This window comes from Bufo bufo, chromosome 3 (assembly GCF_905171765.1).
Source record: "Bufo bufo chromosome 3, aBufBuf1.1, whole genome shotgun sequence".
NCBI classification, from domain to species: domain Eukaryota; kingdom Metazoa; phylum Chordata; class Amphibia; order Anura; family Bufonidae; genus Bufo; species Bufo bufo.
The window spans coordinates 3,711,923-3,772,870 of NC_053391.1; the positions used below are offsets into that span (position 1 = coordinate 3,711,923).

Here is a 60,948-nt window from a genome sequence, read left to right on the forward strand (position 1 = left end):
CAATCGCGGACAAGAATAGGACATGTTCTATTTTTTTCTATATGAGGGGCCCGGGCATTGGGGGGGGGGGGGCATGTTTTACACTTTGGATAACCCCTTTAACCCAACGGAGATACTGAGACATGACCTGAAGAGTCTTCACCTTTATCCAATGGAGATACTGAGATACGACCTGAAGAGTCCTCACCTTAACCCAACGGAGATACTGAGATACGACCTAAAGAGTCCTGTTGTGGAAATTTTATTATATGGAATTATGCGGACATTTTATACTAGGATGTGTGTGTGTTTTATAGATTGTCATCTGTCTCCCTGTGTCGGATTTAGTCGAGGAACGCTCTAGCAGAGGTTAGTTGGGTTGAATCGGGACCAGCGGTAAAACCGTCAGTATGAAAACCTTCTCATGGGCTTCGAGACGTGTTCTCAGTGTGTAGGGGGGGCGTTTGCCTGTTTGTGAGCACTAAGTGCAATGCACTGGGCTTCTTCCCTTCAAATGTCTATACACAGAAGTGAAGTCTGCATAACGAGAGATACATATATTATACCTCTGCTGCGGCTTCGCTATCCCTTTGTGGATGCATATCTGCTTTTAAGACATGCATATCTGCCTTGTCGGTATACTCGTACCGTATACTGACAATAGCCGTAGCAATGTTCGGCTGATAGTCCCAAATCTATAAGAACCAGTAGAATGATCTTCATTGGATACTGGTCACTTTGAACAGTATTGAATAGGATCCATGCTGACAGTGATGGGGGATGGGCGGCCCCCTGGCTGGTCAGACAATGGACATGACTCATCCTTCCTTATACAGGGATGGGGTGTGTGCATTGCACTGTTCGGCCAGGTTGGCGCCCTCCCCTGTCCTTTGATATGTACCTGTACTTTCTGGGCTGACTGGCTGAAATTGTAAAGCTGTCTCCTACTGGGTGTCGTTCTATTGCCTTAATAAAGAAGGAGTCTGGAGCCAATTGGGGAGCTTTTTACATGGACTCCAGCTTGAACCAGCATTGTGTCTGACTCTTCCTGGGCTAAAGAAGTACTTCATCCCTTATACAGAAAGAACTGAATAATAGCTACGGAATTGTTTGTGCTGGGCGCACTTTAATACTGAAGTGCACCTTTTAGTGCATCAGAGATTTGTGCGCAAAGTTCAACCAAATTATCCATATCAGTCCTCACCTTAACCCAACGGAGATACTGAGACACAGCCTCAAGAGTCCTCACCCTAACTCAACGGAGATACTAAGATACGACCTGAAGAGTCCTCACCTTAACCCAGCGGAGATACTGAGATACGACCTGAAGAGTCCTCACCTTAACCCAGCGGAGATACTGAGATACGACCTGAAGAGTCCTCACCTTAATCCAATGGAGATACTGAGACATGACCTGAAGAGTCCTCACTTTAACCCAACAGAGATACTGAGACACAGCCTCAAGAGTCCTCACCCTAACTCAACGGAGATACTAAGATACGACCTGAAGAGTCCTCACCTTAACCCAGCGGAGATACTGAGATACGACCTGAAGAGTCCTCACCTTAACCCAGCGGAGATACTGAGATACGACCTGAAGAGTCCTCACCTTAATCCAATGGAGATACTGAGACATGACCTGAAGAGTCCTCATCTTAACCCAACGGAGATACTGAGACGTGACCTGAAGAGTCCTCACCTTAACCCAACGGAGATACCGAGACATGACTTGAAGAGTCCTCATCTTAACCCAACGGAACTACTGAAACATGACCTAAAGAGTCCTCACCTTTATCCAATGGAAATACTGAGACGCGACCTGAAGAGTCCTTATTTTAACCCAACGGAGATACTGAGATATGATCTGAAGAGTCCTCACCTTAACCCAATGGAAATACTGAGACACGAGCTGAAGAGTCCTCACCATAACCCAATGGAGATACTGAGACATGACCTGAAGAGTCCTCACCTTTATCCAATGGAGATACTGAGACATGACATGAAGAGTTCTAACTTTAACCCAACGGAGATACTGAGACATGACCTGAAGAGTCCTCACTTTAAGGGGTTATTGAAGACTAAATCAGACCTCCAGATGTAGCTGACCAGTTACTCACTTGGTCCACACCCCTGGATTCAGTCTTTGTGGATCCTGGACTGGCCCTTCTACGCCGATATTAACATCTGTTGATGGGGGACATGTGACCGCTGCAGCCAATCACAGGTTACAATGGTGACCTCCTCCCCATGCATCACATGTGATGGCCAGCAACGGGGACCAGGTAAGCATCATCGCCATCTTGGATCGGCCAGTCTGGAGGTCTGATTTAGTCTCAGATAACCCCTGCGACCTGATAAGTCCTGACCCTAACCCTATGGAGATGCTGCAATCTGAAGAGTCCTGATGCTAACCCTATAGAGATGCTGCTACCTGAAGAGTCTGACCCAAACTTATGGAGATGCTGCAATCTGGAGTCCTGACCCTAACCCTATGGAGATACTGTGACCTGAAGAGTCCTGATGCTAACCCTATGGAGATGCTGTGACCTGAAGAGTCCTGACTCTAACCCTATGGAGATTCTGTGACCTGAAGAGTCCTGATGCTAACCCTATGGAGATGCTGTGATCTGAAGAGTCCTGACCCTAACCATATGTGCATTACCTAAGAGGGCACAAGGCATCCAAGTAATAGTGATGAACTGAGACACATCTTCAGAGAGGAAAAATTCGTACCTGGGATTTTACTAGCCTTGAGTCCGGAGGCAGCACAGCATGGGTTAATAGGTTGTCATCTTCTCTCTAGGACCGCCCACCTAGCCAAAAACAAGTAAATCAATTAATTAATTAATTAGTCTAATAGCTTGCCCTATAAGGGTCACCTCCCACAATGCACAGGCGTGTTTAAAGAAATAGACTCAGACAAAATATATGCAAAATAAGTGGTTTATTAGGGAGGGTATACTTGTGCTGCCTCCGGACTCAAGGAAAGTAAAATCCCAGGTACGAATTTTTCCTTTCCCCTTTCGTCCTCCGGCAGCACATCATGGGATTTTTATAGATCTCATAGGGAGGGAATTTCATCCAAAGCTGCTGACAAAACCCCAGTACCAAAAGCTGAGCTCCTAGCATTGATGTCCAGACGATAGTGTTTCGCAAACGTCAGAGACGAGGACCATGATGCGGCACTGCAAATATCTTCAATAGGGACTTGCGCCATTTCTGCCCAGGAGGTTGCTGCAGCTCTGGTGGAATAGGCCTTGACTGGAAAGGGTGGAGGCACGGCTTCAAGAGAATAGGCTTCCATAATCGTAGATTTTATCCACCTTGCAAGAGAGTCCCTGGTAGGCAGATGTCCCTTTCTTGGACCAGCAAAGAGAACAAAAAGATTTTCGGCTTTTCTAAAATATTTAGTTCTTTGGAGGGAGTTCTGTAATGTTCTTTTAACATCTAAAGTATTCAGAAGGTTCTGTTGCTCATTAACTAGATCAGGAAAAAATACCGGAAGAAACGATTCTCTGTTTTTATTAGCTGAAGAAGGAACTTTAGGCAGAAAATCTGGAACTGTACGCAATAATACTCCATCCGGCAGAAAGCGTACGTAGGGAAACCTGGATGACAAGGCTTGCAGTTCTCCCAGTCTTTTTGCGGACATAATAGCCGTGAGAAATAAGGCCTTAAAAGAGAGCCACTTGAGGTCTACATCCTGTAAGTGCTCGAAAGGTGCTGATATAAGTCTCTTTAAAACTATGGAAAGGTCCCAAAACTATGAAAAGGTCCCAAATAGGTGTAGGATCCCTATGCAATGGCTGTTATCTTCTAACTGCCTTGAAGAACCTGAAGATCAGCGGGTGATGAAGGAATCTATTTTCCGTCATGGAGTTAATGGCAGTCATATGAGCTCTCAAAGTATTGGGCTTGAGCCCTTTCTAAAAACCATCTTGAAGAAATTGCAGAATTGAAGAGACATCAAGATCATCATGCCCAGACTCGGACATCCAGGAAACAAATTTTCTCCATATCTTAGCATATTTCTTGTTAGTCTAGTCTTTGCGAGAAGTAAGTAGGGTATTAATAACAGATTGTGAGAAACCTTTTCCCTCTAATTTAGATCTTTCAGCCTCCAGGCCGTAAGATGTAGACGGTCTATACTCTGGTGACATAGGACGTTCTGAAGAAGAAGATCTGGACGTAGAGGAAGTTTCCAGAATTCTCCTCTGGATAGATGGAGAAGGAGAGGGAACCATGACCTCCTTGGCCAAAAGGGGGTTGTTATTATTATTATTACTAAAGGCTTCTCTTCTATTATCTTCCGTAACGTTTTCGGAATGAGAGGCACTGGGGGAAAAATGTAGGCAGACAGGTTCTTCCAACTCATCGAGAAGGCATCTACCACTGCGGGATTGTCAGAGATCTTTAGAGAACAGAACTTGTTCAACTTTTTGTTCCTCGCAGACGCCATCAGCTCCCAGGACGGACATCCCCATTTGGCTACAATGCTTTGGAAGACAATAGGATTTAGTTCCCACTCTGCTTGATTGACTATCTTCCTGCTCAGAAGATCCGCTTGAGTATTGGAGAAACCTCTGATATGCAAAGCTCTTAACTCCAAAAGTAATTCTGCCCATCTGAAAATCTTCTTGCATAATTGTAGCAGACGGCTGCTCCTCGTCCCCCCTTGTTTGTTCAAATAAAATACCGTAACTAGATTGTCCGATCGGATCAGTACTGATTTTCCTGATACATCGGTTTTGAATTGGTAAAGTGCTAACAGCACAGCTTTCAGTTCCTTGTAATTTGTAGACTGCGTCTTTTCTCTGGGGGACCAGAGGCCTTGTACCCATTTGTTCTGGAGGTGCGCTCCCCATCCTTGACCGGACGCATCTGTCGTGATGATTACTGGGGAGAGAAACTGGAAATTCTTCCCTTTGATCAGATTGTTGGTGTGAAGCCACCACTTGAGGCTCTGTATTGTGGAGGAACTCAACTTCACCTTTGACCCCAACTGGTAACCGCTGCGACGACAGGCATGGAGCAAATTCTGCTGAAGATCTCTGGTGTGGATACTCGTCCAGGGCACCGCATCCGCGACAGCTGTCAGATGTCCCAGTGTTTTCATAACTCTGTGAACGGAAGGCGAATGCAGAGATATTAGTGTCTTTACTTCCTTCATTAATGCTTTCATCTTTGGTAGAGGAAGGTTTAACTTCGCGGAAACTGTGTCTATCAGGAGACTGAGAAAGATCTTGGAAGTGGAAGGAATCAGATCCGACTTTCCCCAGTTTAACAGGAAACCTACAGAGTGGAGAAGTTTTATGGTTTCTTCTACATGATGCTGAAGTAGACTTTCTGACTCTGCAACGACAAGCCAGTCGTCCAAATAGGAGAAGATTTGAATCCCTTGAAGTCGAAGTTTCACTACAACAATGACAGCAATCTTTGTGAAAATCCTGGGGGCAGAACACAAGCCGAACGGGAGGGCTTTGAATTGGAAATGCAATGTCTTCTTTCCCATCCTGATGGCGACTCTTAAGTATCTTCTTGATTGCGACTGAATCGGAATGTGGAGGTATGCGTCTTTTAAATCCAGAGACGTCATAAACGGATTCCTTCTGAGAACCGCAGTAATGGCCCTTATTGTTTCCATCTTGAAATGGATCTTTTCCATGCAGCGGTTCACATAGTGAAGATCAATAATTAAACGTCTTTTTCCATCAGGTTTGGGAACACGAAAAACTCTGGAGTAGACGCCTGAATACTTCTGATGATCCGGAACTGGTTCTAGAGCTCCTTTTTCCAAAAACTCTTTTAAAAGCTGGAAGATCTTTAGGTCTTTTCCATCGTTGAGAAGAAACCTGTCTTTTGGGAGATGGTTGAATTCTAGTGCATAGCCTTCGCGAACAACATTCAGTGCCCAGCAATCCGAAGTAATCTGCCCCCAACTGGGGTAGAAGAGTGCCAGGCGTCCCCCCACTTCCTGACTTCTGGCGTCAGAATTCAGGCTTGGTAGGCCTGTTATCCTCTGTCTTTTTTCTAGATTTTTCTGCAGGTATCCAAGTCCTACGGTCAGACCTTCCCCGACTGGGACGACCTCTAAAGGTAGATCTCCTGGAATCTTGCCCTCTGTAGGGACGAAAAAAATCTAGATTTATCTCTGCGTTTAGGCTGTGGAAAATGTAACGCCTTATCTTCCATATTGGCTTCAAGGAGTTTGTCACGATGAGAGCCGAATAATTTCCCCGGCTCAAAGGGAAGGGAATACAGGTTACTTTTTGATGAGGGGTCCCCAGACCAGAGTTTCAGCCATATGGCTCTTCTAACGGAATTAGCGAGTGCCATGTTCTTAGCAATAAGCCTTAAGGAATCCACCGGGAAATCGCAAAGAAATTCTGCCGCCAGCTTCAAAGTCGGTAGCTGCCGAAGTAGATCCTCCCTGGAAACGCCATCTTCAATATCTCTGCCTAATTGGCCAAGCCAAACCCTCAGAGCACGGGCTACAGGTACCGTGGCCATAGCTGCTTTGTTCATAGATGCGAGGTAAGTATGCAGCCTCTTGAGGAGACCATCCGCCTTCTTCTCCATTGGGTCTTTTAATAACGCTGAATCATCAGCAGGGAAGAAAGATCTTTTAGCTAATCTAGTTACTGCCGAATCAACTCTGGCCGGAGACTCCCAACTTGTGGATTCAGCAGGATCCGTCTTATAGATATTCTTGAATCTGGATCCTAAATTAATTCTTCCCACCGGCTGTTCCCATTCCTTGAGCATTATTGCGTCTAGGACCGGGTGGCTGGGAAACACAGGAGCCTTCTTTTTAGGAAAGTAAGAAAGATCTTCTTCCTCACGAGTACCAGATTTCTCTTTACTGGCCTCCATAATATTTTTTACTTATTTTATTAAACGATTTGCATCTTTTTTATTAAATAAGAAATTATCTTCTATGAAGGGCGAATCCGAATCAGAAGAAATCTCGCCTTCTGAACGAAGAGACTCCTCAGAGGATGATGGGGATAAACACGGCTTTTTTGACCCCTTCGTTTTAGACTGCTTGAGGAACGATTTTGAATAGAGACATAAGTTTATTTGTCTCAACATCTGGCGGATTATCAGGATGAGTACAATCCTCACAAATATTGGGATGGCGCTGGAGCGGACGGGAGTGGAGCCAGGGCACACACATGGCTATTCCCACTCCTTGCCGAGGTATGAGCGGCCGCAGGGTAGTCTTCTTAGGCGGGCTCATCCTTAGGAAGAGGACAATAAAAAAAACACGTCTGTCCATTGTGGGAGGTGACCCTTATAGGGCAAGCTATTAGACTAATTAATTAATTAATTGATTTACTTGTTTTTGGCTAGGTGGGCGGTCCTAGAGAGAAGATGACAACCTATTAACCCATGCTGTGCTGCCGGAGGACGAAAGGGGAAAAGAATGGTCCAAAATCCCTTCCCCGATGTTGTGTGAATCTTACCTGCAGCTACAGGGAGCATTTGGCGGAGGTGACTGCCACTAAGTGGGACCGAAAGGTTATTAAATGCACGGGTTCACATACTTTTTCTCCCTGCAGCGTGGATGTTGAGATGAGCGGTGCACTTGTGTCAGTCATCAGTGCAGGAATCACGGGGGTTCACTTACTTTCTCCAGCCATTGTATGTCCAGCTGGAGTTAGATATGCCCCATGTGGCGTCAGTGTGCGGCTCAGGTGTCGGATGAGCACCAGCTGTAACTTTGTATCATTTGTGAAGTTCTTTGGGACCTTGTATCCTTAGATCAGTAACATGTGACGTTGTTTCTCTGCCCTGATTGGCTTATTCCTATAGGATTGTGCACAAATGAGACCCCTGTGGAAGGGGGGGAAGAGTGGGGACCCCCTGATCCAGAACAAGCCTAGAACATATGACAGGGCAGGTTTTTTCCCTGCAGTGGAGGTGGCTCATGTGACAGCGAAGCCCCTGACCACAAAGACCCCCCCCCCCCCCAGATGAGCAGACCTCAGGGGGTGGTGGACGGGTGAGACTGAGCTCATCGCCCCGGGTCGTCTTGTAGAACGCGATCGTTATAAATAGATAATGATCACACAGCGAGATCTGCAGAATACTAAATATCTCCACAACTTTCTAACCTTCAAGTAGGGAAAAGCAAGCAATTAGATGTGGATCCGGGGCCCCAGGGGCCCCCAGCCGCTCCCTGCTCATGAAATATTAAACTGCATAAACAAAGAGGTGGATGATGAAGCTCCCTCATCAGCAGCTATGGGGAGACGTGTGTCATACATGTTACATAGGGGGGCGGCAGTGTGTATAGGAGGGGCGCCTCCATCCTTATCATGTCATCTCCTAATGGGGGGCCGACAGTGAACCACGAGTGGTCGGATCTCACAGCTTCTCTACTGGTAATCACTGGGAGGATTTCCTCAGGCCTCGTGCACACAGCAGTGTTCTGTGTCTCGTGCACACAATGTCTCGTGCCCACAGCAGTGTCCCGTGTCTCATACCCACAGCAGTGTCCCGTGTCTCATACCCAAAGCAGTGTCCCGTGTCTCGTGCACACATTGTCTCATGCACACAGCAGTGTCCCGTGTCTCATACCCACAGCAGTGTCCCGTGTCTCATACCCACAGCAGTGTCCCGTGTCTCGTGCACACAGCAGTGTCCCGTGTCTCATACCCACAGCAGTGTCCCGTGTCTCATACCCACAGCAGTGTCCCGTGTCTCGTGCACACAGCAGTGTCCAGTGTCTCGTGCACACAGCAGTGTCCCGTGTCTCATACCCACAGCAGTGTCCCGTGTCTCGCGCCCACAGCAGTGTCCCGTGTCTCGTGCACACAGCAGTGTCCAGTGTCTCGTGCACACAGCAGTGTCCCGTGTCTCATACCCACAGCAGTGTCCCGTGTCTCGTGCACACAGCAGTGTCCCGTGTCTCGCGCCCACAGCAGTGTCCCGTGTCTCGTGCACACATTGTCTCATGCACACAGCAGTGTCCAGTGTCTCGCGCCCACAGCAGTGTCCCGTGTCTCGTGCACACATTGTCTCACGCACACAGCAGTGTCCAGTGTCTCGCGCCCACAGCAGTGTCCCGTGTCTCGTGCACACATTGTCTCATGCACACAGCAGTGTCCAGTGTCTCGCGCCCACAGCAGTGTCCCGTGTCTCGTGCACACATTGTCTCACGCACACAGCAGTGTCCAGTGTCTCGCGCCCACAGCAGTGTCCCGTGTCTCGTGCACACAGCAGTGTCCCGTGTCTCGTGCACACAGCAGTGTCCCGTGTCTCATACCCACAGCAGTGTCCCGTGTCTCGTGCACACAGCAGTGTCCCGTGTCTCGTGCACACAGCAGTGTCCAGTGTCTCGCGCCCACAGCAGTGTCCAGTGTCTCGTGCACACAGCAGTGTCCCGTGTCTCGCGCCCACAGCAGTGTCCCGTGTCTCATACCCACAGCAGTGTCCAGTGTCTCGTGCACACAGCAGTGTCCCGTGTCTCGTGCACACAGCAGTGTCCCGTGCACACAGCAGTGTCCCGTGTCTCGCGCCCACAGCAGTGTCCAGTGTCTCGTGCACACAGCAGTGTCCCGTGTCTCATGCACACAGCAGTGTCCAGTGTCTCGCGCCCACAGCAGTGTCCCGTGTCTCGTGCACACAGCAGTGTCCCGTGTCTCGTGCACACAGCAGTGTCCCGTGTCTCGCGCCCACAGCAGTGTCCAGTGTCTCGCGCCCACAGCAGTGTCCCGTGTCTCGTGCACACATTGTCTCATGCACACAGCAGTGTCCAGTGTCTCGCGCACACAGCAGTGTCCAGTGTCTCGCGCCCACAGCAGTGTCCAGTGTCTCGCGCCCACAGCAGTGTCCTGTGTCTCGTGCACACATTGTCTCATGCACACAGCAGTGTCCAGTGTCTCGCGCCCACAGCAGTGTCCAGTGTCTCGCGCCCACAGCAGTGTCTCGCGCACACAGCAGTGTCCCGTGTCTCGTGCACACAGCAGTGTCCAGTGTCTCATACCCACAGCAGTGTCCCGTGTCTCATACCCACAGCAGTGTCCCGTGTCTCGCGCCCACAGCAGTGTCCAGTGTCTCGCGCCCACAGCAGTGTCCCGTGTCTCGCGCACACAGCAGTGTCCAGTGTCTCATACCCACAGCAGTGTCCCGTGTCTCATACCCACAGCAGTGTCCAGTGTCTCGTGCACACAGCAGTGTCCCGTGTCTCGTGCACACATTGTCTCATGCACACAGCAGTGTCCAGTGTCTCGCGCACACAGCAGTGTCCAGTGTCTCGTGCACACAGCAGTGTCCCGTGTCTCGTGCACACATTGTCTCGCGCCCACAGCAGTGTCCAGTGTCTCGCGCACACAGCAGTGTCCAGTGTCTCGCGCACACAGCAGTGTCCAGTGTCTCGTGCACACAGCAGTGTCCCGTGTCTCATACCCACAGCAGTGTCCCGTGTCTCGTGCACACAGCAGTGTCCCGTGTCTCGTGCACACAGCAGTGTCCCGTGTTTCATACCCACAGCAGTGTCCCGTGTCTCGTGCACACAGCAGTGTCCAGTGTCTCGTGCACACAGCAGTGTCCCGTGTCTCGCGCCCACAGCAGTGTCCCGTGTCTCGTGCACACAGCAGTGTCCCGTGTCTCGTGCACACAGCAGTGTCCCGTGTCTCGCGCCCACAGCAGTGTCCAGTGTCTCGTGCACACAGCAGTGTCCAGTGTCTCGTGCACACAGCAGTGTCCCGTGTCTCGTGCACACATTGTCTCATGCACACAGCAGTGTCCAGTGTCTCGCGCCCACAGCAGTGTCCCGTGTCTCGTGCACACAGCAGTGTCCAGTGTCTCGTGCACACAGCAGTGTCCCGTGTCTCGTGCACACATTGTCTCATGCACACAGCAGTGTCCAGTGTCTCGCGCCCACAGCAGTGTCCAGTGTCTCGCGCCCACAGCAGTGTCTCGCGCACACAGCAGTGTCCCGTGTCTCGTGCACACAGCAGTGTCCAGTGTCTCATACCCACAGCAGTGTCCCGTGTCTCATACCCACAGCAGTGTCCCGTGTCTCGTGCACACAGCAGTGTCCCGTGTCTCGTGCACACATTGTCTCATGCACACAGCAGTGTCCAGTGTCTCGTGCACACATTGTCTCACGCACACAGCAGTGTCCAGTGTCTCGCGCCCACAGCAGTGTCCAGTGTCTCGCGCCCACAGCAGTGTCCCGTGCACACATTGTCTCATGCACACAGCAGTGTCCAGTGTCTCGCGCCCACAGCAGTGTCCAGTGTCTCGCGCACACAGCAGTGTCCCGTGCACACAGCAGTGTCCAGTGTCTCATACCCACAGCAGTGTCCCGTGTCTCGCGCCCACAGCAGTGTCCCGTGTCTCGTGCACACAGCAGTGTCCCGTGTCTCGTGCACACAGCAGTGTCCAGTGTCTCGTGCACACAGCAGTGTCCCGTGTCTCGCGCCCACAGCAGTGTCCAGTGTCTCGTGCACACAGCAGTGTCCCGTGTCTCGTGCACACATTGTCTCATGCACACAGCAGTGTCCAGTGTCTCGCGCCCACAGCAGTGTCCAGTGTCTCGTGCACACAGCAGTGTCCCGTGTCTCGTGCACACAGCAGTGTCCCGTGTCTCGTGCACACAGCAGTGTCCCGTGTCTCGTGCACACAGCAGTGTCCCGTGTCTCGTGCACACAGCAGTGTCCCGTGTCTCGCGCCCACAGCAGTGTCCAGTGTCTCGTGCACACAGCAGTGTCCCGTGTCTCGTGCACACATTGTCTCATGCACACAGCAGTGTCCAGTGTCTCGCGCCCACAGCAGTGTCCCGTGTCTCGTGCACACATTGTCTCATGCACACAGCAGTGTCCAGTGTCTCGCGCCCACAGCAGTGTCCAGTGTCTCGCGCCCACAGCAGTGTCTCGCGCACACAGCAGTGTCCCGTGTCTCGTGCACACAGCAGTGTCCCGTGTCTCATACCCACAGCAGTGTCCCGTGTCTCGCGCCCACAGCAGTGTCCAGTGTCTCGTGCACACAGCAGTGTCCCGTGCACACATTGTCTCATGCACACAGCAGTGTCCAGTGTCTCGCGCCCACAGCAGTGTCCCGTGTCTCGTGCACACATTGTCTAACGCACACAGCAGTGTCCAGTGTCTCGTGCACACAGCAGTGTCCCGTGTCTCATACCCACAGCAGTGTCCCGTGTCTCGTGCACACAGCAGTGTCCAGTGTCTCGTGCACACACCAGTGTCCCGTGTCTCGCGCCCACAGCAGTGTCCCGTGTCTCGTGCACACAGCAGTGTCCCGTGTCTCGTGCACACAGCAGTGTCCCGTGTCTCGCGCCCACAGCAGTGTCCAGTGTCTCATACCCACAGCAGTGTCCCGTGTCTCATACCCACAGCAGTGTCCCGTGTCTCGTGCACACATTGTCTCATGCACACAGCAGTGTCCAGTGTCTCGCGCCCACAGCAGTGTCCCGTGTCTCGTGCACACATTGTCTCACGCACACAGCAGTGTCCAGTGTCTCGCGCCCACAGCAGTGTCCAGTGTCTCGTGCACACAGCAGTGTCCCGTGTCTCGTGCACACAGCAGTGTCCCGTGTCTCGCGCCCACAGCAGTGTCCCGTGTCTCATACACACAGCAGTGTCCAGTGTCTCGTGCACACAGCAGTGTCCCGTGTCTCGCGCCCACAGCAGTGTCCCGTGTCTCATACCCACAGCAGTGTCCAGTGTCTCGTGCACACAGCAGTGTCCCGTGTCTCGTGCACACAGCAGTGTCCCGTGTCTCGTGCACACAGCAGTGTCCCGTGTCTCGTGCACACATTGTCTCACGCACACAGCAGTGTCCAGTGTCTCACGCCCACAGCAGTGTCCAGTGTCTCGCGCACACAGCAGTGTCTCGTGTCTCGTGCACACAGCAGTGTCCAGTGTCTCATACCCACAGCAGTGTCCCGTGTCTCATACCCACAGCAGTGTCCCGTGTCTCGCGCCCACAGCAGTGTCCCGTGTCTCGCGCCCACAGCAGTGTCCCGTGTCTCGCGCCCACAGCAGTGTCCCGTGTCTCGTGCACACAGCAGTGTCCCGTGTCTCGTGCACACAGCAGTGTCCCGTGTCTCGTGCACACAGCAGTGTCCAGTGTCTCGTGCACACAGCAGTGTCCAGTGTCTCGTGCACACAGCAGTGTCACGTGTCTCGTGCACACAGCAGTGTCCCGTGTCTCGCGCCCACAGCAGTGTCCAGTGTCTCGCGCCCACAGCAGTGTCCCGTGTCTCGTGCACACAGCAGTGTCCCGTGTCTCGCGCCCACAGCAGTGTCCAGTGTCTCGCGCCCACAGCAGTGTCCAGTGTCTCGCGCACACAGCAGTGTCCAGTGTCTCATACCCACAGCAGTGTCCCGTGTCTCATACCCACAGCAGTGTCCCGTGTCTCATACCCACAGCAGTGTCCCGTGTCTCGTGCACACAGCAGTGTCCAGTGTCTCGTGCACACATTGTCTCGTGCACACAGCAGTGTCCCGTGTCTCGCGCCCACAGCAGTGTCCCGTGTCTCGTGCACACATTGTCTCATGCACACAGCAGTGTCCAGTGTCTCGTGCACACAGCAGTGTCCCGTGTCTCGTGCACACAGCAGTGTCCCGTGTCTCGTGCACACAGCAGTGTCCCGTGTCTCGTGCACACAGCAGTGTCCCGTGTCTCGTGCACACAGCAGTGTCCCGTGTCTCGCGCCCACAGCAGTGTCCAGTGTCTCGTGCACACAGCAGTGTCCCGTGTCTCGTGCACACATTGTCTCATGCACACAGCAGTGTCCAGTGTCTCGCGCCCACAGCAATGTCCAGTGTCTCGCGCCCACAGCAATGTCCAGTGTCTCGCGCCCACAGCAGTGTCCAGTGTCTCGCGCACACAGCAGTGTCCCGTGTCTCGTGCACACAGCAGTGTCCCGTGTCTCATACCCACAGCAGTGTCCCGTGTCTCATACCCACAGCAGTGTCCAGTGTCTCGTGCACACATTGTCTCGTGCACACAGCAGTGTCCCGTGTCTCGCGCCCACAGCAGTGTCCAGTGTCTCGTGCACACAGCAGTGTCCCGTGTCTCGTGCACACATTGTCTCATGCACACAGCAGTGTCCAGTGTCTCGCGCCCACAGCAGTGTCCCGTGTCTCGTGCACACATTGTCTCATGCACACAGCAGTGTCCAGTGTCTCGCGCACACAGCAGTGTCCAGTGTCTCATACCCACAGCAGTGTCCAGTGTCTCATACCCACAGCAGTGTCCCGTGTCTCGCGCCTACAGCAGTGTCCCGTGTCTCGTGCACACAGCAGTGTCCAGTGTCTCGTGCACACAGCAGTGTCCCGTGTCTCGTGCACACAGCAGTGTCCAGTGTCTCGTGCACACAGCAGTGTCCAGTGTCTCGCGCCCACAGCAGTGTCCCGTGTCTCGTGCACACAGCAGTGTCCAGTTTCTCATACCCACAGCAGTGTCCCGTGTCTCGTGCACACAGCAGTGTCCCGTGTCTCGCGCCCACAGCAGTGTCCAGTGTCTCGTGCACACAGCAGTGTCCAGTGTCTCGTGCACACAGCAGTGTCCCGTGTCTCGTGCACACATTGTCTCATGCACACAGCAGTGTCCAGTGTCTCGCGCCCACAGCAGTGTCCAGTGTCTCGCGCCCACAGCAGTGTCCCGTGTCTCGTGCACACATTGTCTCATGCACACAGCAGTGTCCAGTGTCTCGCGCCCACAGCAGTGTCTCGTGCACACAGCAGTGTCCCGTGTCTCGTGCACACAGCAGTGTCCCGTGTCTCATACCCACAGCAGTGTCCCGTGTCTCATACCCACAGCAGTGTCCCGTGTCTCGCGCCCACAGCAGTGTCCAGTGTCTCGCGCCCACAGCAGTGTCCCGTGTCTCGTGCACACATTGTCTCACGCACACAGCAGTGTCCAGTGTCTCGCGCCCACAGCAGTGTCCCGTGTCTCGTGCACACAGCAGTGTCCCGTGTCTCGTGCACACAGCAGTGTCCCGTGTCTCGCGCCCACAGCAGTGTCCCGTGTCTCGTGCACACAGCAGTGTCCCGTGTCTCATGCACACAGCAGTGTCCCGTGTCTCGTGCACACAGCAGTGTCCCGTGTCTCGCGCCCACAGCAGTGTCCAGTGTCTCGTGCACACAGCAGTGTCCAGTGTCTCGTGCACACAGCAGTGTCCCGTGTCTCGTGCACACATTGTCTCATGCACACAGCAGTGTCCCGTGTCTCGCGCCCACAGCAGTGTCCAGTGTCTCGCGCACAAAGCAGTGTCTCGTGTCTCGTGCACACAGCAGTGTCCAGTGTCTCATACCCACAGCAGTGTCCCGTGTCTCATACCCACAGCAGTGTCCCGTGTCTCGCGCCCACAGCAGTGTCCCGTGTCTCGTGCACACAGCAGTGTCCCGTGTCTCGTGCACACAGCAGTGTCCCGTGTCTCGTGCACACAGCAGTGTCCCGTGTCTCGTGCACACAGCAGTGTCCCGTGTCTCGTGCACACAGCAGTGTCCCGTGTCTCGCGCCCACAGCAGTGTCCAGTGTCTCGTGCACACAGCAGTGTCCCGTGTCTCGTGCACACATTGTCTCATGCACACAGCAGTGTCCAGTGTCTCGCGCCCACAGCAGTGTCCCGTGTCTCGTGCACACATTGTCTCATGCACACAGCAGTGTCCAGTGTCTCGCGCCCACAGCAGTGTCCAGTGTCTCGCGCCCACAGCAGTGTCCCGTGTCTCGCGCACACAGCAGTGTCCCGTGTCTCGTGCACACAGCAGTGTCCAGTGTCTCATACCCACAGCAGTGTCCCGTGTCTCATACCCACAGCAGTGTCCCGTGTCTCATACCCACAGCAGTGTCCCGTGTCTCGTGCACACAGCAGTGTCCAGTGTCTCGTGCACACATTGTCTCGTGCACACAGCAGTGTCCCGTGTCTCGCGCCCACAGCAGTGTCCCGTGTCTCGTGCACACATTGTCTCATGCACACAGCAGTGTCCAGTGTCTCGTGCACACAGCAGTGTCCCGTGTCTCGTGCACACAGCAGTGTCCCGTGTCTCGTGCACACAGCAGTGTCCCGTGTCTCGTGCACACAGCAGTGTCCCGTGTCTCGTGCACACAGCAGTGTCCCGTGTCTCGTGCACACAGCAGTGTCCCGTGTCTCGCGCCCACAGCAGTGTCCAGTGTCTCGTGCACACAGCAGTGTCCCGTGTCTCGTGCACACATTGTCTCATGCACACAGCAGTGTCCAGTGTCTCGCGCCCACAGCAGTGTCCAGTGTCTCGCGCCCACAGCAGTGTCCAGTGTCTCGCGCCCACAGCAGTGTCCCGTGTCTCGCGCACACAGCAGTGCCCCGTGTCTCGTGCACACAGCAGTGTCCCGTGTCTCATACCCACAGCAGTGTCCCGTGTCTCATACCCACAGCAGTGTCCCGTGTCTCGTGCACACAGCAGTGCCCCGTGTCTCGTGCACACAGCAGTGTCCCGTGTCTCGCGCACACAGCAGTGCCCCGTGTCTCGTGCACACAGCAGTGTCCCGTGTCTCATACCCACAGCAGTGTCCCGTGTCTCATACCCACAGCAGTGTCCAGTGTCTCGTGCACACATTGTCTCGTGCACACAGCAGTGTCCCGTGTCTCGCGCCCACAGCAGTGTCCAGTGTCTCGTGCACACAGCAGTGTCCCGTGTCTCGTGCACACATTGTCTCATGCACACAGCAGTGTCCAGTGTCTCGCGCCCACAGCAGTGTCCCGTGTCTCGTGCACACATTGTCTCATGCACACAGCAGTGTCCAGTGTCTCGCGCACACAGCAGTGTCCAGTGTCTCATACCCACAGCAGTGTCCAGTGTCTCATACCCACAGCAGTGTCCCGTGTCTCGCGCCCACAGCAGTGTCCCGTGTCTCATACCCACAGCAGTGTCCAGTGTCTCGTGCACACAGCAGTGTCCCGTGTCTCGTGCACACAGCAGTGTCCCGTGTCTCGTGCACACAGCAGTGTCCCGTGTCTCGTGCACACAGCAGTGTCCCGTGTCCACCTGTGCAGGGTGAGGTCGCCGAGGCTGAATTTAGGGCGTCCGTCTCAGATCCCTGCAGTAATTTCAGGCTGACATCACATGGCCCCGGGGTCCGCGTCTGGCCAGACACCTGATGTCAGCAAAGGCGAAGACAAACTCTTTACACTCCAGTTCCTGAAGGTGAGATCAGAGGAGGACACGCGACTCCCACTGGAAGGTGAATGAGGCCACCTCCTGGTGACGTGCAGTACTACACCCTGCATAGAGCATACCATATAGACTGCTGCCACCTCCTGGTGACGTGCAGTACCACACCCTGCATAGGGCATACCATATAGACTGCTGCCACCACCTGGTAAAGTGCAGTACTACACCCTGCATAGGGCATACCATATAGACTGCTGCCACCTCCTGGTGACGTGCAGTACTACACCCTGCATAGGGCATACCATATAGACTGCTGCCACCTCCTGGTGACGTGCAGTACCACACCCTGCATAGGGCATACCATATAGACTGCTGCCACCACCTGGTAAAGTGCAGTACTACACCCTGCATAGGGCATACCATATAGACTGCTGCCACCTCCTGGTGACGTGCAGTACTACACCCTGCATAGGGCATACCATATACACTGCTGCCACCTCCTGGTGACGTGCAGTACTACACCCTGCATAGGGCATACCATATAGACTGCTGCCACCTCCTGGTGACGTGCAGTACTACACCCTGCATAGGGCATACCACATAGACTGCTGCCACCTCCTGGTGATGTGCAGTACTACACCCTGCATAGGGCATACCATATAGACTGCTGCCACCTCCTGGTGACGTGCAGTACTACACCCTGCATAGGGCATACCATATACACTGCTGCCACCTCCTGGTGACGTGCAGTACTACACCCTGCATAGGGCATACCATATAGACTGCTGCCACCTCCTGGTGACGTGCAGTACTACACCCTGCATAGGGCATACCACATAGACTGGTGCCACCTCCTGGTGACGTGCAGTACTACACCCTGCATAGGGCATACCATATAGACTGCTGCCACCTCCTGGTGACATGCAGTACTACACCCTGCATAGGGCATACCATATAGACTGCTGCCACCTCCTGGTGACGTGCAGTACTACACCCTGCATAGGGCATACCATATAGACTGCTGCCACCACCTGGTGACGTGCAGTACTACACCCTGCATAGGGCATACCATATACACTGCTGCCACCTCCTGGTGACGTGCAGTACTACACCCTGCATAGGGCATACCATATAGACTGGTGCCACCTCCTGGTGACGTGCAGTACCACACCCTGCATAGGGCATACCATATACACTGCTGCCACCTCCTGGTGACGTGCAGTACTACACCCTGCATAGGGCATACCATATAGACTGCTGCCCCCTTTTGGTGATGTGCAGTACTACACCCTGCATAGGGCATACCATATAGACTGCTGCCACCTCCTGGTGACGTGCAGTACTACACCCTGCATAGGGCATACCATATAGACTGCTGCCACCTCCTGGTGACGTGCAGTACTACACCCTGCATAGGGCATACCATATAGACTGCTGCCCCCTTTTGGTGATGTGCAGTACTACACCCTGCATAGGGCATACCATATACACTGCTGCCACCTCCTGGTGACGTGCAGTACTACACCCTGCATAGGGCATACCATATAGACTGCTGCCACCTCCTGGTGACGTGCAGTACTACACCCTGCATAGGGCATACCATATACACTGCTGCCACCTCCTGGTGACGTGCAGTACTACACCCTGCATAGGGCATACCATATAGACTGCTGCCACCTCCTGGTGACGTGCAGTACTACACCCTGCATAGGGCATACCATATACACTGCTGCCACCTCCTGGTGACGTGCAGTACTACACCCTGCATAGGGCATACCATATAGACTGCTGCCCCCTTTTGGTGATGTGCAGTACTACACCCTGCATAGGGCATACCATATAGACTGCTGCCACCTCCTGGTGACGTGCAGTACTACACCCTGCATAGGGCATACCATATACACTGCTGCCACCTCCTGGTGACGTGCAGTACTACACCGTGCATAGGGCATACCATATAGACTGCTGCCACCTCCTGGTGACGTGCAGTACTACACCCTGCATAGGGCATACCATATACACTGCTGCCACCTCCTGGTGACGTGCAGTACTACACCCTGCATAGGGAATACCATATAGACTGCTGCCACCTCCTGGTGACGTGCAGTACTACACCCTGCATAGGGCATACCATATAGACTGCTGCCACCTCCTGGTGACGTGCAGTACTACACCGTGCATAGGGCATACCATATAGACTGGTGCCCCCTTTTGGTGATGTGCAGTACTACACCCTGCATAGGGCATATTATATAGACTGCTGCCACCTCCTGGTGACGTGCAGTACTACACCCTGCATAGGGCATACCATATAGACTGGTGCCACCTCCTGGTGACGTGCAGTACCACACCCTGCATAGGGCATACCATATAGACTGCTGCCACCTCCTGGTGACGTGCAGTACTACACCCTGCATAGGGAATACCATATACACTGCTGCCACCTCCTGGTGACGTGCAGTACTACACCCTGCATAGGGCATACCATATACACTGCTGCCACCTCCTGGTGACGTGCAGTACTACACTCTGCATAGGGCATACCATATAGACTGCTGCCCCCTTTTGGTGATGTGCAGTACTACACCCTGCATAGGGCATACCATATACACTGCTGCCACCTCCTGGTGACGTGCAGTACTACACCCTGCATAGGGCATACCATATAGACTCCTGCCACCTCCTGGTGACGTGCAGTACTACACCCTGCATAGGGCATACCATATAGACTGCTGCCACCTCCTGGTGACGTGCAGTACTACACCCTGCATAGGGCATACCACATAGACTGCTGCCACCTCCTGGTGACGTGCAGTACTACACCCTGCATAGAGCATACCACATAGACTGCTGCCACCTCCTGGTGATGTGCAGTACTACACCCTGCATAGGGCATACCATATAGACTGCTGCCACCTCCTGGTGATGTGCAGTACTACACCCTGCATAGGGCATACCATATAGACTGCTGCCACCTCCTGGTGACATGCAGTACTACACCCTGCATAGGGCATACCATATACAATGCTGCCACCTCCTGGTGACGTGCAGTACTACACCCTGCATAGGGCATACCATATAGACTGCTGCCCCCTTTTGGTGATGTGCAGTACTACACCCTGCATAGGGCATACCATATAGACTGCTGCCACCTCCTGGTGACGTGCAGTACTACACCCTGCATAGGGCATACCATATACACTGCTGCCACCTCCTGGTGACGTGCAGTACTACACCGTGCATAGGGCATACCATATAGACTGCTGCCACCTCCTGGTGACGTGCAGTACTACACCCTGCATAGGGCATACCATATAGACTGCTGCCCCCTTTTGGTGATGTGCAGTACTACACCCTGCTTAGGGCATATTATATAGACTGCTGCCACCTCCTGGTGACGTGCAGTACTACACACTGCATAGGGCATACCATATAGACTGGTGCCACCTCCTGGTGACGTGCAGTACCACACCCTGCATAGGGCATACCATATAGACTGCTGCCACCTCCTGGTGACGTGCAGTACTACACCCTGCATAGGGCATACCATATAGACTGCTGCCACCTCCTGGTGACGTGCAGTACTACACCCTGCATAGGGCATACCATATACACTGCTGCCACCTCCTGGTGACGTGCAGTACTACACTCTGCATAGGGCATACCATATAGACTGCTGCCCCCTTTTGGTGATGTGCAGTACTACACCCTGCATAGGGCATACCATATAGACTGCTGCCACCTCCTGGTGACGTGCAGTACTACACCCTGCATAGGGCATACCATATACACTGCTGCCACCTCCTGGTGACGTGCAGTACTACACCCTGCATAGGGCATACCATATAGACTCCTGCCACCTCCTGGTGACGTGCAGTACTACACCCTGCATAGGGCATACCATATAGACTGCTGCCACCTCCTGGTGACGTGCAGTACTACACCCTGCATAGGGCATACCACATAGACTGCTGCCACCTCCTGGTGACGTGCAGTACTACACCCTGCATAGAGCATACCACATAGACTGCTGCCACCTCCTGGTGATGTGCAGTACTACACCCTGCATAGGGCATACCATATAGACTGCTGCCACCTCCTGGTGATGTGCAGTACTACACCCTGCATAGGGCATACCATATAGACTGCTGCCACCTCCTGGTGACGTGCAGTACTACACCCTGCATAGGGCATACCATATAGACTGCTGCCACCTCCTGGTGACGTGCAGTACTACACCCTGCATAGGGCATACCATATAGACTGCTGCCACCTCCTGGTGACGTGCAGTACTACACCCTGCATAGAGCATACCATATAGACTGCTGCCACCTCCTGGTGACGTGCAGTACTACACCCTGCATAGAGCATACCACATAGACTGCTGCCACCTCCTGGTGACGTGCAATACTACACCCTGCATAGGGCATACCACATAGACTGCTGCCACCTCCTGGTGACGTGCAGTACTACACCCTGCATAGAGCATACCATATAGACTGCTGCCACCTCCTGGTGACGTGCAGTACTACACCCTGCATAGAGCATACCATATAGACTGCTGCCACCTCCTGGTGACGTGCAGTACTACACCCTGCATAGAGCATACCACATAGACTGCTGCCACCTCCTGGTGACGTGCAATACTACACCCTGCATAGGGCATACCACATAGACTGGTGCCACCTCCTGGTGACGTGCAGTACCACACCCTGCATAGGGCATACCATATACACTGCTGCCACCTCCTGGTGACGTGCAGTACTACACCCTGCATAGGGCATACCATATAGACTGCTGCCACCTCCTGGTGACGTGCAGTACTACACCCTGCATAGGGCATACCATATACACTGCTGCCACCTCCTGGTGACGTGCAGTACTACACCCTGCATAGGGCATACCATATAGACTGCTGCCCCCTTTTGGTGATGTGCAGTACTACACCCTGCATAGGGCATACCATATAGACTGCTGCCACCTCCTGGTGACGTGCAGTACTACACCCTGCATAGGGCATACCATATAGACTGCTGCCCCCTTTTGGTGATGTGCAGTACTACACCCTGCATAGGGCATACCATATACACTGCTGCCACCTCCTGGTGACGTGCAGTACTACACCGTGCATAGGGCATACCATATAGACTCCTGCCACCTCCTGGTGACGTGCAGTACTACACCCTGCATAGGGCATACCATATAGACTGCTGCCCCCTTTTGGTGATGTGCAGTACTACACCCTGCATAGGGCATACCATATAGACTGCTGCCACCTCCTGGTGACGTGCAGTACTACACCCTGCATAGGGCATACCATATAGACTGGTGCCACCTCCTGGTGACGTGCAGTACCACACCCTGCATAGGGCATACCATATACACTGCTGCCACCTCCTGGTGACGTGCAGTACTACACCCTGCATAGGGCATACCATATAGACTGCTGCCACCTCCTGGTGACGTGCAGTACTACACCCTGCATAGGGCATACCATATACACTGCTGCCACCTCCTGGTGACGTGCAGTACTACACTCTGCATAGGGCATACCATATAGACTGCTGCCCCCTTTTGGTGATGTGCAGTACTACACCCTGCATAGGGCATACCATATAGACTGCTGCCACCTCCTGGTGACGTGCAGTACTGCACCCTGCATAGGGCATACCATATACACTGCTGCCACCTCCTGGTGACGTGCAGTACTACACCCTGCATAGGGCATACCATATAGACTCCTGCCACCTCCTGGTGACGTGCAGTACTACACCCTGCATAGGGCATACCATATAGACTGCTGCCACCTCCTGGTGACGTGCAGTACTACACCCTGCATAGAGCATACCACATAGACTGCTGCCACCTCCTGGTGATGTGCAGTACTACACCCTGCATAGGGCATACCATATAGACTGCTGCCACCTCCTGGTGATGTGCAGTACTACACCCTGCATAGGGCATACCATATAGACTGCTGCCACCTCCTGGTGACGTGCAGTACTACACCCTGCATAGGGCATACCATATAGACTGCTGCCACCTCCTGGTGACGTGCAGTACTACACCCTGCATAGGGCATACCATATAGACTGCTGCCACCTCCTGGTGACGTGCAGTACTACACCCTGCATAGAGCATACCATATACACTGCTGCCACCTCCTGGTGACGTGCAGTACTACACCGTGCATAGGGCATACCACATAGACTGCTGCCACCTCCTGGTGACGTGCAGTACTACACCCTGCATAGAGCATACCACATAGACTGCTGCCACCTCCTGGTGACGTGCAATACTACACCCTGCATAGGGCATACCACATAGACTGCTGCCACCTCCTGGTGACGTGCAGTACTACACCCTGCATAGGGCATACCATATAGATTGCTGCCACCTCCTGGTGACGTGCAGTACTACACCCTGCATAGGGCATACCATATAGACTGGTGCCACCTCCTGGTGACGTGCAGTACTACACCCTGCATAGGGCATACCATATAGACTGCTGCCACCTCCTGGTGACGTGCAGTACCACACCCTGCATAGGGAATACCATATAGACTGCTGCCACCTCCTGGTGACGTGCAGTACTACACCCTGCATAGGGCATACCATATACACTGCTGCCACCTCCTGGTGACGTGCAGTACTACACCCTGCATAGGGCATACCATATAGACTCCTGCCACCTCCTGGTGATGTGCAGTACTACACCCTGCATAGAGCATACCATATAGACTGCTGCCACCTCCTGGTGACGTGCAGTACTACACCCTGCATAGGGCATACCATATAGACTGCTGCCACCTCCTGGTGACGTGCAGTACTACACCCTGCATAGGGCATACCATATAGACTGCTGCCACCTCCTGGTGACGTGCAGTACTACACCCTGCATAGGGCATACCACATAGACTGCTGCCACCTCCTGGTGACATGCAGTACTACACCCTGCATAGAGCATACCACATAGACTGCTGCCACCTCCTGGTGATGTGCAGTACTACACCCTGCATAGGGCATACCATATAGACTGCTGCCACCTCCTGGTGATGTGCAGTACTACACCCTGCATAGGGCATACCATATAGACTGCCTCCACCTCCTGGTGACGTGCAGTACTACACCCTGCATAGGGCATACCATATAGACTGCTGCCACCTCCTGGTGACGTGCAGTACTACACCCTGCATAGAGCATACCATATAGACTGCTGCCACCTCCTGGTGACGTGCAGTACTACACCCTGCATAGAGCATACCACATAGACTGCTGCCACCTCCTGGTGACGTGCAATACTACACCCTGCATAGGGCATACCACATAGACTGCTGCCACCTCCTGGTGACGTGCAGTACTACACCCTGCATAGGGCATACCATATAGACTGCTGCCACCTCCTGGTGACGTGCAGTACTACACCCTGCATAGAGCATACCATATAGACTGCTGCCACCTCCTGGTGACGTGCAGTACTACACCCTGCATAGGGCATACCATATAGACTGGTGCCACCTCCTGGTGACGTGCAGTACTACACCCTGCATAGGGCATACCATATAGACTGGTGCCACCTCCTGGTGACGTGCAGTACTACACCCTGCATAGGGCATACCATATAGACTGCTGCCACCTCCTGGTGACGTGCAATACTACACCCTGCATAGGGCATACCATATAGACTGGTGCCACCTCCTGGTGACGTGCAGTACTACACCCTGCATAGGGCATACCATATAGACTGCTGCCACCTCCTGGTGACGTGCAGTACCACACCCTGCATAGGGAATACCATATAGACTGCTGCCACCTCCTGGTGACGTGCAGTACTACACCCTGCATAGGGCATACCATATAGACTGGTGCCACCTCCTGGTGACGTGCAGTACTACACCCTGCATAGGGCATACCATATAGACTGCTGCCACCTCCTGGTGACGTGCAGTACTACACCCTGCATAGGGCATACCATATAGACTGCTGCCACCTCCTGGTGACGTGCAGTACTACACCCTGCATAGAGCATACCATATAGACTGCTGCCACCTCCTGGTGACGTGCAGTACTACACCCTGCATAGAGCATACCACATAGACTGCTGCCACCTCCTGGTGACGTGCAATACTACACCCTGCATAGGGCATACCACATAGACTGCTGCCACCTCCTGGTGACGTGCAGTACTACACCCTGCATAGGGCATACCATATAGACTGCTGCCACCTCCTGGTGACGTGCAGTACTACACCCTGCATAGAGCATACCATATAGACTGCTGCCACCTCCTGGTGACGTGCAGTACTACACCCTGCATAGGGCATACCATATAGACTGCTGCCACCTCCTGGTGACGTGCAATACTACACCCTGCATAGGGCATACCATATAGACTGGTGCCACCTCCTGGTGACGTGCAGTACTACACCCTGCATAGGGCATACCATATAGACTGCTGCCACCTCCTGGTGACGTGCAGTACCACACCCTGCATAGGGAATACCATATAGACTGCTGCCACCTCCTGGTGACGTGCAGTACTACACCCTGCATAGGGCATACCATATAGACTGGTGCCACCTCCTGGTGACGTGCAGTACTACACCCTGCATAGGGCATACCATATAGACTGCTGCCACCTCCTGGTGACGTGCAGTACTACACCCTGCATAGGGCATACCATATAGACTGCTGCCACCTCCTGGTGACGTGCAGTACTACACCCTGCATAGGGCATACCATATAGACTGCTGCCACCTCCTGGTGACGTGCAGTACTACACCCTGCATAGGGCATACCACAGAGACTGCACACAGAGTCACCTTCACCCCCCCCACTGACCTGTACACACATCATACATGCACCATACACATACTGTACACATCATATATATATATACTGAAGAAAAAGTGAGGGTGCACGTTCACAAGGAAAGAGACTGCTTACCCCAGGAATAGATCAGAAAGTGAACGGCGCTCCTTTAGATGATAAGACAAGTCTCCGTTATTCCCCGTGCGGTGCAACGTTTCGGCTGCTCAGCACTGGAGCCTTTTTCAAGCAAAGAACAAATACATGTGGGGGGGGGGTATACAGGCAATAGGACACACATCGGGTCATGTGATCCAATCAGACAAGTGGGTGTTGATGGGATTAGCATACAGAATAAAACTAAAAACTGCGCAAACAATACAATACAAATTGCAAGATCAAAAAACTCGGTCATATACAATAATCGTGACATCTATTTCACCGAAATATTCATATAATAAACCTGTGAACTCCTGATGATCAACATCAACACCCACTTGTCTGATTGGATCACATGACCCGATGTGTGTCCTATTGCCTGTATACCCCCCCCCCACATGTATTTGTTCTTTGCTTGAAAAATGCTCCAGTGCTGAGCAGCCGAAACGTTGCACCGCACGGTGAATAACGGAGACTTGTCTTATCATCTAAAGGAGCGCCGTTCACTTTCTAATCTATATATATATACATACAGTCAGGTCCATAAATATTGGGACGTTGACACAATTCTAACACTTTTGGCTCTATACTCCACCACAATGGATGTGAGATGAAACGGACAAGATGTGCTTTACCTGCAGACTGTCAGCTGTAATCTGAGGGGATTTACATCCAAATCAGGTGAACGGTGCAGGAATTACAGCAGTTACATATGTGCCTCCCACTTGTTAAGGGACCAGAAGTAATGGGACAATTGTCTTCTCAGCTGTTCCATGGCCGGTGTGTGTTATTCTCTCATTATCCCAATTACAATGAGCAGATGAAAGGTCCAGAGGTCATTTCCAGTCTGCTATCTGCATTTGGAATCTGTTGCTGTCAACTCTCAAGATGAGATCCAAAGAGCTGTCACTATCAGTGAAGCCATCATTAGGCTGAAAAACACAACAAACCCATCAGAGAGATAGCAAAAACATTAGGCGCGGCCAAAACAACTGTTTGGAACATTCTTATAAAGAAGGAACGCACCGGTGAGCTCAGCAACACCAAAAGACCCGGAAGACCACGGAAAACAACTGTGGTGGATGAGCGAAGAATTCTTTCCCTGGTGAAGAAAACCCCTTCACCACAGTTGTCCAGATCAAGAACACTCTCCAGGAGGTAGGTGTATGTGTGTCAGAGTCAGCAATCAGGAGAAGACTTCACCAGAGTGAATACAGAGGGTTCACCACAAGATGGAAACCATTGGTGAGCCTCAAAAACAGGAAGGCCAGATTAGAGATTGCCAAACGACATAAAAAAAAGCCTTCACAGTTCTGGAACAACATCCTATGGACAGATGAGACCAAGATCAACTTGTACCAGAGTGATGGGAAGAGAAGAGTATGGAGAAGGAAAGGAGCTGCTCATGATCCTAAGCATACCACCTCATCAGTGAAGCATGGTGGTGGTAGTGTCATGGCGTGGGCATGTATGGCTGCCAATGGAACTGGTTCTCTTGTATTCATTGATGATGTGACTGCTGACAAAAGCAGCAGGATGAATTCTGAAGTGTTTCGGGGAATATTATCTGCTCATATTCAGCCCAATGCTTCAGAACTCATTGGACGGCGCTTCACAGAGCAGATGGACAATGACCCAAAGCATACTGCAAAAGCAACCAAAGAGTTTAAGGGAAAGAAGTGGAATGTTCTGCAATGGCCGAGTCAATCCCCGGACCTGAATCCGATTGAGCATTTCACTTGCTGAAGACAAAACTGAAGGGAAAATGCCCCAAGAACAAGCAGGAACCAGGGTGGATAAAAATCAATGATTTTTTAAAAAAATAATCTGATTTTTTTAATTTAAATCAGATTTTTTTTTAATATAAAATGCTTTTTGAGGAAAACCTATTACCATCCAAACGTTATTCCATCATGAAATAAAGATGAGTTTTTTAATTCTGTAGAATAAGGCTGTACGTGGACTCCCATATTGTGGAATGGATTAGGCAGTGGCTGAGGGACAGACAACAGAGGGTTGTAGTCCATGGAGTATATTCAGACCATGGTATTGTTACCAGTGGGGTACCTCAGGGGTCTGTTCTGGGACCCATATTGTTTAATATCTTTATCAGCGACATTGCAGAAGGCCTCGATGGTAAGGTGGGTCTTTTTTCTGATGACACAAAGATATGTAACAGGGTTGATGTTCCTGGAGGGATACACCAAATGGAAAAGGACTTAGGAAAACTAGAGGAACGGTCAAAAATCTGGCAACTAAAATGTAATGTTGATAAGTGCAAGATAATGCACCTGGGACGTAAAAACCCAAGAGCAGAATATACAATCAGTGATACAGTCCTAACCTCAGTATCGGAGGAAAGGGATTTAGGGGTCATTATTTCAGAAGACTTAAAGGTAGGCAGACCATGTCATAGAGCAGCAGGAGATGCTAGCAGAATGCTGGGGTGTATAGGGAGAGGCATTACCAGTAGACAGAGGGGGGCGCTCATGCCGCTCTACAGAGCACTAGTGAGACCTCATTTGGAGTATTGTGCGCAGTACTGGAGACCATATCTCCAGAAGGATACTGATACTTTGGAGAGAGTTCAGAGAAGAGCTACTAAACTAGTACATGGATTGCAGGATAAAACTTACCAGGAAAGATTAAAGGACCTTAACATGTAGAGCTTGGAAGAAAGACGAGACAGAGGGGAGATGAGAGAAACTGCTAAATACATAAAGGGAATCAACTCGGTAAAAGAGGAGAGAAGATTTAAAAGAAGAAAAACTGCTACAAGTGGACATAGTGTTAAATTAGAGGGGCAAAGGGTTAACAGTAATATCAGGAAGTATTACTTTACTGAGAGAGTAGTGGATGCATGGAATAGCCTTCCTGCAGAAGTGGTAGCTGCAAATACAGTGAAGGGGTTTAAGCATGCATGGGATAGGCATAAGGCCATCCTTCATATAAGATAGGGCCGGGGGCTATCCATAGTACTCAGTATATTGGGCAGACTAGATGGGCCAAATGGTTCTTATCTGCCGACACATTCTAGGTTTCTATATGTGTAATTCTTTGGGTAAATAAATTCCATGAATCCATTCACAACGTCCGGCTCTTCCAGAGGTTTTTGTAAGATTATTGGGCAGTTTCTCTGCCTACAAGATATTATCACAGATGCTTGGTTTACTTTTGCAGTTCTCAAAACTGAATTTGACTCAGCAGAGATCACAGGCCGCCTCTTCTTCAGAGCAAAAATGTTATAACATGAACAGAGTTGAGAAAAATACCTTAATACTAACTTCTACAAATCTATGAATGCAGAATCAACCGAATCAAACTAATATGAAAAGTTGTTTAAATCTTCATCTACTTGCATATTATAGGTTATACCAGCAAGAATTAGTCTTTATGTAGAAAACTATGATTTAAATCAAATCCACCCTGGCAGGAGCTGAAGGGAAAATGCCCCAAGAAGAAGCAGGACCTGAAGACAGTTGCAGTAGAGGCCTGGCAGAGCATCACCAGGGATGAGACCCAGCGTCTGGTGATGTCTATGCGTTCCAGACTTCAGGCTGTAATTGACTGCAAAGGATTTGCAACCAAGTATTAAAAAGTGAAGGTTTGATTTATGATTATTATTCTGTCCCATTACTTTTGGCCCCTTAACAAGTGGGAGGCACAGATGCAAACTGCTGTAATTCCTGCACCGTTCACCTGATTTGGATGTAAATCCCTCAGATTACAGCTGACAGTCTGCAGGTAAAGCCCATCTTGTCCGTTTCATCTCACATCCATTGTGGTGGTGTATAGAGCCAAAAGTGTTAGAATTGTGTCCATGTCCCTATATATATATACACACTATACTGGGGGCGGTGCGGACGCCATGGCTGATACTGGGGGCGGTGCGGACGCCATGGCCGGTACTGGGGGCGGTGCAGACGCCATAGCCGGTACTGGGGGCGGTGTGGACGCCATAACTGGTACTGAGGACGCCATGGCCGGTACTGGGGGCGGTGTGGACGCCATGGCCGGTACTGGGGGCGGTGTGGACGCCATGGCCGGTACTGGGGGCGGTGCGGACGCCATGACCGGTACTGGGGGGCGGTGCGGACGCCATGGCCGGTACTGGGGGCGGTGCGGACGCCATGGCCGGTACTGGGGGCGGTGCGGACGCCATGGCCGGTACTGGGGGCGGTGCGGACGCCATGGCCGGTACTGGGGGCGGTGCGGACGCCATGGCCGGTACTGGGGGCGGTGCGGACGCCATGGCCGGTACTGGGGGCGGTGCGGACGCCATGGCCGGTACTGGGGGCGGTGCGGACGCCATGGCCGGTACTGGGGGCGGTGCAGACGCCATGGCCGGTACTGGGGGCGGTGCGGACGCCATGGCCGGTACTGGGGGCGGTGCGGACGCCATGGCCGGTACTGGGGGCGGTGCGGACGCCATGGCCGGTACTGGGGGCGGTGCGGACGCCATGGCCGGTACTGGGGGCGGTGCGGACGCCATGGCCGGTACTGGGGGCGGTGCGGACGCCATGGCCGGTACTGAGGGCGGTGTGGACGCCATGGCCGGTACTGAGGGCGGTGTGGACGCCATGGCAGGTACTGGGGGCGGTGTGGACGCCATGGCCGGTACTGGGGGAGGTGCGGACGCCATGGCCGGTACTGGGGGCAGTGTGGACGCCATGGCCGGTACTGAGGGCGGTGTGGACGCCATGGCCGGTACTGGGGGCGGTGCGGACGCCATGACCGGTACTGGGGGGCGATGCGGGTGCCATGGCTGGTACTGGGGGCAGTGCGGGCGCCATGGCATCTCTCTCCCTCGCTCAGGTTTTTAAAGGGGCAGTACATGATTAGAAAAACATGGCCGCTCCCTCCAAAAACTATTGCCACTCTCGTCCACAGGTTGTCTGTGGTATTGCAGCTCCCTGACTTGGGAAGAGCCGCAGTACCAGACACAACCTCCGGACAGGTGTGGCGCTGTAGGCTCATTCAGGTGGCTCAGACAGAACCCTTCACGTCTTCACTGGGGTAACGGCAGGGGATTTCCGGTGGAGTCGGAGTCCTGTCATGGCGGAGAAGCTTCTGTCACTATCTCTCCCAGACTCCTGAATGGACTCTACTCACCTGTCTCACCAGACATCATGCGGATAATCACCATGGTAACGGGGCCACGTGTGGCAGCAGGTAAACAAATCAGGGCTGTCTGTCCACAGGGTTACTGCTATTTCCCCCGGTGTCCCCGGTACAAGTGCCATTTTCTTGAAGCTAAACTTTTAATAACACCGTCATTCCGCAGTAAATATGGCTCCCGTTGTAATGGGTTACTGGAGCCGTGTTTGGAGACATATCTGGGAATTACACTTGGCCTCTTGTGTCTGGTGCGGTCTGTGCGCGCTGATTAGCTGGTTTAAACGTCAATCATACTGTTCGTGGTCATCTATTGGTGTGGTGGGCGGGACGATGGATGAGGAGGCGCTGTGTGATTGGCTATTTGGCGCCGCACGCGGTACACAAAGCCCGGCCCTTTGTGAGGGTCGCTCCAGCGGTTTGAAATCACTGACGTCTCGCTGTTCTCAAAGGTGATTGGCTGATGACTTAGTGACGTCACTGTCATGCAGTCAGCCGCGTTTCCCATTTGCTGGAGCTCAGAAACTTTTGTGGGTCCGGGCTGGCAGAGGTGAGACGGTGTCCCGGGGCCCCCGGTGAGCATTAGGGGCCACAGGCTGGAACTGGGGCAGGGATGTCTATGCTTCTGAACGCAAATCCCTGCATCCTTTACAGCTGTGACGTCATATAGACTTGTGTGACCTCATGCTGAGCGGTGGACCCGCCTCCTGCGCCCTTCCCTGTGACCCATGTGTTTTCTCTCCGCAGTCTGTTCCTGATTCCTTGGTGACGTCATGGAGAAGGTTCGCTGCCCGGAGCACGGTGAGTGACCGCGGGGTAGTCGCCGACATGGCGTCCACGAGTCACGTGACCATTGTTTTGTCCGTTCTTCAGGTGCTGTTTGTCTGCTGAAAACTGGGACCCGTGAAGGGCCCAACAAGGGGAGGAGCTTCTACGTCTGCCCAGCCAACCGCGGCCAGGCCTGCCCGTTTACCCGGCCCACAGAGTAAGGGGGTGCAGAGTCGGGGGTGGGGCAGATGATGGCGGCTGCCGGTAACACTGTCTCCCCCGTTCCAGGCTCCCGCCATCGCGCTGTCTGCTGCATGACGACGCTCAGCTGGACCTGCAGGCTCTGGTGAAGCAGGACCCTGGGAGCTACAGGTGAGGCCGCCGTCCTGGAGGAGACATGCCTGATGAGGGTGGTGATGGCGATGGGGGTGATGATGATGATTCCACTGGTCTCTGCAGGTTGTTTTATCGCTGTATGAAGAGTGAGGGGAAGAAGTTCTGCGGCAGCGTCCCCTGGAAGGAGGTAACGGCCCATTATGGGGATGTATGGTCTCGGGAGGAAGCTGGAGAACCCTCAGGACCTGCCTGAAATAAAGAGGTGGTAAGTGCTTACCTGAGTCTCCAGCTGCAGCCACCCACTGGCCTCAGTGCTGCTTCCAACAAGACCAGTGATTGGCTGCAGCTGGAGAATGGCAGCGCCGGTCAGGTAAGTACTCACCAGGTCTTTATTGCAGGTGGATCCCGAGGGTTGTCCAGCTTCCTCCTGAACCTGTGTCTAGGAAAGCTGTCGCTGCTCCCAGGGTTAGCCGTGTCTCTGCCATGTACTGGCGCAGCACTTTGTCGGGGATGTAAAGCAAATGAGATATATATATATATATATATATATATATATATATATATATATATATATATATATATATATATATATATTGGATCCCAAAAAAAATTATTCAAATGATATTGATCCGCGAGGTGGACATATAGACACCCTCAAAAAGAGTTTGATCAAAAACCTAATTATTTTGTGCAATCAGTAAGAACAGGGTACAAGCGTCTATGCAAAATATTAATGATTTATTATACAATAATTTAAAATGCAATCAAAAATTAATCAATGTAAATTTCAATGCTATGCAGTAGACGGTGCCATCAGAACACACACTTATCAGCGCTCTATTCTATTTAACCAACACAAGAATTTTATGCAATACTGCTTTAAATTATGAGAGATATAAAATCAATTGATTATGCACAGAAATTCAATCAAGAAAATTACGGATACGAACCCTTGCCCTACCAATGTCAGATAATGGTAGTATTGCAATAAAACGAAATTATGAGCCTGATATCGAATTATGGAATAAATATTCCCATGAGAGAGTTTCTCCAATATTATCTCCTTTATTCAGTTTTATGCATCGTAACTGAAATCGGGGACAATATTGATGTAGCAACGAACGTTACACATCCGCAAATAGGCGGGTATCTGACTAAGTAACAAGCCAATTAATTTAAATCAATACCACATATAACAGTATACATTACCTAAGGAGGTCAGCTCTCCAAAATGTCCTGATAATCAAGATCCTTCTCCCGGCTCTCTTTTTCTTTCATTTATTTTATTTATTATTATTATTTTTTTCTTGTGGTTTTTGTTTCTAGATCAACACCCCCCCCCCCCCCCCCCCCCCCCCCCCCTTTTGGTATGTGGTTTCTTAACCAAAAACTTATTAGATGAGCACACCTTCCTGGTTTTGAACTTTCCAATCATTGTCGGATAGGCGTGTACATTTATAAGGAATGTGACGTCATAACACTACCCAGAATGCATTTTTGCTACTGGTTTAGTGTTACCTGCTCATACCTAGGTGTCACTGTTGTATAAGCGTCATAGCATTAAGGGTTAACTCATACATGCCTGACCCCTTCAATACTACACACCTCTTACATCTGGAGGCCTTGTCTCAGAGCTGAGGGACAAACGTTGATACATGAATGTATACTTTGAGGAACATCTAGACAACTCTCACACTGTGGAATTCATGTTCAGATAAGGAATACAATGAAGCCCCTACTTCTGCAGGTGTCATGTATCTGCTAACTGTCTAAATGTATAATAGATTGTTACAATAACACTAGCTCTTTGAACGACGCAGTAATCTTCCCATGGACTTACTTCGGCCTACATTAAAAATCCATACAAAATAGTGAATATAAACCAACATTGCTCTTAAAGGCAATGGATATCCATTATAACTAGAATAAGTAGATATAACTGTTTACACTTCTGAAAAGGCATAACCTCTTCTGTGGCAGATCTCAGGAGGCCACGATGGCAGCTTTGTCGGTTGTTGCTGGATTTCTTGAGAGGCAAATGTGTAGATGATAAAATGGAGGAGGGGCGCAACATTCACCCCGTGTCCTCTTCTTCCAGGGGCCAAAGTGCAAAGTGACTGCGAGGTGCGACCTTCCTGCAGAGAAGACTGAAAAACCTCAGAGGAATCCCTTCAAAGTGATCAACGATGGTCCCAGACTTGGCGTCTGGAAACAGGTCAGCGAGGAGCGGAAGCGCAGCTCTGAGGAGAGTGGCGAGGTGAAGGCTGCCGAGAACCAGCGAAATAACGGAGAAGAAAAGACTGAAAAGATCCAGACGAAGAGAAGAGAGGAAAAGGTTGACGAGATTGGGGGGAAGAGCAGCGAAGAGGCAAAGCGCCAAGAGAAGAACCCCAATGATAGAGCAAGGAGAAGTTTGGAGGAGAAGACATCCAATCAGGGCTTGAAGAACAGCGGTGAGGAGACGAGGCCCCAGAACAATGCGACAGATCTCGGTAGTGACCGAGGGAGGAAGGTCTGTGAAGCTGATAACAGAGAGAAGCCAGGGAGAACGTCTGAGAGCAGAGCGGCCACTATGGGGAAGAAACCAGAGGACAGATCATGGAGTTGTGAGGTCAGGAGGACCCAGTCTGCCAACGATGGTGGACAGAAGGTTGTGGAGGACAGTAAACCATCATTTCAGGGGTGGAGAGAGAAGGAGCTGCCAGCTGGGGTGAAGATAAAGAAGAAGCTTCCAGAGGAGATGGTTCAGAAGGAAGGAGAGTCCTCGAAGGTCACCAGCGTTTCGCCATCAGATCCCAGGCAGGAACCTGCAGACGATGATGACGTTGTGTTTGTGAGTTCTCAGCCTGGAAAGGATAAGGTGACAGCGCTGAGGCCATCAGGAGAAGGCAAACAAAGAACCATCACCTCCTTCCCAGGCTTCACCCCGCAGGCAGAGGGTCCGAGCTCAGCCGCCCAGCACGCCATGCTCTCAGCTCAGCTGCAGCAGAAGAAGGTGAGGATCTCCCTATGGTCACGTGTGGTAAGGTGTGGGATCTCTGCCATGTAAGGAGGGTCCACCACACAGGCACTGGCCTCCTCAGTTTCACCCTAGACGTCGTCCTCTGTCTTTAGTCCTTATTGACTCCGCCCCCAGTGACATCATTGACTTTTATCCCTCATGTATTTCAGGCCACTCTGGCATCTATAAACCTGAAGGCGCTGCCAGATGGGGGAGGACGACTCCTGAAACAGGTGCAGGACCTGGAAGATGCACTCGGGTCTCTGTCTCTCTGTAGCCAGGCTGTGATCCAACCAGGTAAAGATGGCGGTGCGGACGGGTGGCATCAGCTGAGGACAGGGGGGGGGGGGATGGGGATCGCTGTTAGCGGAGAACTGGAACAGGGGATGATTCTGTTTGGGGCAGGTGGGTGTTGTCAGGGAAGGGTGGGAGCGGGGGATGGTGCTACCGGGGGGAGGACGGGGCCGGTGGGTGGTCTTGTTAAGGGAGGGGTGAGCCCAGCAGGGGGCGCAGTAGGCGGGGCTGGAGCAGTAGTGAGTGACAGTTTTTCTTCTACTCCTCCAGGTAGAGATGAAGAGATGAGACCAAAGCCTGACCCTGGCAACGTGTTGAGCAGCGCCGGCCCAGCGGAGGGGAATCGAGGGGTAAAGCCTTTGAGCTTCCATGAACTTCCTCCCAGTGCCCTGGGCCTCCAAGGGTTAACTATGAGCCAGAACTACAGCAGCCTGTATGGGGGTGAGTGGCGGGTCAGATCTAGTGGTGGAGGGGTCCGCGGGGGCGTCGTGGTCCGGATATGACATGTATGTCCTTCCCACCGCCGCCTCTGACACGTATGAGTCACAGGAGTCCACTCCTCACCAGTTCCTGACATCCGCAGCCTGTGACCCTCCCGCTCACTACGACTCCCAGCATGTCCTAGGAGCTGCCGACCACTGCCATCATTGCAGCTGTCAGGACATGCTGGGTGTTGTAGTTCCCTTACATTGGAGAGACTCGGATTGCAGAGCACTACTTGATGAATAGTCTGGTATGATCGGCAGTGCTCCACCATTTTGTTGCTGATGCCCCGCCCTCAGGACTCTTTCTTATTGGCTGTCTCCTCAGTGGCCCCGCAGTGGCAGAGTCTGTACGGCGGGAGAATGACGGAAGAAAAGCTCTTTGCTGTTAGAAATGCGACAAGTGAGGCCATCGACCACCTCCACAAGAGCCTGGAGTCCTGCCCCGGCCCGGAGAACACCACGGAGGACCCCCGAGGCCTGAAGGTAAACGCATTGACCCCCAGGTGTGGCCCCCACACCTCTCCCTGTATCGGCAGTGTAACTTCAGCTTCGTGTTCCAGGTCCCGCTGCTCCTGCACCAGAAACAAGCCCTGGCCTGGCTACAGTGGAGGGAGGCTCAGCAGCCGCAGGGAGGGATTCTGGGTAAGTGGCTCACATTGCTCTGTCCTCCCTAGTGGCCCCAGAGCTGAACTCAAAATGGTGCACAGCCCCTGAAACTGGGAAGGAAAACCTTCTACATGTAACATACAGGAAATGACGTTAACGCAGTCACTGTATTATTTATAGGGACATTGATGGCCTGTCACTATGGGTGCAGGTCCCACCTCAGGGACCAGCTCCTATCTAGAGGGCATGACCCCTGCACCGCCACCTCTATGGCACTGCCAGGAATAGCAGAGCCAGCGGTGTGTGGAGGGCGGCCGCTCTCTGGCCACATCTGGGACCTGCTCCTATCTGACATTGATGGAACGGGCTGTATCGCCGCCAATTCTGAGATTTGGGAAGGAATAGACGTAACACGACAGGTGTAAAAAAATAATAAATAAAAAGTTTTAGGAAAGTGACAGTCATCAAGGCTGTGAACACGTGAGTGAGCTCCCCACCGACCAGTCCCCAACATGGCACCGGGTGATGCCAGAGGTGGTGGCAGCAAGACACATCTGACCCTGACCATGTCCTCTCTTGGATGTTTCTCCTGGCCCCTCCTAAAGGTCTTCAGTTACTTCAGGACGCACGGACAGTTACTTCAGGACGCAGCCTGGTACCAGGTACCGCTAACGGCATTACAAGGAATTACAGGGAAAGAACCACTAAATAACTTCTCTCTCTCTATAGTCTCGTTAGAAAGCACATTCCCAGGCCAAGTCTCTTTCATCCTTAAAGGGAACCTGTCATCAACGTCACGCTGCCCACACTAACGGCAGTATAAAGTACAGACAGGTGAGCTGATTTCAGCCGTCTGTAATTTATAAGTTAAAAGTAAGTGGTTGCCGAGAACCAACATCACAATCATTGCTGACTGGACCTGGAGAAGAGTCGCGGCCACCTGAGAAGAGTCCTGGTTATTCATGATCTCCTGCTGATGACTGACCGGCTTCTGCCTAGTTTTCTCCCTTTCTCTCTAGGAGAGAACTGCCAATCATCAGCAGATGGCGGAGAGCAGGAGATTATAATATCCAGGACTCTTCTCAGGTGGATCTGACTCTTTTCCAGGCCTGAGCTGCAATGGTTATGATGCTGGTTCTCAGCAACCACTGACTTCCAGCTCCTGAGTGACAGCGCTGACATCAGTGAGGTTAGCATAACGTTGATGACGGGTTCCCTTTAAATGTTCTTTGTGACCTTGGGAATTTATGCATAAATGTGCACTAATACATGTGCTGACCCGCTCCTCGCGGCACGGTCTCTACCTGTAGATTGGACCAGAACTTCATTATTCGGTAAATCTCTATAATCCGATGATTTATCTGCTAATATTTAAATGGAGATTACAGCACAAGATAAAAAAACTGTCCCAGGGGCTCCACCAAAATAAATAAAGGGACCTAAGCGATACCCGGCTTCTATAGCTGCGATGGAGATGGCGGCATAGTCTAGCGTGGAAATGACACTGCCGTGATGCTCGCTGCACGTATTGTCTGCGTTCCGGATAGTTGCCTCCAGAATACCGGACCTGTTCTAGATAAATCCATCGGCTCTAGTCGGTAAAGCATACCGCCCCTCGTTGTTTACCAGGAACCCGCCTCGGCACCGCCCGGCTTCAAAATGAGGATTTTGTGACTTTTTATGCCTCATTCACATGTCTGTGTCCGGGATGAGATCTATGAGAAGATGGTGAGTGACACACGGGTGGCTTCCATGTCGTGTGTGCGGATCCATAGACTTTAATGGGTGCAATGGGTCCGTGAACACGGACTAAATATAGTGTGCGTCTGTGCTAAAACACGGATGTGTAAATACACACGTGAAAACGAATGGGCCGTGTGGTGTCCGGGAGTCACTGGCCTGTGAATGAGGCATTACTTGCAGAAACCTGAATTTTTGCATTTTAACACCGCTCCAGTTTTGAAATCGAGGGGGGGGGGGGGGTTCAACTGTGTCGATGAGAGGGAGGGGGCTCTGCTGTGTCAGAGGGGGGAGGGGGCTCTGCTGTGTCAGAGGGGGGAGGGGGCTCTGCTGTGTCAGAAGGGGGAGGGGGCTCTGCTGTGTCAGAGGGGGGAGGGGGCTCTGCTGTGTCAGAGGGGGGAGGGGGCTCTGCTGTGTCAGAGGGGGGAGGGGGCTCTGCTGTGTCAGAGGGGGGAGGGGGCTCTGCTGTGTCGGAGGGGGGAGGGGGCTCTGCTGTGTCGGAGGGGGGAGGGGGCTCTGCTGTGTCGGAGGGGGGAGGGGGCTCTGCTGTGTCGGAGGGGGGAGGGGGCTCTGCTGTGTCGGAGGGGGGAGGGGGCTCTGCTGTGTCGGAGGGGGGAGGGGGCTCTGCTGTGTCGGAGGGGGGAGGGGGCTCTGCTGTGTCGGAGGGGGGAGGGGGCTCTGCTGTGTCGGAGGGGGGAGGGGGCTCTGCTGTGTCGGAGGGGGGAGGGGGCTCTGCTGTGTCGGAGGGGGGAGGGGGCTCTGCTGTGTCGGAGGGGGGAGGGGGCTCTGCTGTGTCGGAGGGGGGAGGGGGCTCTGCTGTGTCGGAGGGGGCTCTGGTGTGTCGGAGGGGGGAGGGGGCTCTGGTGTGTCGGAGGGGGGAGGGGGCTCTGGTGTGTCGGGGGGGGGAGGGGGCTCTGGTGTGTCGGAGGGGGGAGGGGGCTCTGGTGTGTCGGAGGGGGGAGGGGGCTCTGGTGTGTCGGAGGGGGGAGGGGGCTCTGGTGTGTCGGAGGGGGGAGGGGGCTCTGGTGTGTCGGAGGGGGGAGGGGGCTCTGGTGTGTCGGAGGGGGCTCTGGTGTGTCGGAGGGGGCTCTGGTGTGTCGGAGGGGGCTCTGGTGTGTCGGAGGGGGCTCTGGTGTGTCGGAGGGGGCTCTGCTGTGTCGGAGGGGGCTCTGCTGTGTCGGAGGGGGCTCTGCTGTGTCGGAGGGGGCTCTGCTGTGTCGGAGGGGGCTCTGCTGTGTCGGAGGGGGCTCTGCTGTGTCGGAGGGGGCTCTGCTGTGGAGGGGGGAGGGGGCTCTGCTGTGTCGAGGAGGGGGGCTCTGCTGTGTCGATGAGGGGGCTCTGCTGTGTCGATGAGGGGGGCTCTGCTGTGTCGATGAGGGGGGCTCTGCTGTGTCGATGAGGGGGGCTCTGCTGTGTCGATGAGGGGGGCTCTGCTGTGTCGATGAGGGGGGCTCTGCTGTGTCGATGAGGGGGGCTCTGCTGTGTCGATGAGGGGGGCTCTGCTGTGTCGATGAGGGGGGCTCTGCTGTGTCGATGAGGGGGGCTCTGCTGTGTCGATGAGGGGGGCTCTGCTGTGTCGATGAGGGGGGCTCTGCTGTGTCGATGAGGGGGGCTCTGCTGTGTCGATGAGGGGGGCTCTGCTGTGTCGATGAGGGGGGCTCTGCTGTGTCGATGAGGGGGGCTCTGCTGTGTCGATGAGGGGGCTCTGCTGTGTCGATGAGGGGGGGGGGTTGTTTATTTACATATGGTCACCAGGACCAGTGGTTGTCTCTAGGTTGACACGTGTTAAACGTTATATATTAAATACATCATTTATTTCACATCCCTAAAAATATTCCTACCTAGAACGATCTGTATTAAACTCTTCAGCTGCGTCCGCACTGCCACTTTAAGTAGCCTGATGAAGCGATGTGGCGGGATGGCTGCTCCGCACTGAGAACGGCCTCCTCGGCTCTGCGCAATCCTCGCTCTCTCTACTGCTCATTTCCATTGCTTGGCCGTGGCTTGGCAAGATGCTACCCGGCTAAACCCCTTAGATTACAGTCTGCCCCCCCCCCGACATGTTTCACTAGAGACCCGGCTGTTATAACCTGCCTCTCGGCGTCATGATACAGCTGGCTACTGTGTAGCTCTTTTGTTGCTACCTGTGTATTATTGACCAATCTGGATTTTCCACTCCAATGGTACCTCCCACAGATCTCTCACCCAATAGGTGCCGTCTTCGTCTCCTGCGCCCCGTTATGACCCCCCCTGGAAATTTCGCACTCAGGATGCTAATACTGAGCATTGGAGCAATGGGGGGGAGACGCAATCTTTCTCTGGGCGTCTTCTTCTCCCCTGGCTGTAGCGCTGTCCAATCGCAGGGAGAGAAAACTGCGCTATTTTAAAATACCAGGCAGGGTGGCAGCACAGCGGGGGAGGGGCGGTACGCCGCAGGTACAGATACTTATCTCACTTACTACAAACCAATGAAAGGTCCTCTTTTAAAGCCAATTCTCCGTTTCCTGCTGCTCTGTACACCAGACGGCGCGGCGTTACATACCATCATATAATAACCCTATTCTGTTACCTCTCCTTCCTCTGTGCTGATGTATGAGGGGATTGTAGGTGTAATCACAGTCACTTACCTCAGTTCCCGGCCACTGCTGGGGTTGTCGGTCAGTTCCCGGCCTCTGCTGGGGTTGTCGGTCAGTTCCCGGCCTCTGCTGGGGTTGTCGGTCAGTTCCCGGCCACTGCTGGGGTTGTCGGTCAGTTCCCGGCCACTGCTGGGGTTGTCGGTCAGTTCCCGGCCACTGCTGGGGTTGTCGGTCAGTTCCCGGCCACTGCTGGGGTTGTCGGTCAGTTCCCGGCCACTGCTGGGGTTGTCGGTCAGTTCCCGGCCTCTGCTGGGGTTGTCGGTCAGTTCCCGGCCTCTGCTGGGGTTGTCGGTCAGTTCCCGGCCTCTGCTGGGGTTGTCGGTCAGTTCCCGGCCTCTGCTGGGGTTGTCGGTCAGTTCCCGGCCTCTGCTGGGGTTGTCGGTCAGTTCCCGGCCTCTGCTGGGGTTGTCGGTCAGTTCCCGGCCTCTGCTGGGGTTGTCGGTCAGTTCCCGGCCTCTGCTGGGGTTGTCGGTCAGTTCCCGGCCTCTGCTGGGGTTGTCGGTCAGTTCCCGGCCTCTGCTGGGGTTGTCGGTCAGTTCCCGGCCTCTGCTGGGGTTGTCGGTCAGTTCCCGGCCTCAGCTGGGGTTGTCGGTCAGTTCCCGGCCTCAGCTGGGGTTGTCGGTCAGTTCCCGGCCTCTGCTGGGGTTGTCGGTCAGTTCCCGGCCTCTGCTGGGGTTGTCGGTCAGTTCCCGGCCTCTGCTGGGGTTGTCGGTCAGTTCCCGGCCTCTGCTGGGGTTGTCGGTCAGTTCCCGGCCTCTGCTGGGGTTGTCGGTCAGTTCCCGGCCTCTGCTGGGGTTGTCGGTCAGTTCCCGGCCTCTGCTGGGGTTGTCGGTCAGTTCCCGGCCTCTGCTGGGGTTGTCGGTCAGTTCCCGGCCTCTGCTGGGGTTGTCGGTCAGTTCCCGGCCTCTGCTGGGGTTGTCGGTCAGTTCCCGGCCTCTGCTGGGGTTGTCGGTCAGTTCCCGGCCTCTGCTGGGGTTGTCGGTCAGTTCCCGGCCTCTGCTGGGGTTGTCGGTCAGTTCCCGGCCTCTGCTGGGGTTGTCGGTCAGTTCCCGGCCTCTGCTGGGGTTGTCGGTCAGTTCCCGGCCTCTGCTGGGGTTGTCGGTCAGTTCCCGGCCTCTGCTGGGGTTGTCGGTCAGTTCCCGGCCACTGCTGGGGTTGTCGGTCAGTTCCCGGCCACTGCTGGGGTTGTCGGTCAGTTCCCGGCCTCTGCTGGGGTTGTCGGTCAGTTCCCGGCCTCTGCTGGGGTTGTCGGTCACTTCCCGGCCTCTGCTGGGGTTGTCGGTCACTTCCCGGCCTCTGCTGGGGTTGTCGGTCACTTCCCGGCCTCTGCTGGGGTTGTCGGTCACTTCCCGGCCTCTGCTGGGGTTGTCGGTCACTTCCCGGCCTCTGCTGGGGTTGTCGGTCACTTCCCGGCCTCTGCTGCGGTTGTCGGCTCTGCTAAGCTCCTGATGCAGCCTGCGCTGCACATTCAGCAGAAATAGTCTCAGATTGATTCAGTTTGGTGAAGAATCTTTAGTGGCCCCTCGGTCTATGGCCGGACGAGCGGTGGACGGGGTGGAGTGAGCTTTAACCTATGGCATCCCAGCGCCGTTTATGTACTGATTATAGGCGGCACAACAGCCGCGCTTGATCAGAGGCAGGGCCCGGCTACATCCGCCGGCGTCGGTGAAAACTCTGATGCTGATGGATTAACCACTTGCTGACCGCACCTCTAATGGTTTGCAGGGTGCTGTCATGGCTGCCCGATGCCCTACATAAGCCTCAGGAGGCTCATAGATGACGGTCAGTGTGAAACCGACAGGCTCCGCAGTACCGGGCAGCGTGTAATAATCCAGCCTATAGACCTATTCGGTATCGTCATCCCCCCCATCAATTTTCAGTATTTTTCTATGTTTTTTATAAATAAAATCTTTCCAAAGTTCTTACTGCATACAGTGACACGTGTCACCTTTCCAAAAACTGGTCTGGGCCTTAAAGGGAATCGGGTTCTATCAGCCCCAGCACCTAACGGGTCCCCGTATTCACGAGCGCCGGGCTGTCCCCGACAGTAAGCAGCGGGCGGACGGGGGGAGCTGTTACCACAAGATGGGCAGTTACAGGAAGTGCATTCTGCCAAGGAGATTCCCTTAAAGGGAATCTGTCACCGGGATTTTGTGTATAGAGCTGAGGGCATGGGTTGCTAGACGGCCGCTAGCACATCCACAATACCCAGTCCCCATAGCTCTGTGTGCTTTTATTGTGTAAAAAAAACTGATTTGATACATCTGCAGATTACCCTGAGATGAGTCCTGTCCCTGACTCATCTCGCATACAGGACTCATCTCAGGGTAATTTGCATATGTATCAAATCGGGGTTTTTTACACAATAAAAGCACACAGAGCTATGGGGACTGGGTATTGCGGATGCGCTAGCAGCCGTCTAGCAACCCATGTCCTCAGCCCTGTACCCAAAATCCCGGTGACAGGTTCCCTTTAAAGGTGAAAACTTCCTTTGTGGTGTTCACTGCCCACCCCCACATCAGAAGGGGTTAAACACAACATGTGCCCCATTAGGGGGCCCAACACTGCCTTAAGATAACATGGCCCAGTGGAAGTAGAGGTCCCCTGCCCCGGCAGAAGGTTTACTGCAGCCGGCACCCGGTCTCAGAGTCGCACACCGCCAGTTATGGTTCAGTACTTGGCCCAATACACAATAACCTTTCAGAAATAGAAACTGCCACGTAAAGTGGGTTGTGCTTCCTGGCGGTCCTCGTCTTAACACATTAGGCTACTTTCACACTTGCGTTGTTCTTTTCCGGCATAGAGTTCCGTCACAGGGGCTCTATACCGGAAAAGAACTGATCAGGTATGTCCCCATGCATTCTGAATGGAGAGTAATCCGTTCAGGATGCATCAGGATGTCTTCAGTTCAGTCGTTTTGACTGATCAGGCAAAAGAGAAAACCGTAGCATGCTACGGTTTTATCTCCGGCTAAAAAAACTGAAGACTTGCCTGAACGCCGGATCAGGCATTTTTTCCCATAGGAATGTATTAGTGCCGGATCCGGCATTCAGAATACCGGAATGCCGGATCAGTCGTTCCGGTATGCGCATGCGCAGACTGAAAAAAAGGTGAAAAAATAAATGCCGGATCCGTTTTTGCCGGATGACACCGGAAAGACGGATCCGGCATTTCAATGCATTTTTTCGACTGATCAGGCATTTTTAAGACTGATCAGGATCCTGATCAGTCTTACTAATGCCATCAGTTAGCATACATTTTGCCTGATCTGGCAGGCAGTTCCGGCGACGGAACTGCCTGCCGGATCTCTCTGCCGCAAGTGTGAAAGTAGCCTTACATGCACAGTGGTCTTCAGTGGCCGACGTCCCCAGATTCCCCTGTGACGTCTCTTTGACTACCAATGAAGAGATCAACAAATGTATAAAAGAAGAGACACGTCAGAGGGAAAAATGGGGGCATCAGCCACTGAAGACCACGGAAGGCCACTGACTTATACATTCGTTGATCTCTTCATTGGTAGTCAGTCATTGGCCTTCCGTGGTCTTCAGTGGTTAATGCCCCCATTTTTCCCTCTGACGTGTCTCTTCTTTTATACATTTGTTGATCTCTTCTTTAGTAGGAAACTTTTATCCAGTAATATCCTCTCTCTTCATGGGGGTGGCTCGTAGTTAAAAGGTTATTCCCATCTCGTACATTGAGGGTGTATCCTAGCGATATGACCCCCAATGTCTGATCGGTGCGGCTCCCACCTCTAGGACCTGCACCTATACTTAGAACGGAGACCCCCAAAGTCCAGGAGGGAGCACAGTGCATGCTCGGCCGCCCTCCATTCATTCCTATGAGCTCACTACATACAGATTATACAGCCACCACTAGAGGGAGCTCACTACATACAGATTATACAGCCACCACTAGGGGGAGCTCACTACATACAGATTATACAGTCACCACTAGAGGGAGCTCACTACATACAGATTATACAGCCACCACTAGAGGGAGCTCACTACATACAGATTATACAGCCACCACTAGGGGGAGCTCACTACATACAGATCATACAGCCACCACTAGAGGGAGCTCACTACATACAGATTATACAGCCACCACTAGAGGGAGCTCACTACATACAGATTATACAGCCACCACTAGAGGGAGCTCACTACATACAGATTATACAGCCACCACTAGAGGGAGCTCACTACATACAGATTATACAGCCACCACTAGAGGGAGCTCACTACATACAGATTATACAGTCACCACTAGAGGGAGCTCACTACATACAGATTATACAGTCACCACTAGAGGGAGCTCACTACATACAGATTATACAGTCACTCCTAGAGGGAGCTCACTACATACAGATTATACAACCACCACTAGAGGGAGCTCACTACATACAGATTATACAGCCACCACTAGAGGGAGCTCACTACATACAGATTATACAGTCACCACTAGAGGGAGCTCACTACATACAGATTATACAGCCACCACTAGGGGGAGTTTACTGCATACAGATTATACAGCCACCACTAGGGGGAGCTCACTACATACAGATTACACAGCCACCACTAGAGGGAGCTCACTACATACAGATTATACAGCCATCACTAGAGGGAGCTCACTACATACAGATTATACAGCCACCACTAGAGGGAGCTCACTACATACAGATTATACAGCCATCACTAGAGGGAGCTCACTACATACAGATTATACAGCCACCACTAGAGGGAGCTCACTACATACAGATTATACAGCCACCACTAGAGGGAGCTCACTACATACAGATTATACAACCACCACTAGAGGGAGCTCACTACATACAGATTATACAACCACCACTAGAGGGAGCTCACTACATACAGATTATACAGCCACCACTAGAGGGAACTCACTACATACAGATTATACAGCCACCACTAGAGGGAGCTCACTACATACAGATTATACAGCCACCACTAGAGGGAGCTCACTACATACAGATTATACAGCCACCACTAGAGGGAGCTCACTACATACAGATTATACAGCCACCACTAGGGGAGCTCACTACATACAGAATATACAGCCACCACTAGAGGGTGCTCACTACATACAGATTATACAGCCACCACTAGGGGCAGCTCACTACATACAGATTATACAGCCACCACTAGGGGCAGCTCACTACATACAGATTATACAGCCACCACTAGAGGGAGCTCACTACATACAGATTATACAGCCACCACTAGAGGGAGCTCACTACATACAGATTATACAGCCACCACTAGGGGAGCTCACTACATACAGATTATACAGCCACCACTAGAGGGTGCTCACTACATACAGATTATACAGCCACCACTAGAGGGAGCTCACTACATACAGATTACATAGCCACAACTAGAGGGAGCTCACTACATACAGATTATACAGCCACCACTAGGGGGAGCTCACTACATACAGATTATACAGCCACCACTAGAGGGAGCTCACTACATACAGATTCTACAGGTATGTCTCTTTTCTCTGCAGCCGATGACATGGGTTTGGGGAAGACGCTGACCATGATCGCCCTCATTCTTGCCCAGAAACAGCAACAGAAGTCAGAGAAGGAGAAAGATAAGAAATTGGAGTCCTGGATCTCTAAAACAGGTGGATGATGGGAATACCCTGGTCTGTCTGGGGGTTTTCTGGGGTTTACTGCCCGGTCTAGCAGGGGTGATGGAAACCTAGAAGCCTATCTTTCTCATCTGTTCCCAGACTCCACGCTGACTGTTTCCCGTGGGACTCTCATTATCTGTCCGGCCTCACTGGTTCATCATTGGAAGAAGGAAGTGGAGAAGAGAGTGAGTGACGGGCGCCTGCGGGTTTACCTGTATCATGGCGCCAACCGGGAGAAGGACTGTAAGATGTGAGTAAGATGGCGGCCTTACCCCGTACATGACCCTAGATGGCGGCATTACCCCGTACATGACCCTAGATGGCGGCATTACCCCGTACATGACCCTAGATGGCGGCATTACCCCGTACAGTGGTCCTTTTAAAAGGGTTTTCTGACATTTTTGATACTGATGACCTATTCTCAGCATTGGTCATCAGTATCTGATCGGTGGGGGTCCGACACCCGGGAGGTCATCAGTATTAAAATGTAAGAAATCGGCTTTATAAGGGGCTATCCAACCTCTATAATGACACCTCCGCCCCCAATGCCCGGGCCCTTCGCATACATTATACTTGCCTGCTCCCCAGCACCTACGTCGCTCCGGATCCCTGCTCCGATCAAAAGGGGGGAGCAGCCAATAGCAGGAGGGGAGGGGTGGGGAGGCCCCCACTGATCAGACATTGATGACCTGTCCAAGGTCATCAGTATTAAAATGTAAGAAGACCGCTTTATCCAACCCCTATAATGACCCCTCCATTTCCCCCCCCGCCCGGGTGAGGAGGGGAGCGGCGGTGCCGGAGTTGGTTGGGGGAAGCGGGGCGCGGTGGTACTGGAGTTAGTGTGTGTGTGTGGTGAGGGTGACACAAAACTGGCATCGCCACACTCCGACCCCGGGGCCCTTTGCTGTCATGTGACCAGCACCACTCGGGGCCCTTTGCCGTCATGTGACCGGCGTCACCACTCGGGGCCCTTTGCCGTCATGTGACCGGCGTCACTCGGGGCCCGGTGGTTTTATTCACATTTATTTTGAGGTAGAATAAAGGGGAACCTAAATGCAGAATTCTGCTCTTCAGCGAAACTGATTGTGGAAGTGACTCTGTGTCAGGGCGACTGTGCCCGTCGGTGTTGTCAGGGGGGCGCCGAGCTCCAGATACTCTGGAGCTTTACTACATCTCTGCCTCCTGTCATGGATGGAAACATGAATCTGAACATGAAAAGCTGAAAAACCTTCCTGTCTCTGCTCAGCTGATGGTTTGTTACAGTGTATCAGTGTAGACTGTCCTCCGTCTTATTGTTACAATGTATCTGTTGGGGTGGTGCCAGTCTGTTTAGATGGCAGAGGATTGTGTGGGCATGACGCAACTGTAACAACCCCCCAGCTGTAAGAACTTGTTTTCAGACTATTGATGGAAACCACCTTGTTTCCAATCACTGAGAGCAAGCAGAGGTCTTGAAAAGGAGGTGAGGTGAATGTGTCATCTGTGTGTGTCGCCCCCTCTAGGCTGGCGCAGTACGACATTGTGGTCACCACCTATAGCCTCGTGTCCAAAGAGATTCCTGCCAAGAAGGAGGAAGGGGAGGCACCGGCCAAAGACCAGGACCTGGAGGTGGGTGACCGTCTGCACCCTATGGAAACCCTGCGTCACATCACGTCTTATACTCCAGTCACAGCCAGAGCTGCATCACGTCTTATACTTCAGTCACATCCAGAGCTGCAGTCTGGATTCAGTAGTCATGTCTTATACTCCAGTCACAGCCAGAGCTGCAGTCAGTATTCTAGTGTCACATCACGTCTTCTACTCCAGTCACATCCAGAGCTGCAGTCTGGATTCTAGCGTTACATCACACCTTATACTTCAGTCACATCCAGAGCTGCAGTCACAGTTCTGCTAGCTTAGGCTCTCGGGCTGTAACCTCTCCTCTGTCCTTTGCTGTGTTGTATGAGATGTGAGCACTACATCTCCCAGCATGCCGTGCAGTCCAGTCACTCTGGGGGCGTTCTCATTGCAGGACCGGGCGGCCTCCTCTCCTCTGCTGCGTCTGGCCTGGGCCCGCATCATTCTGGATGAGGCTCACAACATTAAAAACCCCAAGGTGCAGACGTCCATCGCTGTGTGCAAGCTGAGAGCCGGGGCCCGCTGGGCAGTGACCGGGACCCCCATACAGAACAACCTACTGGACCTCTACTCTCTGCTGAGGTGAGTAGACCGGTGGCCCACCATCTGTACACAGCGCCATACAGTGGTCACATGACCTCGACATCTACATGAGTGGTTCTCTAACCTCCTGGGCAGCACTGAAGGTGCTCAGTCATCAGTGGAGGTATCTCCTGCAGGTTCCTGGTCCTCAGTGGAGGTATTTTTTTGTCTCCTGCTACTCCCCATAGTCCTCTGGAGGGATCTCCTGTCTCCTTGCAGGTTCCTGCTCCTCATATTTCTCAGTGGAAATGTCTTCTGCAGGTTCCTGCTCCTCATAGTTCTCAATGGTAGTAACTCCTGTCTCCTCCAAGTTCCTGCTCCTCATAGTCTTCCATGGAGGTATCTCCTGTTTCCTTCAGGTTCTTGCTCTTCATAGTCCTCAGTGGAGGTTTCTCCTGCAGTTTCTTGCTCCTCATAATCCTCAGTTAAGGTATCTTCTGTCTCCTGCTGCTCTTTATAGTCCTCCGTGGAGGTATCTCCTGCAGTTTATTGCTCCTCAGTGGAGGGAGGTGCATGCTCCTCATAGTTCTCCTGCTCCTCATAGTCCTCGGTGGAGGTATCTCCTGCAGGTCCCTGCTCCTCATAGTCCTCGGTGGAGGTATCTCCTGCAGGTCCCTGCTCCTCATAGTCCTCGGTGGAGGTAACTCCTGCATGTCCCTGCTCTTCATAGTCCTCAGTGGCGTTTTCTCCTGTCTCCTGCTGCTCCTCATAGTCCTCAGTGGAGGTATCTCCTGCAGGTCCCTGCTCTTCATAGTCCTCAGTGGAGGTGTTTCCTGCTCCTCATAGTCCTCAGTGGAGGTGTTTCCTGCTCCTCATAGTCCTCGGTGGAGGTGTTTCCTGCTCCTCATAGTCCTCAGTGGAGGTAACTCCTGTCTCCTGCAGGTCCCTGCTCCTCATAGTCCTCAGTGGAGGTATCTCCTGCAGGTCCCTGCTCTTCATAGTCCTCAGTGGCGGTTTCTCCTTTCTCCTGCTGCTCCTCATAGTCCTCGGTGGAGGTATCTCCTGCAGGTCCCTGCTCTTCATAGTCCTCAGTGGCGGTTTCTCCTGTCTCCTGCAGGTTCCTGCGCTGCTCCCCATTTGATGAGTTCAAGCTGTGGAAAAGTCAGGTGGACAACGGCAGCAGGAAAGGAGGCGAGCGGCTGACAATCCTGACCAAGAGCTTGCTGCTGCGGAGGACCAAAGACCAGCTGGACCACACGGGGCGACCACTGGTAACGCCCCCTCGGGGATCAGACTATGGGGCGGAGTAGTAAAGAGCAGCAGGTCTGTTAGTAGATCTGGTGCCTGTTGTGCCGTCCGTACGACAGACGATTCTGGTTCACTATAATTTTCTGCAATCTTTGGCGCAGATTATAGTAAATCTCTGGAGGCTCCGCCCCTTCCGCTAAATCCAGCCCACGCCCCCACCATTGGCGAGACAATCGTAAAACATAATTTTTACAATAACGGTGCAGATGGACGCGGTCCGGAGCCTGGCGCAGAAGGTGTAATGAGTTCACTGCGCGGGGTCCTCGAGGATTCTGGGGTGGATTGTACATGGACAGGTGTCGGGGTTCAGTGTAAATGACCCCCATTTTCTGGCTTCAGGTTGATCTCCCCCAGAGGACGAGCGAGCTGCATCAGCTGACCTTATCCCCTCAGGAGCAGGCCGTGTACGATGTGATATTTGCCCGATCCAGGTGAGGCCCACATATACTGGGGTCCCCTCGGATGATGTAGGTGGGTGGGGCTCATGAGGTAGGGAGGGGTCAGTGAAATGGGGAGGAGCCTGTGCAGTGGGTTGGTGGTAGATGTATTGAGGAGGAGTGCAGCAGGTAGGTGGTCGGTGTGGCGGGTAGATGAGGGGGCTGGTGTGTTGGTTAGATGGCCGGTGGAGAAGCGGCAGTATAGTGGGTAGATGGGAGATGAGGGGGAGGCGGTGCGGTTGGTACATGTGGTGGGTAGATGGGGGTGCGGTGGGTAGAGATGGAGGGGGGGGGTGTTGTGCAGTGGGTAGATGGGGGTGATGGGGGGGTTGTGCGGTGGGTAGATGGGGGGGGGGGCTACGGTGTGGTGGGTAGATGGGGGTTATGGTGTGGTGGGTAGATGTGATGGGTGCAGTGGGGGGGTGTGTGATGGGGGGGGTTATGGTGCAGTGGGTAGAAGGGGTGGTTGCAGTGGGGTCAGGGGTCCGGACTCTCGCTCTTCCTCACGTTTGTTTTTCTTTTCTGCTCAGATCGACGCTCCAGCATTACCTGAGGAGACACGGAGGCGCCTCACACACAGACTCCGGGAGCGCAGACAATCCCTTTGACAGAGGTACAGGGCTCCTGGTGGCTCACGCCTCACTCTTTGGCCTCCTGGTGGCTCACGCCTCACTCTTTGGCCTCCTGGTGGCTCACGCCTCACTCTTTGGCCTCCTGGTGGCTCACGCCTCACTCTTTGGCCTCCTGGTGGCTCACGCCTCACTCTTTGGCCTCCTGGTGGCTCACGCCTCACTCTTTGGCCTCCCCTTTATCCCCCGTGACGATAACTCTCCTTTCGGACAGTTGCTCGGGAGTTCGGCCCCAGTCAGGGTGACGTTTCGGCCCCGCCGCTTCCTCAGGGATCCAGCACCGTCCACATCCTGTCACTTCTGCTCCGCCTGCGCCAGTGCTGCGGCCACTTATCTCTGCTGAAGACGGTAAGTGCGCCAGGGTGGATGGTCCATAGGAGAAGTAATGAGGTCACCATGTGATAATATAGAGGTGACCCTGCTCCTGAGGTTGTCACCCGGCAGATAGATGGTTTTGGTGATGTTGATATGACCGTCTGTCCCCTCACCCCAGACTCTGGACCAGCTTGAGCTGAAGAATGAGGGGCTGAGCCTGACCCTGGAAGAGCAACTCAATGCCCTGACCTTGTGTGACCTTCAGAGCCCAGACCCCAAATCCACCGTCTCCCTGAACGGAACCAACTTCCAGGCTGAACTGTTTGAGAGCGAAAGTGGAAGCACCAAGGTGAGAAAACTGGAGGGGGGTCGAGAGTAGTCAGTGATGCCAGGACCTCAGGATGAAATCTGGGGGGGTCGAGAGTAGTCAGTGATGCCAGGACCTCAGGATGAAATCTGGGGGGGGGTCGTGTGTAGTCAGTGATGCCAGGACCTCAGGATAAAAACTGGGGGAGGTCGAGTGTAGTCAGTGATGCCAGGACCTCAGGATGAAAACTGGGGGGGTCGTGTGTAGTCAGTGATGTCATTTATTATTATTATTATTTTTTTTTTTTCCCTCTAGACCGACGCCCTTATCTCCAGACTGAAGACCATAAACTCTAGCGCTGTTCCCCAGAAGAGGTGAGGTCTCGGGGGCCCCAGGCTGTTAAAGGGGTTGTGCAATATTATTGGGTATTTTATATATGGCTCACAGTGGGTGTCGTACCCCCCACCCCCACCTCATCCATCCGCACCGCTGCTCTCGGCTTATGTGTCACAGCCCGATACAGGAATAGCCAGCAGATACAAGGCCCATATCTCTATCTGCCACCTATCCAGAGATATGAGCAGCCGCCCCTTCAGTCTGGAGGGGGGGGGGGGGCACTGGCAGAGCTGACGGCTGCAGGAGGAGAGAAAACATAGAGAAATGTGTCGTCATCCGCGTACTGACCATGAACGCAGTCAATAAATTCCACCAAATCACGTTAAAATTGCTGTTTTTTTATCTTTCCCCCAAAAAATAGAATGTTATTTAATGCACTGTATATACCACAGAATGGTTTAAAAAAAAAAATAATAAAATCCTGCAAAATAAAAAGTTCTGCCTGCTGGAGCACAAAGGGGGAAATGTTACCGCTCCTTAAGGCTAAACTGTATGACGTCCCTAAGGGGTTAACCATGCAGCTGTGTCCCCGGAGTCGTGCGCCAACAAGATTTACTGCAAACACATTAAAAATCTACGATAAAGTGCCATTTTTGGAGGGTTTTCCCCATTTTGATGTGAGGTTAAAGAGCCCTTGGCATGAAGGCCAACCCCTGGCGGCCATGTTGGTTGTCACCCAGCCTTACTGGCGGCCTCTCGCCTGCAGCGTCATCGTGTCGCAGTGGACCAGCATGCTGAGGATTGTGGCCGTCCATCTGAAGCGCATCGGGATGTCTCATGCCACCATCGACGGCTCCGTCAACCCTAAGCTCCGAATGGACCTTGTGGAAGAGTTCAATACCAACCCCCGAGGACCACAGGTAGGAGAGCTGCGGAATTCCCAGCATGCACTGCGGTGGTCATGTGACCTCAGGATCTGCGCTCTGTGGACGCGGAAGTGACGTCTTTGCGTCTCTCCCATGCAGGTCATGCTGGTGTCGCTCTGCGCCGGAGGTGTGGGGCTGAACCTGATTGGTGGAAATCACCTCTTCCTGATGGACATGCACTGGTAACGACCTCTTGACCCTGGGGGTGGGTGTACTGTGGGGGGGGGTTACATTCGGGGGCTCGTCATGTCCAGCACTGAAAACAGGGACTGCAGCTCTGGATGTGACTGGAGACATGATGGAGCACAGCATTAGAAGAAAGAACGCAAAGGTAAAGTGGGAAGTTCTGACCCTGCAGTGTCAGTGTCTACTGCAGTTCTTGCATTGTGTTCATCCTGAGCTGTATGTCCCTCCCAGATGGTGTGAAGCTGAGGATAAACAGTGAGCGGGTCTATGGAGGGGGGTGCTATGTAGACCTCAACCTCCACTGTCTCCTGACACAGAGGAGCAGTGGGGGGGGGGGGCAGTGATTTCGGGGTCCTGAGGTTCGCTGATCTCAGTTTCATGTTATATTGTTCCAGGAATCCGGCTTTGGAGGATCAGGCCTGCGACCGGATCTATCGGGTGGGACAGGACAAGGACGTGGTCATTCACAGGTGAGGAGACGTCCGGGGACTTACAGCGGAGATCAGCAGCGCGCTCTAGAGGGTCTCCTTCCCCACATCACCTCCTCATTCACAGCGCTCCGTGTCAAGTGTCCCACCATAAACTGGGCACTTGACATGCATTACCATTAAAGTCACTCGCCCCTATCCCGCTGCCCTCGCCTGTGCGGACGCTCGCCCCTATCCCGCTGCCCCCGTCTGTGCGGACGCTCGCCCCTATCCCGCTGCCCCCGTCTGTGCGGACGCTCGCTCCTATCCCGCTGCCCCCGTCTGTGCGGACGCTCGCTCCTATCCCGCTGCCCCCGTCTGTGGGGACGCTCGCCCCTATCCCGCTGCCCCCGTCTGTGGGGACGCTCGCCCCTATCCCGCTGCCCTCCTCTCTGTGCGGGCGGACGCTCGCCCCTTACCCCGCTGCCCCTGTCTGTGCGGGCGGACGCTCGCCCCTTACCCCGCTGCCCCTGTCTGTGCGGGCGGACGCTCGCCCCTTACCCCGCTGCCCCTGTCTGTGCGGGCGGACGCTCGCCCCTTACCCCGCTGCCCCTGTCTGTGCGGGCGGACGCTCGCTCCTTACCCCGCTGCCCCTGTCTGTATGGGCGGACGCTCGCCCCTTACCCCGCTGCCCCTGTCTGTGCGGGCGGACGCTCGCCCCTTACCCGCTGCCCTCGTCTCTGTGGAAGCTTGCTCCTATCCCGCTGCCCCTGGCGCCTGCCGTTCTTTTGCACTGATTGATTAGGGCATTTCTCTTCTTGGCAGGTTCGTCTGTCAGGGGACAGTAGAGGAGAAAATCTCTCAGCTCCAGGAGAAGAAGAAGGATTTGGCCAAGAAGGTTCTGGCTGGAAATGGCAGCACGTTCACCAAGCTCACACTGACGGACCTGCGTCTGCTGTTTGGGGTCTAGTTAATGTTTCGGGCACCTCCAGGTCACAGGGGCTCTTCTGGCTGACACGTATATACTGTGCTCAGAGACACTTTATATTTATATGTCCCTTGTGCGGCGTTTTTTTATGTGTCGTGTAATAAAGCAATTTTAGATATTTATCGGTCTCAAGCCCTGACAGTTCTCTAGTGGTGAGCGGCGCTGTGCACACATTGTGATCCAGAGGTCCCTGTGCAGGGAGGAGGAGGAGGTGAGCTGTGACCGTCACCTATAGAGGTCTATGAGAGAGTGTAGTGAGCATACCCTGTGACAGAGGTCCCTGTGCAGGGAGGAGGAGGAGGTGAGCTGTGACCGTCACCTATAGATGTCTATGAGAGTGTAGTGAGCATACCCTGTGACAGAGGTCCCTGTGCAGGGAGGAGGAGGAGGTGAGCTGTGACCGTCACCTATAGAGGTCTATGAGAGAGTGTAGTGAGCATACCCTGTGACCTGTACAGAGGTCCCTGTGCAGGGAGGAGGTGAGCTGTGACCGTCACCTATAGAGGTCTATGAGAGTGTAGTGAGCATACCCTGTGACAGAGGTCCCTGTGCAGGGAGGAGGAGGAGGTGAGCTGTGACCTTCACCTATAGAGGTCTATGAGAGTGTAGTGAGCATACCCTGTGACAGAGGTCCCTGTGCAGGGAGGAGGAGGAGGTGAGCTGTGACCGTCACCTATAGATGTCTATGAGAGTGTAGTGAGCATACCCTGTGACAGAGGTCCCTGTGCAGGGAGGAGGAGGAGGTGAGCTGTGACCGTCACCTATAGATGTCTATGAGAGAGTGTAGTGAGCATACCCTGTGACAGAGGTCCCTGTGCAGGGAGGAGGAGGAGGAGGTGAACTGTGACCTTCACCTATAGACATCTATGAGAGTGTAGTGAGCATACTCTGTGACAGAGGTCCCTGTGCAGGGAGGAGGAGGAGGTGAGCTGTGACCGTCACCTATAGACATCTATGAGAGTGTAGTGAGCATACCCTGTGACAGAGGTCCCTGTGCAGGGAGGAGGTGAGCTGTGACCGTCACCTATAGATGTCTATGAGAGTGTAGTGAGCATACCCTGTGACAGAGGTCCCTGTGCAGGGAGGAGGAGGAGGTGAGCTGTGACCGTCACCTATAGAGGTCTATGAGAGTGTAGTGAGCATACCCTGTGACAGAGGTCCCTGTGCAGGGAGGAGGAGGAGGTGAGCTGTGACCGTCACCTATAGATGTCTATGAGAGTGTAGTGAGCATACCCTGTGACAGAGGTCCCTGTGCAGGGAGGAGGAGGAGATGAGCTGTGACCGTCACCTATAGAGGTCTATGAGAGAGTGTAGTGAGCATACCCTGTGACCTGTACAGAGGTCCCTGTGCAGGGAGGAGGTGAGCTGTGACCGTCACCTATAGAGGTCTATGAGAGTGTAGTGAGCATACCCTGTGACAGAGGTCCCTGTGCAGGGAGGAGGAGGAGGTGAGCTGTGACCTTCACCTATAGAGGTCTATGAGAGTGTAGTGAGCATACCCTGTGACAGAGGTCCCTGTGCAGGGAGGAGGAGGAGGTGAGCTGTGACCGTCACCTATAGATGTCTATGAGAGTGTAGTGAGCATACCCTGTGACAGAGGTCCCTGTGCAGGGAGGAGGTGAGCTGTGACCGTCACCTATAGATGTCTATGAGAGAGTGTAGTGAGCATACCCTGTGACAGAGGTCCCTGTGCAGGGAGGAGGAGGAGGTGAGCTGTGACCGTCACCTATAGAGGTCTATGAGAGTGTAGTGAGCATACCCTGTGACAGAGGTCCCTGTGCAGGGAGGAGGAGGAGGTGAGCTGTGACCTTCACCTATAGAGGTCTATGAGAGTGTAGTGAGCATACCCTGTGACAGAGGTCCCTGTGCAGGGAGGAGGAGGAGGTGAGCTGTGACCGTCACCTATAGATGTCTATGAGAGTGTAGTGAGCATACCCTGTGACAGAGGTCCCTGTGCAGGGAGGAGGAGGAGGTGAGCTGTGACCGTCACCTATAGATGTCTATGAGAGAGTGTAGTGAGCATACCCTGTGACAGAGGTCCCTGTGCAGGGAGGAGGAGGAGGAGGTGAACTGTGACCTTCACCTATAGACATCTATGAGAGTGTAGTGAGCATACTCTGTGACAGAGGTCCCTGTGCAGGGAGGAGGAGGAGGTGAGCTGTGACTGTCACCTATAGACATCTATGAGAGTGTAGTGAGCATACCCTGTGACAGAGGTCCCTGTGCAGGGAGGAGGTGAGCTGTGACCGTCACCTATAGATGTCTATGAGAGTGTAGTGAGCATACCCTGTGACAGAGGTCCCTGTGCAGGGAGGAGGAGGAGGTGAGCTGTGACCGTCACCTATAGAGGTCTATGAGAGTGTAGTGAGCATACCCTGTGACAGAGGTCCCTGTGCAGGGAGGAGGAGGAGGTGAGCTGTGACCGTCACCTATAGACATCTATGAGAGTGTAGTGAGCATACCCTGTGACAGAGGTCCCTGTGCAGGGAGGAGGAGGTGAGCTGTGACCGTCACCTATAGATGTCTATGAGAGTGTAGTGAGCATACCCTGTGACAGAGGTCCCTGTGCAGGGAGGAGGAGGAGGTGAGCTGTGACCGTCACCTATAGACATCTATGAGAGTGTAGTGAGCATACCCTGTGACAGAGGTCCCTGTGCAGGGAGGAGGAGGAGGTGAACTGTGACCTTCACCTATAGACATCTATGAGAGTGTAGTGAGCATACTCTGTGACAGAGGTCCCTGTGCAGGGAGGAGGAGGTGAGCTGTGACCGTCACCTATAGATGTCTATGAGAGTGTAGTGAGCATACCCTGTGACAGAGGTCCCTGTGCAGGGAGGAGGAGGAGGTGAGCTGTGACCGTCACCTATAGACATCTATGAGAGTGTAGTGAGCATACCCTGTGACAGAGGTCCCTGTGCAGGGAGGAGGAGGAGGTGAGCTGTGACCGTCACCTATAGAGGTCTATGAGAGTGTAGTGAGCATACCCTGTGACAGAGGTCCCTGTGCAGGGAGGAGGAGGAGGTGAGCTGTGACCGTCACCTATAGACATCTATGAGAGTGTAGTGAGCATACCCTGTGACAGAGGTCCCTGTGCAGGGAGGAGGAGGAGGTGAGCTGTGACCGTCGCCTATAGATGTCTATGAGAGAGTGTAGTGAGCATACCCTGTGACATGTCCAGATCTCCCTGTGCAGGGAGATCTATAGTCTTGTATACGGGACTGTAGTGAGCATGCCCTGTGACCTTGCACTGGTGACTGTGCAGGGAGGAGGAGGAGGAGGTGAGCTGTGACCGTCACCTATAGACATCTATGAGAGTGTAGTGAGCATACTCTGTGACAGAGGTCCCTGTGCAGGGAGGAGGAGGAGGTGAGCTGTGACCGTCACCTATAGACATCTATGAGAGTGTAGTGAGCATACCCTGTGACAGAGGTCCCTGTGCAGGGAGGAGGAGGAGGTGAGCTGTGACCGTCACCTATAGACGTCTATGAGAGTGTAGTGAGCATACCCTGTGACAGAGGTCCCTGTGCAGGGAGGAGGAGGAGGTGAGCTGTGACCGTCGCCTATAGATGTCTATGAGAGTGTAGTGAGCATACCCTGTGACATGTCCAGAGATCCCTGTGCAGGGAGATCTATAGTCTTGTATACGGGACTGTAGTGAGCATGCCCTGTGACATTGCACTGGTGACTGTGCAGGGCGGAGCGGCATTGTGATCATCCCCTATTGACTTGGGTGGGAGCGTGTAGTGAGTGTAGGCTCCGGAGCCCCCCCTGGTGGAGGCTACAGGAAGCCAGGATCTGTGTGTAGATGGGATTTAGAATTTTGCATTATAAATAAAGCACCAACCAGCATAAAGAGGTGAGTGCGCGGAGCGCTGGGTGGGGCTGCGGACTCCTGTGCACCGATTGTCTTCTTATTGTCCATTTACCTCCCACTGAGATACTGAGCGGCCATCCAATTAGTCTTCATTGACCATTTCCTTAATTTTGCTTCTGCAGAGAGCAAGTCGTCCATCTTGCTGTTTCTGAAGGCTCTCTATGCTCTCCCCATCTTTTCTGTCAGCAGGGAGGAGGAGGAGGTTGTACTCAACAACTGGGGGGGACACACGGATCCAGCCTGTGTTACTGGGGGGGGGGGACACACGGATCCAGCCTGTGTTACTGGGGGGGGGGGACACACGGATCCAGCCTGTGTTACTGGGAGGGGGCACACGGATCCAGCCTGTGTTACTGGGGGGGGACACACGGATCCAGCCTGTGTTACTGGGGGGGGGGGGACACACGGATCCAGCCTGTGTTACTGGGGGGGGGGGACACGGATCCAGCCTGTGTTACTGGGAGGGGACACACGGATCCAGCCTGTGTTACTGGGAGGGGACACACGGATCCAGCCTGTGTTACTGGGAGGGGGCACACGGATCCAGCCTGTGTTACTGGGGGGGGGGACACACGGATCCAGCCTGTGTTACTGGGGGGGGGGACACACGGATCCAGCCTGTGTTACTGGGGGGGGGGGGGGACACGGATCCAGCCTGTGTTACTGGGGGGGGGGGACACGGATCCAGCCTGTGTTACTGGGAGGGGACACACGGATCCAGCCTGTATTACTGGGAGGGGACACACGGATCCAGCCTGTATTACTGGGAGGGGACACACGGATCCAGCCTGTGTTACTGGGGGGGGGGGGGGGACACGGATCCAGCCTGTGTTACTGGGAGGGGACACACGGATCCAGCCTGTGTTACTGGGAGGGGACACACGGATCCAGCCTGTGTTACTGGGAGGGGACACACGGATCCAGCCTGTGTTACTGGGAGGGGACATACGGATCCAGCCTGTGTTACTGGGAGGGGACACACGGATCCAGCCTGTGTTACTGGGAGGGGACACACGGATCCAGCCTGTGTTACTGGTGGGGGGGGGGACACACTGATCCAGCCTGTGTTACTGGGAGGGGACACACGGATCCAGCCTGTGTTACTGGGGGGGGGGGGGGGACACGGATCCAGCCTGTGTTACTGGGGGGGGGGGGGACACACGGATCCAGCCTGTGTTACTGGGAGGGACACACGGATCCAGCCTGAGGGGCAATCTAATAACCGTGTGTAATATATCAGGGGGCCGTGCAGAGATCTCTTGTCCCAGTCCTGGGTATAAGTAGATGACGGTAGTGGACGTCCTCTGCCTCTAGAGGAAAGAAAGTTTCTACACATAAAGGGGACTCTTTACTGTAAGAGCAGTGAGACTATGGAATCTTTACTGTAAGAGCAGTGAGACTATGGACTCTTTACTGTAAGAGCAGTGAGACTATGGACTCTTTACTGTAAGAGCGGTGAGACTATGGACTCTTTACTGTAAGAGCGGTGAGACTATGGACTCTGTACTGTAAGAGCGGTGAGACTATGGACTGTACTGTAAGAGCAGTGAGACTATGGACTCTGTACTGTAAGAGCGGTGAGACTATGGACTCTGTACTGTAAGAGCAGTGAGACTGTGGACTCTATACTGTAAGAGCAGTGAGACTATGGACTCTATACTGTAAGAGCAGTGAGACTATGGACTCTTTACTGTAAGAGCAGTAAGACTATGGACTCTATACTGTAAGAGCAGTGAGACTATGGACTCTTTACTGTAAGAGCAGTGAGACTATGGACTCTTTACTGTAAGAGCAGTGAGACTATGGACTCTGTACTGTAAGAGCAGTGAGACTATGGACTCTTTACTGTAAGAGCCGTGAGGCTATGGACTCTTTACTGTAAGAGCAGTGAGACTATGGACTCTTTACTGTAAGAGCAGTGAGACTATGGACTCTATACTGTAAGAGCAGTGAGACTATGGACTCTTTACTGTAAGAGCAGTGAGGCTATGGACTCTGTACTGTAAGAGCAGTGAGACTATGGACTCTTTACTGTAAGAGCAGTGAGACTATGGACTCTATACTGTAAGAGCAGTGAGACTATGGACTCTTTACTGTAAGAGCAGTGAGACTATGGACTCTATACTGTAAGAGCAGTGAGACTATGGACTCTATACTGTAAGAGCAGTGAGACTATGGACTCTATACTGTAAGAGCAGTGAGACTATGGACTCTATACTGTAAGAGCAGTGAGACTATGGACTCTATACTGTAAGAGCAGTGACACTATGGACTCTATACTGTAAGAGCAGTGAGACTATGGACTCTTTACTGTAAGAGCAGTGAGGCTATGGACTCTTTACTGTAAGAGCAGTGAGACTATGGACTCTTTACTGTAAGAGCAGTGAGACT

General features: G+C 53.2%; 2 protein-coding genes across 4 annotated transcripts; one reads left to right on the forward strand and one right to left on the reverse strand.

Moving 5' to 3' along the window:
- Nucleotides 1-29,898: 29,898 nt before the first annotated feature.
- LOC120993148 (skin secretory protein xP2-like) lies at nt 29,899-30,774 on the reverse strand. The gene has a single exon (XM_040421714.1). It carries the CDS (start codon nt 30,772-30,774, stop codon nt 29,899-29,901), a length of 876 nt encoding a protein of 291 aa, XP_040277648.1.
- Nucleotides 30,775-31,663: 889 nt separating this feature from the next.
- On the forward strand, nt 31,664-54,795 carry TTF2 (transcription termination factor 2). Of its 3 annotated transcripts, none has more exons than XM_040422781.1 (24): nt 31,664-31,737; nt 31,935-31,988; nt 32,061-32,172; nt 32,244-32,327; nt 32,415-32,478; nt 34,390-35,286; nt 35,463-35,589; nt 35,857-36,027; nt 36,397-36,554; nt 36,632-36,713; nt 46,577-46,696; nt 46,805-46,955; nt 48,208-48,313; nt 48,717-48,904; nt 49,962-50,115; nt 50,492-50,583; nt 51,120-51,202; nt 51,433-51,566; nt 51,712-51,882; nt 52,156-52,214; nt 52,943-53,096; nt 53,202-53,284; nt 53,684-53,758; nt 54,521-54,795. In XM_040422781.1, the coding sequence occupies exons 2-24, from the start codon at nt 31,961-31,963 to the stop codon at nt 54,663-54,665; spliced, it is 3,438 nt and encodes a 1,145-aa protein (XP_040278715.1). In that variant the 5' UTR covers nt 31,664-31,737; nt 31,935-31,960; the 3' UTR covers nt 54,666-54,795. The 3 variants fall into 3 exon arrangements, with proteins under 3 accessions (XP_040278715.1, XP_040278712.1, XP_040278714.1); XM_040422778.1 differs by lacking the exon at nt 31,664-31,737 and adding an exon at nt 31,740-31,762 and having other exon boundaries at nt 54,521-54,665; XM_040422780.1 differs by lacking the exon at nt 31,664-31,737 and adding an exon at nt 31,780-31,802 and having other exon boundaries at nt 54,521-54,665.
- Nucleotides 54,796-60,948: the final 6,153 nt, after the last annotated feature.

Bases quoted from the DNA above. Each gene is read 5' to 3' on its own strand.
- TTF2 (XM_040422781.1), top strand. From the start codon at position 31,961: ATGGAGAAGGTTCGCTGCCCGGAGCACG. The intron at 32,328-32,414 runs GTGAGGCCGCCG...TGGTCTCTGCAG, and splicing joins CAGGACCCTGGGAGCTACAG to GTTGTTTTATCGCTGTATGA. The intron at 52,215-52,942 runs GTGAGGTCTCGG...TCTCGCCTGCAG, and splicing joins AGCGCTGTTCCCCAGAAGAG to CGTCATCGTGTCGCAGTGGA.
- LOC120993148 (XM_040421714.1), bottom strand. From the start codon at position 30,774: ATGGCGTCCACACCGCCCTCAGTACCGGCCATGGCGTCCACACTGCCC.